The sequence below is a fragment of the Pristiophorus japonicus genome, chromosome 19 (genome assembly GCF_044704955.1).
Source record: "Pristiophorus japonicus isolate sPriJap1 chromosome 19, sPriJap1.hap1, whole genome shotgun sequence".
Taxonomy (NCBI): Eukaryota; Metazoa; Chordata; class Chondrichthyes; family Pristiophoridae; genus Pristiophorus; species Pristiophorus japonicus.
In genome coordinates this window covers 30,907,432-30,979,520 of record NC_091995.1, presented here as the reverse complement: position 1 = coordinate 30,979,520, position 72,089 = coordinate 30,907,432, and the positions used below count along the sequence as shown (strand labels likewise).

General features: G+C 44.3%; 2 protein-coding genes and 2 non-coding genes across 4 annotated transcripts; 2 read left to right on the top strand and 2 right to left on the bottom strand.

The window, feature by feature from the left end:
* The first annotated feature begins 38,686 nt into the window (after positions 1 to 38,686).
* LOC139230160 (melatonin receptor type 1B-like) lies at positions 38,687 to 39,619 on the top strand. The gene has a single exon (XM_070862003.1). It carries the CDS (start codon positions 38,711 to 38,713, stop codon positions 39,617 to 39,619), a length of 909 nt encoding a protein of 302 aa, XP_070718104.1. The 5' UTR covers positions 38,687 to 38,710.
* A 20,822-nt stretch (positions 39,620 to 60,441) lies between these two features.
* trnar-ucg (transfer RNA arginine (anticodon UCG)) lies at positions 60,442 to 60,531 on the bottom strand. Its single transcript is given in 2 exon segments — positions 60,442 to 60,477; positions 60,495 to 60,531. It is a non-coding gene; the product is annotated as a tRNA-Arg (tRNA).
* LOC139230739 (U1 spliceosomal RNA) lies at positions 60,517 to 60,688 on the bottom strand. Its single transcript, XR_011587970.1, has one exon. It is a non-coding gene; the product is annotated as a U1 spliceosomal RNA (small nuclear RNA).
* Positions 60,689 to 62,911: 2,223 nt separating this feature from the next.
* LOC139230159 (mu-type opioid receptor-like) lies at positions 62,912 to 63,766 on the top strand. Its single transcript, XM_070862000.1, has one exon. It carries the CDS (start codon positions 62,912 to 62,914, stop codon positions 63,764 to 63,766), a length of 855 nt encoding a protein of 284 aa, XP_070718101.1.
* The last annotated feature ends 8,323 nt before the right edge of the window (positions 63,767 to 72,089 follow it).

Below are 72,089 nucleotides of genomic sequence, written 5' to 3'. Positions count from 1 at the left end.
AAACGTAATATGCAGGTACAACAAGTAATCAGGAAGGCAAATGGAATGTTGGCCTTTATTGCAACGGGGATAGAGTATAATAACAGATAGGTCCTGCTACTACTGTACAGGGTATTTGTGATGCCACACCTGGAGTACTGCATCCAGTTTTTGGTCTCCGTATTTAAGGAAAGTTATTCTTGCATTGAAGGCTGTTCAGAGCAGATACACTAGGTGGATTCCAGAAATGACGGGATTGGCTTATGTAGATAGGTTGAGTATGTTGGGGCTATACTCATTGTATTTCAGAAGAATGAGAGGCTTTTCCACTCACAAGGGAATGAAAACTAGGGGACATAGTCTTAGAATAAGGAGCCGTCCATTTAAAACTGCGATGAGGAGGAATTTCTTCTTTCAGATGTTTGTAAATCTATGGAATTATCTGCTCCAGAGAGCTCTGGAGGCCTGGTTATTAATTATATATAAGGCGTAGATAGACAGATTTTTGAGTGATAATGGGTTGTGGGGAGCAGCAGGGATATAGAGCTGAGCCCATGATAAGAGCAGCCATGATCTCATTGAATGGCGGCTCAGGATCGAGGGGCCAAATGGCGTATTACTGCTCCTATTTTTTATGTTCTTATATCATATCACTGCATTTCCTATATCCTCATGCAAGGAACATAAGGACACCTGCCCGTGTTTCTGATGTCTTTTCACACAATGACCACATTGATGTCGTTACAGACTGAAAGCAGAAAATATATTCCCAATGAGGCCCTGATGTCCTCACACATGTGGACCTGATGGAAACTTCCCATTGTGTATCTGATATCTTCAGCCACGGGAGCCAAAGGGAATTTTCCGCATTTAATCAACCTCCAATGGGATCTTTGTCGGCTATATATTCATCTGAAAATGAAGAATGGAGAAAGGTTGTGAAATCAACATGACGTGTTTCACAACAGCAGCATAAGTGCCATCTATTGCAAGTTAGGAACTGGTGATGTGGAAGGATGAGAAAGATTGAGCGGAACACCTGCCTCAACCAAGTAACAACAAGCTAGATAGCGGGAAAGTGTGTTTATTTTACCTGTAATATTTCGATTACCTACATAATGTAAGAATGACAATAAACGGGCATTTCACCATATTCTGCATCTCCTTCCGGAATCTCCTCTGGGTCAACGCATAAATGCAGGTGTTTATACAGGAGCTGGAATACATCAACAGAAGGGTGATTCTAATCGCCAAATAAAGTGAGTTTGAACCGGTGAATTAAATTATCTCGGTGACACCAACAGAAAGGTGTATTATGGTAATTGGCGCCATCAACGCAATAAAGCTCCCCGAGATAGCGAAGAGCAGAATGATGGATGTTCTTCGGTTCTTCATCTCGGGATCACTGCTGCTCTCCCCATTGCTGCGGCTCTTCAGTGCTCTGCAAAATCTACTGGCCACTAAGATGTCTCTAACAGTGAGACAATTCAACAGCAGCATCACAGGGTATGGAAGTATTGGGGATGAGATACTGCTAATCCATTTGTAAGCTATTCATTCAGGCGAAGAAACATATTTCATTACTGTCCTGCAGCCCCACAGTATATCGTCGACAATATAGTTGGGCTCATAACGGAAATACATCGGGATATGCATCAAAACACTGAGCACCCACTGCGCAGTTAACACCACAGTAGCAGTTCTTTGGGTGCAATATGTAGGTTTCAGCTTATGGCAACAGATGGCTATGAAGCAATCAATGGTGAATGACACTGTGAACCAGACAGAGAGTTGGCTACTAACTACTTGTATAAACCCACTCAAACGACGAGCATAAGTATAGCTCAAGAATTAATCTGGGAAATGAAGCCAAACTACAGTAATATTGAAGATACAGACCATTAAATCTGCTATTGCCATGGCCACCATGTAACGAGTGATTCCTTTAGAGAGACCGCACTTTCCCCGGGACAAAATCACTGACATCAGGTTCGATGTAACAAGTTGCAACAAAAACAGGAGAATTAAGGAAAAGATAAATCAGCGATCTGAGTTCACACACGCTTGGAATTGTTTTTTTTTCACATTGTGAGGTTGGAAATCTGTTGCTGCAACCGATCCCTCCCAGTCTCACTGGGTGCGGTTCTGAGACAGTCAAAACAAGATGTTGCCAAGTTCACTGGCTGCTCTCTCCTCTTTTAACTGTTCTCAGTGGAGAAAAAAATACCCTGGTAGCTTACTCATTGCTCGAAATTGCACCTTCATTTGTCAGACGTGTGACAGCTTCACGAATTTTTCAATGATTTTTCGGGAGACATATTACTGATCAGAAGGCTTTTTCGTTTTTGTAAGGCAATGAATACCGTTAATTAAATAGTTAGCAAGGATCTTCTTTGATTCAAGTTCTGATACAGAATGTGCGATTTTAACCCGAGAATCGAATGGATGCAGATTTTATATCCCTTCGACTTCAATGAGCGAGTAAAATCGGTTGGGAGGCACTGCTGGTATTGCACCTGATTCGATCAAGCAGAGTCAGCCTGGTTTTTTGAAAGGGAAATCATGTTTAACAAATTTGCTGGAGTTCTTTGAGAATGTAACCGGAAGGGTGGATAAGGGGGAATCAGTGGATATGGTGTATTTGGATTTCATGAAGCTATTCGATAATGTGCCACATAAGAGGTTACTGCACAAGATAAAATCTCACAGGGTTGGGGGTAATATATTAGCATGGATATAGGATTGGCGAACTAACAGAAAACAGAGAGTCGGGATAAATGTCCCATTTTCCGTTTGGCAAACGGTGACTAGTGAGGTGCCGCATGGATTGGTGCTGGGAGCTCAACTATTTATGATCTATATTCATGACTTGGATGAAGCGACTGAGTGTAATGTAGCCAAGGTTTCTGGTGATACAAAGATGGGTGGGAAAGTAAATTGTGAGGAGTACACAAAAATCTGCAAAGGGATATAGACAGGAGAAGTGAGTGGGCAAACACATTGGCAGATGGAGTTTAATGTGGGGTAATATGAGGTTATCCATCTTCGCAGAAGTAATAGAAAAGCATATTATAATGTAAATGGAGAAAAATAGGAAAATGCTGCCCTACAGAGAGACCTGGGCGTCCTTGTGCAGGAAACAAAAAAGTTAGTATGCAGGTACGACAACTAATCAGGAAGGCAAATGAAATCTTGGCCTTTATTGCAAGGGGGATAGAGTATAAAAGCATTGAGGTCCTTATACAACTGTACAGGTTTTGTGTGATGCCACACCTGGAGTACTGCATACAGTTTTTGGTCTCCGTCTTTAAGGAAAGATATTCTTGCATTGGAGTCTGTTCAGAGAAGATTCACACGGTGGATTCCAGAGATGATGGGATTGACTTATGAAGATAGGTTGAGTAGGTTGGGTCTATACTCATTGGAGTTCAGAAGAATGAGAGGTGATCTTATTGAAAATTATAAGATAATGAGAGGGCTTGAAAAGGCGAATGCAGAGAGGATATTTCCACTCATAAGGGAATTAAAACTAGGGGACCTCGTCTTAGAATAAGGAGCCGCCCATTTAAAACTGAGATGAGGAGGAATTTCTTCTTTCAGAGGGTTGTAAATCTGTGGAATTATCTGCCCACAGAGCTGTTGAGCCCGGGTCATTTAATATATTTAAGGCGTAGATAGACAGATATTTGAGTGATAATGGGTTAATGGGAGCAGCAGGGATATAGAGCTGAGCCCATGATAAGATCAGCCATGATCTCATTGAATGGCGGCGCAGGCTCTAGGGGCCAAATGGCCTATTACTGCTGCTATTTCTTATGTTCTTTTCTCATATCACTGCATTTCCTGTATCCTCAGGCAAGAACATAAGGACACCTTCCTGTGTTTCTGATATCTTTACACACAATGACCACATTGATGTCCTTACAGACTGAAAGCAGAAAGTATATTCCCAATGAGGTACAGGTTTCCTCACACATGTGGACCTGATGGAAACTTCCCATTGTGTATTTGATATCTTCAGCCACGGGAGCCAAAGGGAATTTTCCGCATTTAATCAAGCTCCAATGAGGATCTTTGTCGGCTATATATTCATCTGAAAATGAAGAATGCAGAAATGTTGTGAAATCAACATGACGTGTTTTACAACAGTAGCATAAGTGCCATCTATTGCAAGTTAGGAACTGGTGATGTGGAAGGTTGAGAAAGATTGAGCAGAACACCTGCCTCAGCCAAGTAACAACAAGCTAGACAGCGGGAAAGTGCGTTTATTTTACCTGTAGTATTTTGATTACCTACATAATGTAAAAATGACAATAAACGGGCATTTCACCATATTCTGCATCTCCTCCCGGAATCTCCTCTGGGTCAACGCATAAATTCAGATGATTATACAGGAGCTGGAATAGATCAACAGAAGGGTGATTCTAATCGCCAAATAAAGTGAGTTTGAACCGGTGAATGAAATTATCTCGGTGACACCAACAGAAAGGTGTATTATGGTAATTGGTGCCGTCAACACAATAAAGCTCCCCGAGATAGCAAAGAGCAGAATGATGTTCGGTTCTTCATCTCGGGATCACTGCTGCTCTCCCCATTGCTGCGGCTCTTCAGTGCTCTGCGAGCTCTACTGGCCACTAACATGTGTCTGACAGTGAGACAATTCAACAGCAGCATCACAGGGTATGGAAGTATTGGTGATGAGAGACTGCTAATCCATTTGTAAGCTATCCATTCAGGCGAAGAAACATATCCCGTTACTTTCCTGCAGCCCCATCTCATCGACAATATAGTAAGGCTCATAATGGAAATACATCGGAATATGCATCAATACACTGAGCACCCACTGTGCAGTTATCACCACAGTAGCAGTTCTTTCAGTGCAATATTTTGGTTTCAGTTTATGACAACAGATGGCTATGAAACGGTCAATGGTGAATGATACTGTGAACCAGACAGAGAGTTGGCTACTAGCTAATTGTATAAAGCCAATCAAAGGACAAGCGTAAGTATAGCTCAAGAATGAATCTGGGAAATCAAACCAAAAGATGCTGTCGACAGTTATATTGAAGATACAAACCATTAAATCTGCTATTGCCATGGCCACCATGTGACGAGTGATTCCTTTGGAGAGACCGCACTTTCCCCGGTACAAAACCACAACTGACATCTGGTTCGCTGTAAGAAATTGCAACAAAAACAGGAGAAATAACGAAGAAATAAATCAGCTATCTGAGTTCACACCCGCTTGGAATTGCATATTTTTCGCATTGTGAGGATGGAGACCTGTTACTGCAACCGATCCCTCCCAGTCTCACTGCGTGCAGTTCTGAGTCAGTCACAACAAGATGTTGCCAAGTTCACTGGCTGCTCTCTCCTCGTTCAACTGGCCTCAGCGGAGAAAAAACACCCTGAGAGCTTACTCATTGCTCCAAATTGTCCCTTCATTTGTCAGACGTGTGACAGCTTCACGAATGTTTCAATGATTTTTCGGGAGACATATTACTGATCAGAATGCTTTTTCGTTTTTGTAAGGTAATGAATACTGTCAAATTAAGTAGTTAGCAAGGATCTACTTTGATACAAGTTCTGATACAGAGAGTGCGATTTTAACCCGAGAATCGAATGGATGCAGATTTTATATACCTTCGACTTCAATGAGCGAGTAAAATTGGTTGGGGAGCACTGCTGCCATTGCACCTGATACCGCTAGTTTTCCAGAGGCAGGGCTATGTTCAAGTTTCCACCAAGGAACAGTTTTCTACCATGCGTGAGTGATGAAAAATTAAATATCGGAGAGGCACGACACGCGTGTTCGCATCTTCGGCATGGTGGCTTGGGCTTGATCGATCTGATGGCAACTCTTAGTTCAGGAATAGGATTCCGAGCTCTCACAAAGGCAAAAACTTGTGTTTAGGAAGCATTCGAATATAAGGAACATTGACATTTTCAAGCAACTAAGGAAAACTGAGAGAAGTCTACTCAATAAACCACGACCAAGAAATGGCAAAGCAAGGGACGACGATATGGAGACCGAGAGCACATAGGGAAAGCAGCAAGGCATTGAAATAATGGTCCAATTAATAGATGCTTACCGGGAACACCAACAATTGCAAGAATTGGGTCGCAAATCGCTGATTCGTTGGGAACCGCCGAGCCTCTCATTTCCTGCATTAAGCAGACAATGGTGGAAGCGAGGGTCTGTTTTGGGCACAAAGCCACTGCACAGAAACAGTTGCTGTTTTACACACAAGCCAATCCCTGAGGGAGACCACAATCTTATGTAAGCAATCAAGTTAGCCACGGGCCTACGAACAAACACATCACAACATACTTTTCTCCAAATCAATGATGAAGGTGCGCTCTACGATTATGTAATGAAGCAACGCAAAATCCGGGTAATTGGCACTCAGGCTATCGAATGGCCACGCTCTGTCAATCTGTTACACGCTGCAACTTCTTGACATTGATCTTGGTCACACGCTGCTTTCATTAATTTTGCGAAGATTACATCTGTTCAGTTATAACTTTGAAAGGAGAAATAAAGAAGAGGTATAAAATGTGAACCCGCCCCTCAGCAGGATGCCGTCAAAGTGTACATGGTCTCCAAATACACTGTGAGAGTGACGGAGTTAATCTCACTGATTTCATGCGGGCCATTGTAAAAACTGGCAGCGGAGTTTAAAAAAAATGTTTATCACTCTTCTGCATCTTTCATTCAAGTGCAAGAACAATTAACACATGTTCACCAGCACAGTGTCGTCAACGATTGAGTGAACATTGGCCACACACCAACCACGAATGATTATTCGATAAATATTTTCAAAATCTGCGCTTAGGGCTACTGATCTGTTACACTCCCTCACCTCCACCTATGGTGCCCTACACCCCAGTAAAAAAAGTACTCTCACTCATACTGGTCTTTGCCCCTGTAACATGGACTTTAACATCAAGCGACGCAGATTTGAACATTTATGGTGGACAGTTGGTTTTGTCATTCATGGCCATAACTGGTTGGATACAAGGAGATCAGGTCCTGCTCTCCTCTGCCAAAAGTTCTCGCTACTCCAGGATTGTACTTGAGGGCGAATACAACACCTGTCTTCTCTACTCCACTACAAACTGCATTCTTAAATATCTCCCCGATCACTGCACCCTCACATTCAATAGCAAGTGTGTGGAACTCATGGGCTTCTTTGTCAAGATGACTGAGACCATCTGGTCAACTGCATTAGCTGCTTTTCCCCCTTCCACTGTCCTACCGGGCCAAACTCCCCCCAAAGATTTCCCCCTGCCTAGTCCTGAACTCGCATCTCTCTCCAGTTTATCCCCAATCCGGCCTCCTGTCCGTTCGAAGCTAATCTTGTCCATGAGAATTAACATCTGCTCTCTGATTCTGTTCCCCTCAAACCGCTGAATACACAACTTTCCTTCCTGGCTGCCATGTTCGCAGATATTGTTAATGGTTCTCTCCGATTCAAATATGCCTGCATCATCCCAATCCGCAAACAACCATGGACCCCTCTGTCCTTGTAAAGTACCGTCCCTTTTCCGAAATCCAGTTCCTTGCCAAAATCCTTGGATGTGCTGTCAGCTCCTAAATCAGTATCCATCTTTCTTGCAAATTCATATGTAAATCCCTCCAATCAGATTACCTCCCCTGCTAAAGTATCAAATCGGTTCTTTCGAAATTCACAAATGACATTCTATATGATAGTGACTGTGAGAAACAATCCCTACTCTTCCTCTTCGACCTGTCAGCAATCCTTGACAAGTTGGAACACACTATCCTCCTCCAATGCCTCTGCTCCGTTGTCCAGCAAGGTGGATTATTCTTCTCTTATTCTATTGCTATCTATCTAGTCATAGCCAAATAATCACTTGCAAAAGCATCCCATCCCACTTCTGCAGCGTTAGCTTTGAGTCCCCCATGATCTTTGGACCCTCCTATTTCTCAAGTGCATGCTATCCCTCAGCGACATCATCAAAAAATAAAACAGCACTGGTCCCAAATGCATGCTGATTACATCCAGCACTATCTCACCACCACCACCTCTCTAGATCCCTCCACTGCCTTAGGTTTGTCACAGCGATGGTCTGACATCCAATAGTGGATGAGCAGAAATTTGTTCCAATACAGTATTGGAAACACAGAAGCCATTGTTTTCGGTCCCACCACAATCTCCGTTCATTAGCCACTGACTCTAGCCCTCTCCTTAGCCTCTGTTTGATGCTAAATCAGAACGTTTGTAACATTAGGGTCCTACTTGAGCCTGAGCACAGATTACGACCTCATATCCTCTCTATCACCAAGATGACTAACATTCATTTCCATACATTGCTCAGCTCACTATCTGCCTTAGCTGATCTTCCGCTGAAATCCTCATCCACATTTTTTTTACAACCGGACAGGACCTTTCCAATACACTCCTGGCCGGACTCCCACCTTGCACCCTACTTAATTTGAGCCTATTCAAAACACTGCAGCCTCTATCATGCCTCCACCAAGTCCCATTCGCCCATCACACCTGTGCTCGATGATGTAAATTGACTTCTACACAAACACAAATCAAAATTCTGAGGATGCTGGAAATCTGCATTAAAAACAGAAAAAACTGGAAATACTCAGGTCAGGGCAACATCTGTGGCGAGTGAAAGGGAGTTAACATTTCAGGTCGAAGATCATTTGTCAAAAATCTGGGTCCCTCAATGCCTCGATTGTAAAATTCACATTCTTGCTTTTAAATCCCTCCATGGCCTCGCCCTCCCACTTCAAATATATCCTCCTGCCCCACACGCACTCCCCTGCTTTCCACCCCGTCCTGACACACACACACACAGATCTCTGTGTTCTTCCAATTCTGGCCTCTTGTGCATCCCCGCTTTTCTTCCCTCCACCACTGGTGACCATGCTTTCAGCTGTCTGGACCGAACCTCTGGAATTCCCTCCCTAAACCTCTCGCCTCTCTACATCTCTCTCCTCCTTTAAAAAGCTCTTTAAAATCTATATATTTGATATTAATTTTGCAACTTGTCCTGATGTCTCAGTATTTGGTTCGGTGCCAAATTTTCTTTGATGACCACTACTCTGAAGTGATTTGGGACATATTACTATGTTAAAATGGAAGTTGTTGTGAATATTAAATCAAATAACCTGCATTGATGACACGCCTAAAATGGGTTTGAAATCAATACGTGGGAGGAGCTCTGAAATGTAATAACCAGTCCTGCTTTTTTGTTCAATTGTCAGACTAAATGAGGCCAGGCAGTCTTACCTCAGTCTTGGGAAAATTATTGGAAAAAGTCCCTAGGGACAGGATAAATCTTCATTGGGAAAGACATGGATTAATCAAGGACAGTCAGCGTGGATTTGTTAAGGGAAGGTCGTCTCTGATTAACTTGATTGAATTTTTTGAGGAGGTAACCAGGAGGATCGATGAGGGTGGTGTATATGATGTAGTGTATATGGATTTTGATAAGGTCCCACATGGCAGACTGGTCATGAAAGTAAAAGCCCATGCGCTCCAGGGCAAAGTGGCAACTTGGATTCAAACTTGGCTCAGAGGCAGGAAGCAAAGGGTAATGGTTGATGTGTGTTTTTGTGACTGGAAATTTGTATCCAATGGGGCCCCACAGGCCTCAATGCTGGGTTCCTTGCTGTTTATGATATATATCAATGACTTGGACTTGAATGTCGGTGGTATGATTAAGAAGTTTTCAGATCACGCTGACATCGTCTGTGCGGTTGATAACAAAGAAGAAAGCTGCGGATTGCTGGAAGGTATCAATGTATAGGTCAGGTGGGCAGAAAATGGCAACTGGAATTCAATCCAGATAAGTGTGAGGTAATGCATTCGAGGAGGTCTAACAAGGCAAGGGAATAAACATTAAATGGTAAGAAACTGAAAAGTGTGGAGGAATAAACGACCTTGGAGTGCAGGTCCACAGAGTCCGAAATGAAGCAGGCCAGGTAGATAAAGTGATTAAGAAGGCATATGGAATGCTTGCCTTCAGTCGTCGAGGCATGGAATACAAGAATAAGGACATTATGCTTGAACTGTATAAAACACTATTAGGCTGCAGCTGGAGTACTTTCTGCAGTTCTGGTCACCACATTACAGGAAATATGTGATTGCACTGGAAACGGTCCAGAGGAGATTTACAAGGATGTTGCCTGAACAAGAGAATTTTGGTTATGAGGAAAGACTGGAGATGCTGGGAATGTTTTCTTTGAAACAGATGAGGCTGAGGGGAGACCTGATTGAGGTGTAGAAAATTGTGAGAGGCTTGAAGAAAGTGGATAGGAAGAACCTGTTTCCATTAGCAGAGGAGTCAACATATAAGTAAACTAATTGGGCGGAGATTTAGATGAGATATGAGGGGCAATTTCTTCACGCAGAGGGTAGTGGGGGTTTGAAACTCACTGCCTAAAAGTGTGGTAGAGGCCGAAACTGGCAACACATTTAAAAATACTTGGATATGCACTTAAAGTGCCGTAACCTGCAGGGCTACGGACCAAGAGCTGGAAAGTGGGATAAGGTGGGATGTTCTTGGTCGGCTGGTATGGAAAATGTTGGACCCAAATGGCTTCCTTCCGTGCTGTAAATTTCTATGATTCTAAGATTCAATGAAATTTGAGACTGTTAATAATAATACAATTCGGCATTCCGAAAATCGTGGATAGATGTGCTGAAGAAGCGACATTAATTATCTGCATACGAAGTGTAAACCTCACCGGATGTAGAGAGGTTTCCGCAATTGACTGAATGGTGAAATTGGACATCATTGTCCGTGTTGAACTATTTCTGCTTCGCATATGCGGTTATTTGCCACATTGTTCATTCTTAGAGTCGGTGTGTTTCTGATTTATTTCAATGTTCTCTGGAGATAAGGGAGAGGGGGGTGGTGGGGATGCCGCCATTCAATATTCAGCTGCTGTTTATTTTCCAGTTCCCGTTTGAAGTTTCTTTTCTCTGGATCTATTTCCCAATTTCGCACTTCTGAAGACACACTGTTGTTTCCACCTTTACCCTTCATTGTTGTATGTAAAGGAATCGATTGCGCTATGCAACCCAATTGTTTATCTCTTTCCACAGTATACTTCAAGTAGCATCAGTAACCGCGCACATCACTGTACGGCTCTCTACATGTTTTAAGGGGCATTTTCTGCTTGCAGCCAACATGACTGACTTTTCCAATGAAGTTCGCGCTGCTTTTAATTCAACTCATTGTAAAACATGAAAATGACCACATATCCTATCACAATGCCATCGGACGATGCGCTATTTTCTGACTTCTGCCATCTGAAGCATTACTGTCATAGAAATATGTACTGTGTGATAAGCTTGTTTTGATTTCATTATCTACTATTAGGTCTATTCTATTAATTTGAGTGTTAAGAATAATTCATCCATCGTCCAGTTGTCAAGTTAGATTAATAATGTATTCACAATTCATTTTATATTTTTAAGCGAAGTTTAAGCTTGGGTCAGTCTGTATCCCTTGTCCCTCTGAAAGAATTGGAACAGGTCCAAAGCCCCATTCCAGAATTGAACAGATGATCTGGACTGATATGGTAATGTATTATAAAAGATGTGCTGCATTGTCCGAGGTCTAGTTTTGGTTGAATCTGAATCGCCTTGATTATGAAGGTGGACTGGGTAGAGGTGCTCTACAGGGACAGCTTCATTTATTCGAACAGTTGGTTTTACTGGCACATCCTGCCGTATTGCAAAGGGAGACGGTGTTGTAGTGGGACTTCGTACTGTATTGCAATAGGGTGCTATAATGGGAAAGGTTGCTGTAATGGGCAAGGTGCTCTAATAGGACAGGGTGCTGCATTGGGACCGGGTGTTGAAATGGGACAGGGTGCTGTAATGTGACACCCGAATCTCTCTCTCTCCCCCTCCCACGATGTCCCTTTCTCTCCCCATGCCTCTCTTCCCCGTGTCTCTCTCCCCCTCCCTCCGTGTCTCACTCACCCTCCCACTCCACCCCGTGTCTCTTTCTCTCGTCCCTCGTGTCTCTCTTTCTCCCCTCCTCGTGCTTCTCTCTCTCCCCCTCCCACGTGTCTCTCTCCCCCTCTCCCATGTCTCTCTCTCCACTACCTGTTTCTCTCTCTTCCAACCGTTACTCTCTCTCCCCACCCGTGTCTCACGCCTCCTCCTAACCCCCTCCCCACACCCCGCAACCCCGGGTCTCAATCTCTGTCTCTCCAGACCATCCCGTGTCCCTCTCCTCCTCACTCCACCCAATGTATCTCTCTCTGTCTCTCCCACTCCCCCGTCTCTCCCTCTCTGCCCCCACCCCCGTATATCTCTCTCTCCCCTTCCCACGTGTCTCTCCCCCCTCCCCAAGTCTATCACTCTCCCCTCCCCCGTGTCTCTCTCTCTCCCCCGTGTCTCTGTCTCTCTCTGTCTCTCGCTCTCTCTCTCTCTCTCTCTGCCCTACCCACCCCCAGCCCCGTTTCTCTCTCTCCCCCTTGTATCTCCCAACCCCGCCCCCAATGTCCCTCTCTCTCTCCCCTCCCCATGTCCATCTCTCCCCTTCACAACTTGTCTCTCCCTGCCCCCTTGTCTCATTCTCCCCCGTGTTCTCTCCCCCTCACACCCGTGTCTCTCTCACTCTCTCTCTCTCTCCACGTCTCTGTCTCTCTCTCTCTCTCTCAGTCTCCCCTGTCTCTCTTTCACTCTGTCACCCTGTCTCTCTCTCTCCCTGTCCCCCGTGTCTCTCTCTCTCTCTGTCCCCCATGTCTCTCTCTCTCCCCATGTCTCTCTCACTTAGTCCCTCATATTTCTCCCTCTCTCTCTCGCTCAGTCCCCCGTGTCTCTCTCTCTCTTTCTCCCGTGTCTCTCTCTCTCTCCCCCGTCTCTTCTCTCTCTGTCCCCCAGTGTCTCTCTGTGTCCGCTGTCTCCCTCTCTCTCTCTCTCTCTCCTCTGTGTCTCTCTCTCTCTGTCCACCCCACGTCTCTCTCTCAACCCCGTATCTCTTTCTCTCTCTGTCCCCCCGTCTCTCTCTCTCTATTTCTCTCCCCCGTGTCTCTCCGCCCCCCTCTCACCCTCGTGTCCCTCTCTCTCTCTCTCGCTCCCGTGACTCTCACATTCTGTCCACTGTCTCTCTCACTCTCTCTCTCTGTCCCCCTCTCCCGATGTCTCAGTCTCTCCCTGTGTCTCTCCCCGCCCCCAGGTATCTCTCTCTCCCACCCCCCCCCACCCCGTGTCTCTCTCTCCCATTCCCCGTGTCTCTCTCTCCCCGCCAGTCTTTCACTCTCTCCCTCAAGTTGCGCCCTCCCCGTGTCACTCTCTCTCTTCCCCCTTCCCCCCCATCTCTCTCTCTCTCTCCCTCCGTGTCTCTCTCTCTTTACCCCGTCTCTTTCTCTCTCTCTCTTTCTCTGCCCCCCATGTCTATCTCTCTCCTCCCAGTCTCTCCCTCTCCCTCTCCCGTCTCTCTCCCTGTCTCCCCGCCCACCCCCGTGTCTGCCTCTCTCTCCCCCACGTGCCTCTCTCTCTCTCCTTCCTCTGTGTCTGTCTCTCTTCCTCTCCGCCGTGTGTTTCTCTCTCTCCCCCATGTGTTTCTCTCCACCCCGTGTGTGTCTCTCTCTCCCCCGTGTGTTTCTCTCTACCCCGTGTGTGTCTCCCTCTCCTCTGTGTCTCTCTATCTCTGTCCCCCAGCTCTTTCACTCGTCCCGTGTATCTCTCCCCGCCTTGTCTCTTCCCCCCCCCCAAGGCACCTCTCCCTCCCCACTCCCGCCCGTGTCTCTCTCTCTTCCCTCCTCCGGGTCTCTCTCTCTCTACTCCCCCTGTGTCTCTCTCTCTCCCCACCGTGTCTCTCACCCCTCCATCTCTCTCTCCCACCCCCCGTTTGTCTCTCTCTCTCACCTCCCCCGCGTCTCTCCCTCTCCGCCCCCCCCCCCTACGTGTGTGTCTCTCTGTCTCTCCCCCGTGTCTCTCCCCCTTTCATGTCTCTCTACCACACCTCTGTGTGTCTCTCTCTCCCCCGTGTCTCTCTCTATCCCCTCCCCCGTGTCTGTCCCACGACCCTCCCCCACCGTGTGTGTGTCTCTCCCTCCCATGTGTCTCTCCCGCTTCCATGTCCCTCTGCCACCCCCCTGTATCTGTCACTCTCCCCCGTTTCTCTCCCCTTCCATGTCTCTCTACCACCCCCCGTTTCTCTCTCTATCCCCTCCCCCGTGTCTGTCCCACGCCCCCCACCCTGTGTGTCTCTCTCTCTCTCCACCGCCTCCATGTATCTCTCTCCCCCACCCTGCTCCGTTTCTCACTCTCTCCCCTCCTGTCTCTCGCCCCCCCGTCTCTCTTGCTCCCCTCTCTCCGTCTCTCTCTCTCTTCCCCTCCCCCTTGTATCTCTCTCTCCGCGCTCCTCTGTGTCTCTGCCCCCGTGTCTCTCTCCTCCTCCATCTCACCCCCCACCCACCCCTCACCACAGTTTCTCTATTTTTCTCTGTATCGACCCCACCCCCGTGTCTCTCCCTCTACCCCTCCCTGTGTCTTTCTCTCTCCCCACCGTGTATCTCTCTCCCCATCGCAACCCGCTCCCCATGTCAATCCCTCACACCCTCGCCATGTCTCTGTCTCTCACTCACTCCCTACCCCGCCCCCATGTCTCCTTCTCTGTTTCTCGTTCGCATTTCTGTCTCTCCACCTCTCCCCCTAGTTTGCCTCCCCCACCATATCTTTCCCCCCCGTGTCTCTCTTACCCCCATCCCAGTGTCTCTCTTTCCCAACTCCCCATGTCTCTCTTCTGCCCCTCACCCATGCATCTCACCCTCCTCTCCCGTGTCTCTCTCCCGTCGCACATATATCTCCCTCCCCGTCTCCCCCTGTCTTTCGCTCCCCCCTTCCCCCGTGTTTCTCTCCCTCTCATCCCCGTTGGAGGTCAACCGTCTGGAGGTAGACAAGTTATAGGAGAACTGCATCAATTAGCCTCAGCCTTGGGATGTCCTGTGGTCCATAGTCGTGCAGAGAAGGGTGACTTTTTGATTTTTAAGTGTTGAGGCTCATGCTACAATAAGTGTAAATTTGGTGGGGAGGTGTGCACGACTGTTGGGAGCCCGACCAAACTGAGGCAATCCAGGATGCCGAGTCATAGGGCAAACAAATGTCTGACAATGTGTCAACATTCTATCAGCATTTTTGAAAATAATATTTTGTGTTAACAGGTATGGCAAAATGTCAGGAAGAGGAATGTCATCGTATATTGGTCACCAGCACTATTGATTTGTGTGTATTCTTGGGAAGTGGTCAATACCAGCAAGGCAGTATTTATGATCGATTATTAGTTACTCGGACATCATTAATTTATGTGCCAATCTCTAGGCAAATGTTGTTCTTTAACTTTGCTGAACACCTGTTGGAAGTGTGCATGCACTTTCTGCCCATCACTTTGGGGACTTGGGAGGTTGCACGTTACCCGATTTCTAGCCCATAGAACCTTACCGCACAGAAGGAGGCCATTCGGCCTGTGTAGGTACTTGGAACTCCACAGTGTCTGTTTTCTTATCCTTGCCAGGTTTCCTGCGCACAAATCAGCCTGATTCTGGCAGTGGGAACTTTCGAGCAGGCCTCAAGACCATCTACCACCTCGGCCGAATTCCGATCCCAACTCCGGGGCGAGTATGTTCGATACCAGAGAGATTTCGATCCCTGACCCCTGGGCAGAGTGACTGATCCCAGGGGGTATTCCAATCCCCAACCCCGTTGGTCTTTGGGAGGGGGTAGAGCATGGAGCCCAGGAGGAAGCCATCCTACTCTTCCTGGCACACAAGCAGTGCTGCAAAGGCAGTTAGCTCCTCACCGAAGCCTCCCTTCAGCTGCCAGCTTTCCCAATGTCAGGGAAAACAAACTGCCACATTTAATGCTGCAAAACAGGTAAAATCAGAGGATGCCCGCCTCATTAAAATGTTTAAATTGCCAACCCGCCTCCTGACAGCAGACTGGCTACCCACCTCTTTCCCCACCTCTATTAAACTTGGGAGTGGGCTGTTTAGCTTCGGGTATGAGATTTACATTTTTTTAAATATCTGACCCGACCCCAACACACTTGCTTTTAAGTGTTAAAATCCAGCCCATTTGTACCTATAGTGAAATTGCACACATCCAGTCCGGAGAGGGCCGAAGGGGAAAATTTACCTTTTCATTTTAGTTGTCTGTTTCTGATGATACAATACAGTGCAATAAAATAAATATCCACCAGTCATTAATCAAAGCTCAAAACATGTGCTGAATTTTCAACAAAGCTCTGTGTAAGCGGCACACGTTCCTTTTGAGTCCACCTCCTGTGATACACTTGTGTTAAGATCCTGCCTGTTGGTTTACCCGTGATGCGGGTCCTCCCATCTCTTCATTAGCCATGCGATGTTCTCTTTTGGGAAAAACACAATCACATCGGAAAACGTGAGCTGCAACAAACCGGAGCAGGAAAACTAAGGGACTCTCGGCTTCTCTTTATCGTAAGAAACGTGCAGCCAGTGTTGGAGCCCACCCTGGGCCAGCATTCTTTATGACAATGAGTAACAAGATATGAAAACAAAGAAAGACTTGCATTTATATAGTGCATTTCACGATCACCAAACGTCTCGAAGCGCTTTACAGTCAATGATCTACTTTTGAAGTGTAGTCACCGTTGTAATGTGGGAAATACAGCAGCACAAAACAAGCTCCCACAAACAGCAATGTGATAATGACTAGATAATCTGTTTTGTTATGTTGATTGAGGGATAAATATTCGCTAAGACACGGGATAATTCCTCTGCTCTTCTTCGAAATAGTGCCATGGGATTGTTTTCGCTCACCTAAGAGAGGAGACCGGCCTCAGTTTAACATCTCATCTTGTATTGCCCTGGAGATTCAGCCTAGATTTATGTGAACCCACAACTGTCTGACTCAGAGGCCAGTGTGCTACCCACTGAGCCAAAGCTGTCTCATATTGTGCAGAGGGGTCAATAGCCAGAGGGTAGATTTAAAGTAGTTGGTAGAAGGATTAAAGGGGAGATGAGGACATATTCCTTCAATCAAGAGGGTACTGGAAGTATGGAATTCACTGCCTGGAAAGGGTGATAGAGGCGGAAACCCTCATCACATTTAAAATGTACTTGGATGTGCCCTTAAAGTGCCGTTAGCTACAGGGCTGAATATGGGGCGGTGCATATAACAGGTGACCAAGATGATTTTCTGCCGCCATATGTTTAATTACTCTGGAGGTTGAATTTAGCTGTGCTCCTTGCACATTTTCTCTCCACACAGCTTGTCATATTAGTTCTGATAGCTTTGGTGTGTCTGCCCTTGCATAACACTTACCTGTGGGTCCAATTCTATGTTCACAGTGCGCAGTCCGGATTGAATCCCATTTTGAGATTGGGGATTCACTGGGGAATATTTTTGACATCTTACTCTCACAGCTTCTATCGCCTTGTTAACCGCTTTTTCTTTCAATTCTGCCATAATCAGCATTACTTCCTCTTCAGCATGCAGGAAATCATGTTCAAACTCATAATAAGATTCCATGGCGCATCTACGAGTGCACTGATGAAGACTGCAGATTAATACCAACGCAGCCAGCATTCCGATCAATAATGCCACCTGTTAAGGCGTGGGTGGAGAGATAAGAAATTGAATTAAACAATAATCCATAGAATCCTAGAATGATACAACTCAGAAGGAGGCCATTCAGCCCATCGTGCCCGTGCTGGCTCTTTAGAAGAAAAATCCAGTTAGTCGCAACAATCCTCCTCGTTACCCTTAGCCCTACACATTTCCCCCTTTTATTATTTATGCTAATTGCTATTGAAAGTTATTATTGAATCTGCTCCCACCACCTTTCAGGCAGCACATTGCAGATCAAAGCAACAAGCTGTGTAAATTATTTTTTGCCTCACGTCACCTTTGCTTCTTTTGCCAATTATCTTGAATCTGTGTCCTCTGATTACTAATCCATCTGACACTGGAAAAAGTTTCACCTTCGTTACTCTATTCATTACTTTTGACACCTCGATCACATCTCCCCTCAACCTTCACTGCTAGAAGGAGAACAATCCCAGCTTCTCTCGACTCTGCACATAACTGAAGTGCCTCAGACTGGTACCATTCTGATAAATTTCCTCTGCACCCTCTCTATTCCCTTGACATCCTTCCTAAAGTGTCAGAATTAACTTTCAACAGAACTGTTCCACTCTAGATGTTTACCGGTCTGTTTTGTGGTGGGTGACTCAAATTTTGAAATCCTTGTCATTGTTTTCAAATCCCTGCACACCACACCCTTACTTCGTTAATCTCTTTGAGCCCAAAGTCTCTCCTGCATTCTCTGCTATTCCAACTCAGGTGATACACCATGCCTTTCATTTCCTCCGCTCTACCATCGGTGATGGGCTTTCAGCCATCTTGCCTTCATGCAGAACCCCTCAAGAATACTACATGTCTCCCGAGCTTCAAAATACCCCCTTTCGGCATACTTCCGAGGTGCTACTTTCAGCTGCCTCCCTTCTACTCCAACTCGAGGCTGATCTTCAATTGTGAAGGGTTTTAGGTGATTTGCTGCATTTAAAGTGCCACATTAATGCAAGCGACTTTGCAGTTTCTGGCCTTGGAGGGAGTGCAGCATAGATATACTAGAATGATATCTGGACTCGAAAAGTTAAATTACGAAGAGAGATTACACAAACTAGGGTTGTATTTCCCAGATTTTAAAAATTAAGTCATGATTTGAACAATGTTTTCAACATTTTAAGGGGAACTGATAAGGTAAAGAGAGATATACTATTTCCATCAGTTGTGGAATCTATGACTAAGGGCATAGTCGACAAATTAGAGCCACAACTTTCAGGAGTGATATTTGGAAACACTTCTACAAACAAATGGGCTGAAATTGGTCAATGTTCCGCCCGCAACCGCCGAAGTCCCGCCACAAATGTCGGGTTTCTGTGTCCGGATCTGTCCATCTGCCATCAATGTTCTGCCTGGCGGAAGATTGGTGGGGAAGGGTTCTGCTAAAGTCAGATTGTGCTGCCTTCCCCTGCCGGATGTTGGAAAAGTGCCATTTACTTCAGTTATACTGGCCTCAGATCAACCTGATGCCCGCCAGAAGGAGCACTTGGAAAAAGCAGGTCTGATCTGGACGGCAGTCAGCCACCAGTGAGATCGGGTGGGAGGGAAAAGTGGATGGCAGTCCGTCAACATGGAGAACGGGAGTCTGGTGATCTGATGGCAGTCGTGCAGCAATGCCTGATGTCCTCTTCCTCCCTACACCTAAACAACGGAGTGATCCTCCCCTACCTGTCACTGCCTCTGCTTGAGTAGGTTATGCAGGAGGGCAGCAGAATGTCTGCAGATGAGTGCGTCTTGGTGAAAAGCTTGGGCATGGGACCGAGAGTGCGGGGATCTCCAGGTCATCCGGATCTGCCTGCTTTGAGGGTGTGAAGTCGGGGGCTTGCAGGACGCATGCAGTAGCCAACTCTTGCCTCATGGTCACAACACTTTCCATCGTACGCTCCAAAACTGAAATGAGCCGGTCCATTCTCTGATCATACTGCTGGGTGAAGGAAATGATGCTGGAAGCTATTCTAGCCATGTTCTGCAGTTTGTTACGATCTATCTCCACACCGGTGCCCTGGTGGCCGAGGTGGCAGCGGTAGAACTTAGTGTTCTGCGGGCGGAGAAGTGGGGATTGGGACGGGGGGGCGAGTGCAGGAATGATCTGGTCTCTTCTGGTGTTGAGAACGTTGGGGTGGAAGATGTCCAATGGCGTTTGTGAAGGCCAGAGATCGATGGTCTCTCTAGATCCGCGCTGTATGACACATCATCTGCAAGAAATGGACAACATTTCAGTCTGCAGGAGCGGAGGGGGGCGGGGGGAGTGGTAGTGTTGGTCAAACTGAGAGGTGAGCCGTACCATCTCACATTATGACAGCAAGTAGCTAAATCTCTGCATGTCCACAGCAAAAAAAGGGCGACAAAATGTGAGTTTAACCGTGAGTGCATTAACATTGAACATACTTTCATACCATGAGCATTGCTAAAACCAGAGATGAGTATAACCTTAGCACGTGGTAGCAGCGGATCTGCAGCAATGTTTGTGGTTGCGTGGCGGCAGTCACCCACCAATGCCAATGCACGCTCCTCCAGCCTGGTCAATTCGACCATCATTTCTCTGGCCCCTACAGTCGCACTCAGGGTTGCATGGCTGGCTGCTTGTTTTTTTCTGCACGAAGAAACGTTGCTGCCTTTAGCCCCTTTGCTGATGCCGCCCCCACCCCCCAGCCCCCCACCCCCCGCCTACACCCCCGCCCCGCGCCACGCACACACATACATCTGGCGCACAACGTTTTTGGCTTTGGAGAGACGGGGCAAATAAATTTGCACTCACCCTAACTGATACCAGCAAATTGTTCCATTTGCGGCAATGGTTCCCGCTCAATGTTGCCCATTGCAGTCACCATCTCACCGATGTCCATCCAAAGATGTCGGTATTGCGCTGGGGGACGTTTTCCAGCTGGTGATTAATGAAACATTCAGTCTTGAATGTGATGACACCTGAGACACTATGAAAGGAAAATATGCAGCGTAATGATAAGACAATTTTTCATCAAATATGGCTGAGATTTTCGGGAGATCAGCAAGCAACTTCGACCGTGGGTCAGGTTCGAAATTATTATTTTCCTGTCAGCGGAGCGCGACCCCACTATCAAGCCGCCACCACAGTATATGCCCAGAATTCGGGTCTGTCAGGACTAAGCAGACCGACATGCAGTGGCGGGGAGGAAATTTAGATAATTTTATGACCTTGTTAACAGCCTATTAAAACGAATTTTGAGCTCAACTTACCATTTTACCAGGTTGTCCATGGGGTGTACGCTGCTCGGGAATCTCGTCAGGTCAGGACGTCAGGAGTTGCGTGACCATTAATACATTTTTTTACTTCCAAGCTGCAATTATGATATAAATTCTCCCATCTTTGCGCTTTTAGCTTCTCAAGATCAAAAGCTATTTCTTACTGCATTAGGAAGGGGGATTGAGCATTATGCAGGTTGCAAGCGTTTGGAATGAACTCCCTATCCAGTGTCAGCTTATTGGAACATCCTATCTCACCATTGACATCTCAGCTTCACCAGTCATTTATTACATTAGAATTGGTGCGCATGAAACTATATCAGCTTGCTCCTCAGACTCCCACCATAATCAGCCACACCACCGGCAGCACCAGGCACACTAGCAGCACCAATTAAAACATCAACATTCTTCACAATCAATTGGTGCTGCACAGTTCACAGGGCATCATCACCCGACGTTGCTGCCCGGGAAGCCAGATTTAGCTTACTTGATGCTGTACACCATAGCTGTCACATGATGCGCCTGGTTGGCACCAACCCACACCAGCATCATAAAGCATACCTACAAAGAACAAGCCATTCATTTCACAGTCATCACCATTGTGGGGAGTACCGTTATGTCTCAACATTCACTGCAACTCACTGAGCCACATACAAAGGTGCACACAAACCTGACCACGAAGGCAATGTGTTGAAAATAATGTTTTCAGTCTTTGACAGCATGTTATTAGACGAGCCGACGGCCTAGGGGCAGCAAGGGCCTGCCCAAACTGCTATATTTAGATCATTTAAAGACCGAGGCCTGTGCAGCAAAGCAGGTCTCCAGTCGTACTGGTTAATCATTGGCAGTGGATAATGTTCGAACTCTGTCAAGGTCGTGTGGTGGCTGATGTGCAACGGTCAACATGCGTTTAAAAAAAACACGCAGAGGCATCTTCCATCCCCTCAACTGGAGTTCAGGACAGGAATATCGGGGTCTTCATTGAAATATCTGTGAACTCTCGTGGAAGCAAGTCATTCTCGTTCGAGGGATCGCCCATGATGATGAATAGAAACGTTACATTAACATTTTCAAAAATCCCAAATGTCTGAACTTATGTGTTAAGAGTTGCTATGATTAGACTACGACGAGGGTGATTATGAGGGTGGCTAGTGAGAAGTGGAAATGATAATGTAGGTAGAGAGGCGTAGGTGGAGGTTCAAGGTAAGTTGGTGTGAATATGTACAGGAGTAGAGTTGGGAACGCAGACTGATGGGGATCTGATGGGTGGTACAGCAGCATGTGGTGGAGTATGGCTTTGCAATAATGTTTTGTGACCCATTCAGAACATTAAAATGTGTGCGACTGCAGTAGATTCCATCTGACGACAGAACTGCTTGTACCCTCATGTGTAATGTGCAACCAGACTACAACTGTCTCCTGGGGAGGTACCTTCCACCCATCGGAAGGGAATTTTCTGTAACTCCGCCCAAAAGCTTTTGGAGGGAGACATGGAAGAGCCTGAGTTCAGTCGTGCATTTTTGTGTAGAGCTTGTCAAAAATTTTGCTGGTGGCACAGTCACGGAATTTGCGGGCTCTCTGGAAAAGAACTATTCTAAAGCAGAGGTTCCATTTTTGATCTTTGGACGTTCGGGGATTTCACAATTAATTTTAGTGTCAAAGGGTTTGGGAAATGTCAAAATCAGGCGGGGTGAAATCTCCTTGGTCAAATATAAATGTCCCCACTACAAATTGTCCCTTTACGGCAGATGGGTTCAACCCATGCGGTTGACATGTCACGAGGGCAATTTTACCAACATTCATTTGCCCGGCAACGCCACGGGGGGGGGGGGGGTGGGGGAATGCTAGCTTTAATTCCCACCCAATCTAACTCTGCGTGGACTTCACTATTGGGCTGGAGGTAAAATCGACCTCCCCGTGGGTTTCACGTCCAGCGAGCGAATTTAAAATTACCGCCGCTTTGTCCCCTCACAATGGAAGTATGGTGCACTTGGCTGAGACGTACAACAGAACCTCAACAGCTGTCAACAAAATCGAGGGGGAGATCGGATGAGGAACGATGAATGGAATTGATACAGGAAAGGAAGCGACATGGAGGGAACAGATCCTGCTCAGCTCCTCAATATGGGAACTTAATATTTTAGGCTGCATGTTCCTTAGAAAGCATAGCAAATAGTGAAAGAGGAGAGGAAGGAATTTCCATAAAATACAATGTTACTGCAATTGAATGAAGAGATATCAATAAGAGAGAGCAGGGAGTGCAAACACTCCGGATAGAATAAGAAACAGCAAATAATGATGCAATCATACAGCACAGAAGGAGGGTATTCGGCCCATGGTGCTTGTGCCGGCTCTTTGAAGGAGCTGTTCCATTCGTCCCACTCTGCTGTCAGCTTCCCATTGCCGTGCAGTTCTCACTTTCAATTACATGTCCAATGGCCTTTCAAACGTTACTATTCAAGCTGCTTCCACCACAATTTCAGGCAGTGCTCCCAGATCACAACAATTCGCTGCATTAAACAATTTCTGCTGATCGCTAAAATCGTTCTTTCACAATTATCTTCCAGCCTTGTCCTCTGGTTACAGACAGTCCTGGCAGTAGAAACACATTATCCCTATCTATACTATCAAAATCTTTCATAATTTTAAATACCTCTGTTAAATCTAACCTCGTCTGAACTAAGACATAATTAAATAAATCTCTTCTGCACCCTCTCTAAGGAACTGAAATTCTTCCTACAGTGTGGGATGCCAAAATCAATAACAGTACACCAGCTCAGGCCTCAGCAGTCATATAAACTGAATTAGCTTAACGTATTTGCTGTGGTACTATGCATCTCAATTTATAATGTCCACGACCCACATGCTGTTCAAACAAAAGTTGCAAATTAACGAGAGAATTATTGGTATGAATGAGTTAGCTTCGGGATGCATAACTACGGAGAACAGTGAGGCATGCAGAAAAGGCAATGCTGCTAAAAAGAAGAGAGTGGGGCTAAAGGATAGATACTCTGATTGTCGAGAAGTGATAAGTGATGTTCCACAGTGGTCTGTTGTCGGAGCTCAACATTTCTCCGCATTTACTATTTACTGGGATACAGGAATTGAGACTTAGGCAACTGGCACAAACTTGGGAAGGGAGGCAAGTCATGGTGTTGGAAGCAGGGGCTGCAAAGTGACATAGACAGATTAAGTGAGTAGTCAAATCTATAGCAAATAGAGTTCAATGTGGGCAAAGAGAAATGAGAGGCTATTTCTCTGAGGTATATATTGGTACGCAAATCATTGAACGTTATTAGACAGATACAAAAAGCAATCGAAAAGGCGCATGAAATGTTGTTCTTAATGTTCGACGAGCGGCTTGATAAAGTGGAGAAAGTTATACATCAACTCTTTATAATGTTGACCACACCACATCTGTTGTACTTCCTTCTGTTTTGCGCGCCTCAGGAAGGAAATATTGGCCTGGAGTGGGTGCAGCCCAGACTGACATTGGGCTAAAACGGTTAAAATACGAGGACAGGTTGTATATGCTAGGGTAGTGTTCCCTCGAGTAAAGAAGATTGAAGGGTGATCCATTTGGGGTATTTAAGATGATTGAAGGCTATTATAGAGGAGATAAAGATAACTTATTTCCTCAGGTGTTTGAGTCCAGTACAAGGGGGCATAACCTAAAATAGAGCTGGACAGTTCAGACATGATGTCAGGAATCCATTTACTCTCAATGTGAAATTATCTGTGCCATTAAAATAACCGGATGCAATCGGAGTTAATTGTCGGGTATCTCAGCTGGAGGGCGCCAGCCGATCAGTTCGATGGCGGAGGTCTACCCATGCATCGCCTTTCGTCCTTTACCGGAATCAACCCCTGCCTCTTCCCTATCGGCGGAAGGTGATGGTACTCCTCCCTGCCACTCTGAATCTCATCACATCGGTTCTAATAACAGAATACAACGCTGAAAGTTTGTCTGACAGTCAGTGAATCTTCACAAAGTTATCACCAGTGTTTATATTTCAGACAGCTGCAGCCAAGCGGAGGTCAGTGTGAAAGTGCAATATATTTACGCCAGTGCGTCTGGAGGAATTTTCGGGAATGTAGCTGGCGATAAAGTCCCTTTGGTAAAATATTGAGGAGGTTAAAGTTTCAAGATTAGAGGAGCTGGTAATGAACGCTGATGTGTGAGGATGTCCGGAGTGTCATAATCAAGCTGAAAGACATTCATGAGCACACCGAACTATTGATAGCAGCTCACCTAACCAGTACACGAGCTTAGCACTCCACAACCTATACACATAATGCTCTGATGTGCTGGATCCTGTAGATAACCACATAAGTACAGGCCACGCTGTTGTACTTCATGATTCTGGATTTAGAATCATAGAAATTTACACCACAGAAGGAGGCGATTGAAACAATCGTTTCTGTGCCGGCCGACACTGAGCTATCCAGCCTAATCCCACTTTCCAGCTCTTGGTCCGTAGCTCTTTAGATTATGGCACTTCAAGTGCACATCCAAGTACTTTTAAAATGAGATGAGCGTTTCTGACTCTACCACCCTTTCTGGCACTGAGCTCCAGACCGCAACACTCTCTGGGTGATACAAGTTCTCCTCAATTCCCGTCTGATACTTCTACCACTTGCTTTAAATCTTTGCCCGCTGGTATTGACCTCTCTGCTGGGGAAAATAAGAGCTTCCTATCCATTCTATCTCGAATCTTTTCAAAATTCCTTACACCCCAATCAAACTTCACATCAGCCTCCTCTGTTCCAAAGTAAACAACTCCAGCCTATCCCATCTTTTTTCATCGCAAAATTCTCCAGTTCTGGCAACCTGACTTGAAGCTGTTGTGACCGGTGTAGAGAAGCCAGCTCCCCATCCTTGGTGTGTGGCATACCTGTCAGTCTTTGACTCATGTTAGACATTGCATGTAATGGGCTGCATTGGCGTGTTAATTAATAAACGTTATTGATTGGATATCTGGCTATTTCCTGGTCCTTGAACACACCTTAAGTTGAACAATAGTTTGCCTCCTCAGAACCTAACACAGAGCTGGCTAGTATGACACTTTCTGAAATGTTATTAATCAGGAGCTCGAACTATTACCGATTTCGCTCAAACATTCCGATTATTGGGAAATCCTTAACATTTTAATAATAGAACTGTGGGAATTAGAGAAAGTTTTCTCTCTGACAATCAAATGCTTTTATTTTCTTTCAAAAGATTCACCTTATGATGATATGTCAATCCTATGTCTGGGAAAATAACGTGTTAAGCACTTCCCAGCATCACAAGCAATATCTACGCTGTACACACTATCACTCCTTGAAGGTCACTAAATTTCCAAAATGTCTTTTGCTTTGTCACCTTTAAGATAAAACTTACCTGCATGTCGTGATAGGGTTTTAATAATGGGTTTGTTTAATTATTGTATCATAAAATTATATAAAATGCGTGTAAGCTTATCTAACCATAGTAAAAGCTGCGAAGCGAAGCATGATGGTAAATTGAGCTAATGTATTTTAATCATTGTAACTGCTGAAATAGATCTGTTATGTTAGAACTGGATGGTCAAGGCCAGAACAATAGTTAGCCACGAAATAAATCAAAGGTCTACAATGCATTTGTTATCGCTAAAGCTACAGACCAAACTATTGTTTATACCGAAGTTCTGCAAAATATCAGATAAGGTATTGAATGTCGAAAGCTGGAAATTAATAGCAAGGGTTGAAACCCAGGCAGCTGCAAGCTGTCACGTGTGGCGCGTGGGGCGGGGCGGGGTTGGGGGTCGTAGGGGGAAGGTATAAAAAAAGCAGCTATTGAACCCTGAAGGCACTACGGACAAAGAGGAAGACTGGAAGATAACTACCGTCAACAGAACACAGCAAGCGACTGTGTCACAGTTCCGCGGTGGGCGCCGCCGGGATTTAGAGGATAAGATTGTCGACTATTACCTTGATAGGTTTTACGTCATTGTAGTGGATGTAAACCATGTAATAAAATGTGTTGTGCTTATTTCTAATTGACATGCACCCAGCGTGGCTTGTTGTGGTCATGGACATAATTCCCACATTTTATACACCCTCGCTGATACAATGTTGCCAAACATGCATCCTGGTCATTACAGCAGTGACTACACTTCATTGGTTAAAAAGCACTCTGGCACATCATGAGCTCATGAAAAGCATTATCGAAATGCAAGTCTTTCTTTCATTAATCAGCATATTGTCTAATTCTTGCTGGGTTTTACTGTTTGCTCTTGTTACACTGTTACCTCCGTATTCGAATCTCATCTCCCAGTTCCAATTTTATATCAGCAATCTACATATATTTGCTGTTCCTGAAGTAAAGCTTTACTCAGTAGTGACATTGTGATCAAAGATAGGGTCAGCAAACGCAGAGTTTAAAACATTTCTGAGCGGCTTAAACAAAAGTAAAATACTGTGAATGTTTGACATTTGATATATTTAAAAAAATGCTAGTATAACTCAGCAGGTCAGGCAGCAAGAGTGGATTGAAACAGAGTTAATATATCAGGTTGATGACCTGATGAAAGGTCGCTGATCTGTAATGTTAACGCTTTTATCTCTCCACAGATACTGCTCGACCTGCTGAGTATTTCTCACATTTTCAGATTTTGTTTCTCATCTAATCATATTGTTCAAGTATAGTTCCTATATTAGCTGTTCTGCCTTTGTCCCTTGTTAAAACCAATGCAAAAACGTGTCCATATTCTTATACTGGGCGGAGAAAATGCGTTGCTGCTACCTGTGAGGTCTGTGCATGTGCAGAAAGCAGACTGTCAAGTCCGTCACCAAGCAAAGAATCACAGATTATCAGCTGTAATCTATCAGTCTGCTGCACCAGCAGCGAACTATAGTACTGGGACAGCCACTGCTTCCAGTGTGAGACATGACTGATCAATGATATATCTTCATCTCAGTTCTATTCAGTTGGCATTGCTCTATTTTATCACGGAAAGCAAAGATGGTGTTAACATAATCACGACCTAACAGGAAGAAGAAGCCTTACTATCCATTGAAGATTTGTTGTCCAGATTCCATTATATAACCCAGTGCTCAAGCTCCCGTGCCATTGAACACTTTGGGTCAGAAAGTGCAGCTGGAGTCTTCACAGAGGCGGATGCCTCTGACGGAAAACATTTTTACAAAAGTACCTGGTGGTCCCGGAGGTAAGAATAGTTCTGCTCCGAGACCTAGATGCGCAGCCCAGCGCAGATGACCATGCATTCCATGAACATGGAGTAGCCTCATTGATAGTAATGGTGAGTTTCGTTTGTCTGGAGCTCCCATGACTTTCAGTGAGAATACCCCACAGAACACAGAAACACAACACATGAATACAAAAACCACCACAAACATTTGAAATTCATTGAAATGTTTTAGAAAAAATATATTTTTTTTGATTTTTTTAATCATTGGGGGCTTTATTGCTTTAATGCTGCAATATTTCCAGATTTCCATTATTCTATATCATGAAGTGATTTTGACCTGACCCTTGAACTGTCTAGCTATAATTCTAAAGTTATTCCCCGAATTCTCAACACCCGCAACCAAGCGAAGATGTTATCTCTATCTACCCTACGAAGTCCTGATATCATCTTAACCACTTCAGTTAGATCACAATTTATTCTGTTATGCTCAAATGAAAACAAGCCTTGTCTATGCAACCAGTTCGCTTCATTGAACCGTTTAGATCCGGTATCATTCTGGTGAACCTGCCCTGGAACGCCTCAAATGAAAATATGTCATTCCTGAGGTGCAGTGCGCATCACACAAGATGAAGCGGCGGGCTGTATGATGGCAGCACGGAGCACGCTAGGGCCTTCTTGAGCTGACGCAGGAGTAGGCAGACAAAAAACAATAGCGGCTCACAGTGCTGATACCTTCCCTTGAAGGAATGCCCCGAGAGCAGCAGTCCACCATACTCGGATCCCACGAAGCTGGCGTTGACATCCACTCACGCCAGCCTCGCGGTCAGCGGGGCAATTCCACAGCAGGGCATGAAGGGGCCAGCGCGGGTTGGTGACGGGTCGCCGCACATGGCAATGACGTCATCGCTGGTTGCACGCCGGTTCATGCCGCTAACCGCTGAACGGTAGCGCCCAGCCGCCTCGGTGAAAATTGTCATGTGCTTCTGGGCAATGAAAAGGGTCAACATCGCCCCTAAATTGTTTTTTTTTAGTCAAAAGCAGTTTTGTATAATTAAATCAGGAAACTGCTATTGTGTGATCTACGCCTGCTATGGAGGTCCGAAACAAGAAGACGTTGAACTCATCCTTCTGTTTTCCACATTGCAATGCTGAACTAATTTTTTAAACGATGCAAACCATGTTAATGAAGGAGCCATCATCAAAATTTAGTGACGCAAATACATCAAACTTTTGAAACAATTTACAATTTATACCTGGTCTCTTATTTGTGGCATCTATATATGTTCTCGTTTGATATATGTAATTGAATGTCGATAGAATTTTATCATGAGAGAAATTGTACACTTTTTCTAAATACAGTTCGGAAAGACATTTACGTGAAAGCAGATAGAAACAATCGGAGAACAATAATGCAACAGGCATGCAATTAGGGGGATAGGTAAAAGAATGGATCGGTATACAGGGCACGTTATATCAGAAAAATGTGAATTTTTAAAAAAGGAAAGGAATAAAGATTAGTAGATGTTAGGGAAAATGACCCTCATTCAAAATAAAAAGATCGTGAAGAACAATTGACCTCAAAGACGATTATATATGCGTGTTGTTTACATAATCTTGATTCAAACGAAAATACGAACAATGATGCAAGCAAATATCTGGGCCATCGAGCCTGTCCCACAAAATTGCGATATCTTGCATATCACAACATATAAATACCACCCATCGGAAACCAGGTGATCTCCTGGGAGAGCTATTTAAAACAAGCGTAAATTGGGAAAGAAAACTCTGGGAAATTCTTCTCCGACACATCTAGGCGATCGAATCTAGTCCAGGAGATCACCATAGCCTTGAATTCCCCGCAGTACGAACTCTGTAATAGCTGAGCTCCGACCCAGCTGGAAACAAATTCAGCTTTCACTTGAAGGAACTCAGTGGGTCTGTATCCAATACATCGTCCGGCAGCTTGTTCTACTATTGGCTGGCGAAAGAACCACCTCCTGATGTCTAAGATAGATCTAGCATCATACAACTTAAATTTGCGCCCCCCTAGTCCTGCCTCTCCTATTTAATTGAAATGAACTGAAAGCTGGAACAACATCTACACCCTTAATTATCTTATGAACCCCAATCAGATCCCCCCTAATCTACGCTGCTATAAAGCAAGAAGTCGCAACTCATTTAGAATATCTTGCTAACCATGATGTTTTAAACCTGGAATTAGTGCAGTAGCCCTCTTCTACGTGCATTCCAGAGCCTCAAAATCGCCCACCATGTGAGGAGACCAAAACTGGACACAGCATTCCAAGTGCAGCCTGATAAATGTCGTGCACAAGGACAAAACAGCACACCCCGTCTTATACTCAATTATCCAATGGATACTCTGCCGCAGCCTATTTTCTCCAGCTATCATGAAATTGCTAATCTACCTTAAAGGCCGTATGCACTATTATGCTCAAAACGCTTCCTATCTCCACCAGCTTTAATACCTTTCGCTGGAGTGTGTTTGAATGTTGAGCATTTGCATCGCCGACGTGCATAACATGCCACTTCTCAAAGTTGTGCATCATTTTCCAGTCTTCAGCCCAATCTTCCAACACATTAAGATCTGCGTAAAGTGGAGAAGCATCTTTTACAGTTCTAAGACTCGCACAGACCTTTGTGTCATCTGCAAATTTTCAAATTGTGCCCCTAAATCTAGATCATTAATAAAAACAGTAAAAAGCAACTGTCCCAAAACTGATCTCTGAGGGACACCATGGTGACCAGTCTCCAAAAAGATCCAAATCTGTCTATAACTATTCTTCGCCTGCGGCCTGCCAGCCAGTTCGAATGCAAATCCAATTTATTATCACTAATACCAGAGGCTGCGATCTTGTTGAGAAGCCTTTGTGCGGTATCTTATCTGAAGCTTTGTGGAAATCGAAGAAGACAATGTCTACTGGGCTTCCCTCATGTAACGACTTTGTAACTTTTTCAAAAAATACAATTAGATTTGTGAGGCATGACCTAAGTGTTATGAAGCCAGGTCGGCTGTCGATGACATGTCCCTCCTTACACATGCATTCATATATTGCTTCCATTAGGATTTCGTCATGCATCTGAGTTATTACTGATGTTAAGCTGATGGTATTATAGTTATCCGGGTCTCTCTTGTCACTTTTTTAAAAAATAGGGACAACATTCGCCTCCTTTCAGTCTGTAGGAACCATTCCACAGTGCAGTGAGCTGTTAAATATTCAGACCAGGGGCTCTCACAGCACATGTCCCTTCTCCCAGGCTACGCTTGGGTGGATATCTTCTGGCCCTTTTACTCTATCTATTTTCAAGCTATTAATTCTTCCTGATACGATATGCTTATCTATGTTACTGTTACTAACAAACAAGTGTTATCCTTCATTTGTATAGCAGTAGCAAAACGAATAATTGTCAATATCTCAGTTGGATATCCAAGCCAAAGCTTGCAGTATAACAGTCTGGATATATTGTAGGCTGTCTGCGAATTTCCACTGATGGCAGTGCTCAATGACGTGCACCAGTTTCTGATTAGGAACTCCACAGTCGCATGATGGGGATGCTTTAATCTTCCATCTATGAAACAGGTGGCAGCATCCACAATGACCTGTTCTGAGGCGGTTGATGGTTGTCCTCTGTTTGCAATGAATATTTGATGCATCAGGTTGTACTGGCGGGTCGTCTATAAGGAATGCATTGAATATTTTGCAATTATTCCAAGCATCTTATCGTTGGATACCAAATCTGAGGGGAGATCGCTGAAAGGCATTGGCGACTGTCCACATGGGCTTTCTAGATTTGAGATGGATTGGTGATAGGTTGTTGAAGTCTGCCTGGAATGGCATGTCTTTGTCGGTGTAGTAGTTGTTTTCTCAGGAAACTGCAGATTCGCTGTGTAGGTGTGGTGGTACGATGTTTGCAAGCATGAGAAGCCAAGGTGTTGCTGTCAGTGTAATTGTACCGATGATAATTCTCATAGTGGGGTTCAGCTGGACAACAACGGATTTGACATGCGGACGTCATAGCCATGCTGGAGAGCAGTACTCCGCTCTAGAATACACCAGAGTGAGTGCTGCTGTTGAGAGGGTTTGAGCGTATGTTCTCCATGTGGATCCGGGGAGCGTCTGGATAAATTTAGCTCTACACTTTCGTTTCTAAGCAACATTCAGGAGACGTTTTCTATATCATTGGATGCGATCAAGCATGACTCCTAAATCGGAGGGATTTTTTGGCATGGTTTACCTCTGCGTCGCAAAAGGAGCTATTCAAAGCTTAGTTTGCTTGTTGCGTTTTGAGGTAGAATGTCGAGGTGATGATTTTCTTTGCGCATTTGGGCGGAGTTGCCATCGAAAGTACTGGGCCTCCATCCTCTCCAAATCACTGGTCAGGATTTCTTCCGTGATGGCAGAGTCGCGCTTTGCATGGCCAAGCAATGTAATCAGCGCATATGAACTTGTGCGACTCTGTTTTGGGAAGATCACTGGTGTAAACGTTCAATAACATGGTTGCCAGCACAGAAGCCTGTGGGAGTCCATTGTTCAATAACGTGTATCTATTCTACTGGGTGTGACAGTACACAGGGAAATGTCGGTTGCTAAGCATTAGCAATATGAAGCTCAAATTTTGGAGCATCATCTTCAAGGGTGAAGACTACTGCAAAGTACGAATTCAATACTTATGTCATACCTAGTGAGTCCTTTCTAACTTGCCTTTGAACAACCTTCTGTGGTCCAGTAGAGTTTTTGATAGTTCCCTCACTCTTCACATAACTACAAATGCTCTTCCCATTACTGCCACAGTTGTCAAGAATCAATTTTTCTATTAGCCTCATGATCTAATACCATCCACCTTTTCTTTTATTGTCCCTTGTATTCAACCCTGTTTAGTTGAGAATTAACTGCTTTTAATTTATAGAAACGTTTCTGTCTACATCTTATTTAATTGTGTACATAGCCAGCCAGCCACCTTGACATTTTGTTACCACATGTCGTGTTTTGAGTTTGCGTACAAACTTTCTGCATCGGACTCATCAACACCGAGGAGTGTTAGCCATTTACCCATTGAAAGTCTTCTGAAATTTTTGAAAAGTTTTCTCTTCTGCAATCCATTACAAGATGCAGTTTCTCAGTCCATATATCTCTGCAAGTCAATTGGAACTGCATCTTCCTCGTCTTTCTTATGCAAACCCCACAGTCGTGGATAACTTGCTTCCACACTAAGATGAGTTCTAAGGTGCCTAATGAGACCAATGCAGGATTTATAGACTCTGTCACTGGTGGGGCAGATGCTGGTTGCTTGGACATGTGGGCAAGTCGCTTGATTTATCATACGCTCCTTCAGCTGTATGTACTTTGCTTCCTTGTGCTGCCGACAAGGAGACTCGAAGTGTTCAATGCCTTCTCGGGTGCTTCTCCTCCACTTGAATCGGTCTTAGGCTAGGAATTACCAAGAGTCGGTGGGGATGTTAAATTTTTTCAATGAAGCTTTGAGGTTGTATTTGAAGCGCTTCTTATGTCCCCCTGCCGTTCACTTACCGTTGTGTACCTCAGATTAGAGTGCTTGTTTCAGGGGTTTAGTATCGTGCATGTGGACAATGTGGCCGGCACATCGATGCTGATCGAGAATGGTCAATGCCTCAATGATGGCGATCTTGGCCTAAGAGAGAATGCAGATGTTGGTGCGCCAATCTTGGCAATGAATTTTCAGGATTTTTAGCAGTGCTTTGACGTGCTTACTGCACATAGTCCATGTCTCTGAAGCATATAGGAGGACGGCTTTCACGACTGCTCTGTAGACCTGAACATTGTTGCCTTGTTTGATTTCCTGGTTTTCGAGCACTCTTTTCCTCAGGCAACCAATGTTTGCTCCAAGCGTAGAGGTCTCAAGCAAGGCACCAGCGCTCTTTTCAATCTTTGTCGCTGCAATGCTTCATCTCACCTTTAAAAATGCCCTCGTTGGAGCGGAGTTAATCTTCAGTACATGCAGAAAATTGTTCAACCTTAGGCGCCTCTTGTATAGATCCAAGGTTTTTTCATCCTATGTCATTTAATTACAATGTGCAGTTGAAGCTTGTGTTTGCATTTAGGGTAAGGGTTAGGTTAGTTAAAGGGGAGAGTAAGCAACAAACCTGAGGACTGGGAGAAATTTAGAATTCAACAGAGGAGGACTAAGCGTTTAATTAAGAGGGAGAAAATAGAGTACGAGAGGAAGCATGCAGGGAGCATAAAAATTGACTGCAAAAGCTTCTATAAATATGTGAAGAGAAAAAAATTAGTGAAGACAAACTTAGGTCCCTTTCAGTCGGATTCAGGTGAAATTATAATGACAAACAAAGAAATGGCAGACCAATTGAAGTAATACTTCGGATTTGTCTTCACGAAGGAAGACAGAAATAAACTTCCGAAAGAACTGGGGATAGTGGGTCAAGTGAGACGGAGAAACCGAAGGATATCCTTATTAGGAGTGAAATTGTGTTATGGAAATTGATGGGATTGTAGGCCGATAAATCCCAGGGGTCTGATAGTCTGCATTCCAGAGTACTGAAGGAAGTGGCCCTAGAAATAGTGGATGCATTGTTGGTCATTTTCCAACAGTGTATCGATTCTGGATCAGTTCCTATGGACTGGAAGGTAGCTAATGTCACACGACTTTTTAAAAAAAAGGGGGGAGAGAGAAAACGGGAAGTTATAGACTGGTTAGCCTGACGTCAGCATCGGGTAAAATGTTCGAGGAAATAGCAGCGCATTTGGAAAGCAGTGACAGGATTGGTCCAAGTCAGCATGGAAATATGAAAGGGAAATCATGCTTGACGAACCTTCTAGATTTATTTGAAGATGTGACAAGCAGAGCGGACAATGGAGAACCACTGCATGTGATAGATTTCGAAAGGATTTTGACAAGGTCCTGCACAAAAGATTGGTGTGCAAACTCAAAACGCATGGTATTGGGGGTAACGTACTGATGTGGATAGAGAACTGGTTGGCAGACAGGAAGCAGAGAGTCGGGTAAACGGGACCTTTCCAGAATGGGAAACAGTGATAAGTGCAGTGCCGTAGGTCTCAGTGCTGGGATCCCAGATCTTTACAATACACATTAACGATTTAAGGGAAGGAATTGAGTGTAATATCTCCAGGTTTGCAGATGGCACTAAACTGAGTGGCGGTGTGAGCTGTGACGAGGACGCTAAGAGGCTGCAGGTTGACGTGGATGGGTTAGCTGCGTGGGCAAATGCATGGCAGATGCAGTACAATGTGGATAAAAGTGAGGTTATCCATTTGGGGGGCAAAAACACGATGGCAGAATGTTATCCAAATGACGGCAGATTCGGAAAAGGGGAGGTGCAAAGGGACGTGGGTATCATGGATCATCAGTTATTGAAAGTTGGCATGCAGGGACAGCAGGCAGTGAAGAAGGCAAATGGTAACTTGGCCTTCATAGCTGGGGGATTTGATTATTGGAGCAGGGAGGTCTTACTGCAGTTGAACAGGGCCTTAGTGCGGCCTTACCTGGAATAATGTGTTCAGTTTTGGTCTCCTAATCTGAGGAAGGATGTTCTTGCTATTGCGGGAGTGCAGTGAAGGTTCACCAGACTGATTCCAGGGATGGCTGGACTGCCATATGAGGAGAGACTGGAATAATTGGGCCTTTATTCACTGCAGTTTAGAACGATGAGAGGGGATCTCATAGAAACATGTAAGATTCTGACGGGACTGGACAAGTTAGATGCGGAAAGAATGTTCCCGAGGTTGGGCAAGTCCAGAGCCAGGCGACATTTACTTAGGATAAGGCTTAGGCCATTTAGAACCGAGATGAGGAGAAATTTCTTCACTCAGAGAGTTGTTCACCTATGGAATTTCCTGCCGCAGAGAGTTGCTGATGCCAGTTCATTGGATATTTTCAAGAGGGAGTTAGATATGGCCCGTAAAGCTAAGGGGATCAAGGGGTATGGAGAGAAAACTGGAAAGGCGTGCTGAGGGAATGATCAGCCATGGTCTTGTTGAATGGCTGTGCAGGCTCGAATGGCCAAATGGCCTACTCCTTTACCTATTTTCCATGTTTTTATGTTTCTATGATTTCTCCTTCGGCAGACAGCAAGGAAATTCCGCTATAATTACTGCAGTCGGACTTGTCACCCTTCTTGAAGATTGCCACGATTAAACCCTCTCTGCGATCCACTTACATGCTCTCCTCCTTCCAGATAAGAGAGATTAGTTCATGATCTCGTGCTATGAATACTTCTCGAACCAAACTTTAGTACTTCAATGGGGATTTCATCTGCTCCGGAAGCCTTGTTTTTTTTCAATTTTCCCAAAATATTCAAAATGGGTACGATGGTTTTATAAATAATTAGAAACAATTAGATACAAAATTTACTATTAGATGAGCAAATGAAAATCTTCAAAATCAAATGCCTATTTGGTTTGGTGTAAGTGTGAAGATTTGAATTGGTGTGTGGAGCTTGCAAGAAAAGGGTCCTTGTTTCAAGAAGCAATAATATTGCTACCTGGTGATGACAAACTGATGCAAGTATTTAAAGCGGAATCAGTGTGCCTATTGCAGGATGGTATACACCAGGAATCTGCGAACTATCTGATGATGTTAGTGAGATGAAAAAAGGGACTGTATTTGGCATATAATTCAAGCATCTAATTAACTAGAGCTCATTCGTGAGATCAAAGTACTGGGAGGTACCATAGACCCAGAACTGGCGATTCCTGAGCCTGAAATTTCCATCTCTCACCTAGTTTTTCGCAATCCCCAATTAGTGTTCGCAGAGGTAACTTTGCTCATTGTTTTCGAAAGAACACTCTTAAGGGTGTTTATTGGATTGCCTGTCACTAATGAACGCCCTAATGCAATTTGTTGATTCAGCGGAGACTTTTCTCTTGTATAAGTCACGGCTGCTTTCAATGCATTGCTTCAGTACATCAGCAGGAGCCTTGCTCCCAACTGTTGTTCCATTTCGTTTAAAATGGGATTAGCAGACGGCACAGTGATTTGCTATCCAATTCTTGCAATTATCGGCATTCCTGGTAAGTAAAGACGCGCAATTGTTAATTTTGGAAAGCCATTTTTGAAAGCATTGTTTTATTTTCCATTTCAACATGCTGTTTGTCTCCACATCTTTGTTCCAAGATTGCCAAGTTTCTGGTGGCAGATTACTGAACAGAAGTCTCTTACTTTTCCTTATTTACTTTAACATGACAACCTTTGTGATATCATCGTCATTACAACCGGCCGTCTATCATCGGAAAGGTCCTTGTTCTCTGAATGTATAGGTCGCAGGATATCGATATCATCGGCGAATGTAACACGACTTTTGATAAATGATGCCCATCCAGAGTCCCAGGACGTTCCTCAAGACCGCCATCCACTTGAAGCTGTTGGAATTTTTTAGCGTTGACCACATCACTTAACCGCTTCACCTCTGGCCAAAAGTCGATCGAGCTATTTTAATTACGGTAGCAGGTGTTAGGGCTTGACCTGACATACTGTAATGTAACAACCATCGATGAAAGTCAGCAACAAATGCACGTTGCCCATATATGAAAGGTCTGCAGTTTGCTCGCAGTGTGGTAACATGAGCCAAAGTGGCCAGGTAGGAACCCACCAGATTGGGTAGACCGCTGCTTCTACACCCGCACACGATTGTAATCCGGTGACTTTCATAAACAGTAAAATCAGGCGAGGTGTAAAGACAGCCTTCCATTAAATCTTGTTGTTTCCCGAAGGGTGGGTTAGATGAAGCCTGCCTCGGCGCCCATCAGTGTGAACAAATGATGATCCGTAAATGGAGCCTGTTTTTTGTTCCAAGGGTTGAAATAAGATATTTGTTTTCAAAAGGCCGATGTGTCCAATATATGGGACAATATTTACTGTCAGGGTCTCAGATTCTGTTCCATAGATTAATTTAAACCAGAGTATTTTATGGCACAGAAGGAGGCCATTCGGCCCATCGTGTCGGTAACTGCTGGAAAATAGCTATCCAGTCTAATCCCACTTTCCAGTTCTAGGTCCGTAGCACTGTAGAAATGTCAACTACATATCAAGTCCTTATAAATGTGATAAGGGATTTCTGCCTCGACCACCATATGAGGCAGTGAGTTCCAGACCCCCAACACCCTCTGGGTGAAACAGGTTCTCTAAATTCGCCTTTAATCGTTCTAAGATTACAATTAATTCCTTTCCCCTTTACATTGATCCATCCGATAAGGGAAATAGATCCTTTCTACCCACTGTATCTTGGTACTCATAAAGTTAGACAACTCAATTCAATCTCTCCTCAGACTCCTCTGTTCTAAACTAAACAATCCCAACCGATCCAATCTTTACTCAGTGCTAAAATGTTCCAGTTTCAGCAACATCCTGGTCAATCTCAACTGTAACATCTCTGATGCAATCATATCTTTCCTGAAATATGCTTACCAGAACTGTATGCAGTAAGCCAATGCCTTAAAGCAGAAATAAGTCAAGACAAACGCAGGATGGACCCTACATAGTGAGTGTGGCGAGACCTGGAACACTATTGGAATCATGCAAAAATCTCCCGGACTGGCTATTGCTAACCACGCAATTAACCTGAGCTGTTATTTCAGACCACAGACCTATTTCTTTGCTAACTCTCTTGTTTTCCACTTTCTTGCAGCGAACCTGATGTCGGTTTTCATCCTGTACCGGGGAAAGTGCGGTCTAGCCAAAGGAATCACTCGTTACATGGTAACCATGGCCATAGCAGATCTGATGGTCTGTGTCTTTAATGTAACGATAAGTAGTATTTTGAGTTATCATTTTCTAGATTCATTCTTGATGTACACCAATGTTTGTCGTTTTACTGCATTCATACAAGTATCCAGCGTCCAACTCTCTGTCTGGTCGACAGTATCGTTCAGCTTTGACCGTTTCATAACCATTTGTTGTCAGAAACTGAAATTAAAATATTGCACCGACAGAACTGCCACTGTGGTTCTAACGATCGTCGGTATGCTCAGCTTTTTGATAAACATTCCAGTTTATTTCCGTTATGAGCCCTACTATATTGTTGGGGATATAGAGTGGGGTTGCCGGACAGTAACAGAATATGGTTCTTCCCCGGCATGGATAGCTTACAAATGGATCCTGAATCTCTCAGTCACATTAGTGCCATTCCCTTTTCTGTTGCTATTAAATTCCCTCACTGCCAGGTACATCTTAGTAGCCAGTAGAGCTCGCAGAGCCCTGAAGAACCGCAGCAACGGCGACAGCAGCAGTGATCCCGAGATGAAGAACAGAAGAACATCCATCATTCTGCTCTTCGCTGTATCTGGGAGCTTTATTGTATTGTGGACGCCAGTTGTGATAATTAACATCTGTTTCAAGCTCACGGAAATAATTGCATGGGAAGGTTCAAACTCACTTTATTTGGCGATTAGAATCACGCTCTTTTTGATGTATGCCAGCACCTGTACAAACACCTGCGTTTATGCGTTGACCCAGAGGAAATTCCGGGAGGAGATTAAGACCATTGTGAAATATCCATTGTCTTTCTTTATTAAATTATGTAAACAATATGAATACTCGGAATCGATCAGAGTTCATTGCCCATTAGCTCGGTCACTCGATCATTTACGTTCGCATGGACTGTAAACCTGAAACTTGTCATTTGCCAGGAATCTTCTTGACTGATCCACCGCATCCCCGGGAAAAGGGCATCTGCGGGTGGAGAGTTGGGCTTCATGCCCAGCGAGTGACCCTGAAATTCTTACACCTGGTAGAAGCAGAGATAAACCCTGTTTTTACCAGCGTAAGAGTTTACATGAATATATATTTTCTTCAACCATTTAAACATTAAAATGCCGTTAAATAATGTAAGTTTACTTTTTAGACCATTTAAACATTAATATTTATTTTTCAAAAGATTATATTTCTTTAAAATATTTAATTAATTGGCACTTTAATTAATTTTAAATAGATAACTTTTTTATGTATTTGATGTGTACATGTTTTTTGGGAGTATTGTCCTTCATGCATATGAGTTTTCTGTGCATACATCTTCGAAGGTCCCTCGTATCAATAATAACTTGCTTGCAGGCAAAAAAACGGATGAAGTTCAAAGGTGTTTTCATGCAGGAAATGACATTCCAGGTCCAGCACTACATCCTGAAGGGTGGAAGTGGCCTGTGCGTGCATATTTTAACATGAGGTGGCCGTTGCATACCAGCCACCACATGGGCTTTACAGAGCTCAGTCTTGGTCCAGTGGCAAGCATTAGCCAAGACGACTGGAGTGCAGCTCTGCGACACAGACCTAGTGTGTGCACATATCGCAGTGTGGGCTGTCCCGTCATGCCTCTGGACTCTCGTCTCTGCTGGGCCACGAACACTCACGACTCTCCTGTGCCCTGATCATGTCCCACCACAATCTCTCTCTGCTCATTCGGCCGACCTCGCCATTCCTCTGCTGCATGCCACCCCTCGTCCTGTGCCTGCTGACGCAAGGAGCAGATGTTTCTGTACATATCGAATCCGCCATCCCCCCCTATAATCAGGAGTAGCGATCCGCCTAATTTCATTCATTGGGTTGCCCCATGTGATTCCAGGGATGCTGGCGAACCGCCAACATCCCCAAGATTCATGTGCCTCTCTCCGCATGTTCCTGTCGAAGCCCAGGAGAATGAGTGACCATGGAACCTGAGCTGCCAGATGGGCGCGATTTTGCTTCGTGGAATGGAGGCATTTCCAGGCAGGAAGCCTTCGACAGCAAATTGAAGGCCAATAAATATGCTGGGCAACATTGGGTGGCGTGTCGAACCACGGGCGTAATTTTAATCTAATTAGTTAAATTACAGGGAACATTTATTTCACATTGCGATATCAGATCCACAGAGGGAAGATTTCCTTAAGGTACATTGGATAAATTTTCACTTTCATGGCCTGGCAGAAAGCGGACTGTTTCCATTGAAGCAAAACCGGGTGCTCAGCAAAGCGATGGAGAGATCTGATAGTGCCAGTTTGCCAGCTGGTGATTAATGTAAACATTCAGTCTTGAACGTGATGATATCTGATACACAATGAAAGATAAATATGCAGCGAAATTATAAGACAATTTTTAAACAAATATGGTTGAGATTTTTCGGGAGATCTTTAGTGGGTCAGGTGGGAAATTATTTTTTATCTGTCAGCAGAATGCGACCCCGCTATCAAGCCGCCGCCACGCTCCATGCCCAGAATTCGGGTCTGTCAGGGCTGAACAGACCAACACGCAGTGGCGGGGAGGAAATTCAGTTCATGTTACGACTTTGTTAACAGCCTGTTAAAAAGAATTTTGAGCTGAACTTATCATTTTACCAGGTTGTCCATGGGGTATACGATGCTTGGGAATCTCGTCAGGTCAGGACTTCGCGAGTTGCGTGAATATTAATTAATTTTTTTACTTGACAGCTGCAATGTTGTTATAAAAGCTCCCATCTGAGTGCTGTTCACTTCCCAAGATCAAAAGCTGGTTCTTACTGGATTCAGAAGGGGGATTGAGCAATATGCAGGTTGCAAGCATTTCGATTGAACTCGATATCCAGTGTCACCTCATTGGAACATCCGATATCACCATTGATATCTCTGCTTCAACAGCCATATATTACTTTAGCATTGGCGCCCCTGAAACTATATCAGCTTGCTCCTCAGACTACCACTATAATCAGCCACAACACCGTCAGCACCAATTAAAACATCAACATTCTTCATACACAATTGATGCTGCTAGGTCACAGGGCGTCAGCACCCGACCACATTGATGCCTGGAAAGGCAGATTTACTTCACTTGCCGCTGTACACAATAGCTATCACATGATGCGCCTGGATGGCACCACCCCACACCAGCATCATAAAGCATACCTACAATGAACAAGCAATTCTGTTCACATTCATCACCATTGCGGGGTGTACCATTATGTCTCACCATTCACTGCAAATCCCTGAGCCACAAACAAAGGTGCACACAAATCTGACCACGAAGACAAAGTGTTGAAAATAATGTTTTCAATCTTTGACAGCACATTAATAGAAGAGCCGACGGCCTACGGGCAGCATGGGCCTGCCAAAACTGCTATATTTAGATCATTTAAAGACCTAGGTCCGTGCAGCAAAGCAGGTCTCCAGTCGTCCTGTTAATCCTTGCCAATGGATAATGTCCGAGCTCTGTCAAGGTCGTGTGGTGGCTGATGTGCAACGGTCACCACACGTTTAAAAAAAATGCCGCAGAGGCATCTTCCATCCCATCAGCTGGAGTTCAGGACAGGAACATCGGGGTCTTCATTGAAATTTCTGTGAAATCTCGCGGAAGCAAGTCATTCTCGTTCGAGGGATTGCCCATGGTGATGAATAGAAACTTTACATTAACATTTTCAAAAGACCCAAATGCCTGCACTTGTGTGTTAAGAGTTGCTATGATAGACTAGGACGAGGGTGAGTATGAGGGTGGCTAGTGAGAAGTGGAAATGATAATGTAGGTAGAGAGGCGTAGGTGGAGGTTCAAGGCAAGTTGGTGTGAATATGTACAGGAGTAGAGTTGGGAAGGCAGACTGGTGGGGATCTGATGAGTGGCACAGCAGGATGAGGTGGAGTATGGCTTTGCAATAATGTTTTGTGACCCATTCAGAACATTAAAATTTGTGCTACTGCAGCAGGCTCCATCTGACGACAGTACTGCTTGTGCCCTCATGTGCAATGTGAAACCAGACTACAACTGTCTCTTGGGGAGGTACCATCCACCCATCGGAAGGGAATTTGCTGTAACTCCGCCCATAAGGGTTTGGAGGGAGACATGGAAGAGCCTGAGTTCAGTCGTACATTTTTGTGCAGAGCTTGTCAAAACTTTTGCTGGTGGCTTTGTCACGGAATTTGCGGGCTCTCTGGAAAAGAATTATTCTAAAGCAGAGGTTCCATTTTTGATCTTTCAATGTTCGGGGATTTCACAATTAATTTCAGTGTCCAAGGGTTTGGGAAATGTCAAAATCAGGCGGGGTGCAATCTCCTTGGTCAAATATAAATGTCCCCACTACAAATTGTCCCTGTACGGCGGATGGGTTCAACCAATACGGTTTACATATCACGAGGGCAATTTTACCCAAATTCATTTGCCCGGCAACCCCACGCGGGGGGCGGGGGGGAATGCTAGTATTACTTCCCGCCTGATCTAACTCTGCATGGGCTTCATTATTGCGCTGGAGGTAAAATCGACCACCCCGTGGGTTTCATGTCCAGTGAGCGAATTAAAAATTACCGCCGCTTTGTTGCCTCACAATGGAAGGATGGTGCACTTGGCTGAGACGTGGAACCGAACCTCAGCAACGGAGCAGCGTAAAGGGAGTATTCAGGCGGAGATCATGGAAATAAAGCCCCATTGCCATTCATGTATCGGGCACAATGGAATTGTTACTGTTTGTAAATTGTTGCCAAAAATAGTGTCACACAGCAGAACGTGTATTTATAGGTTACCAAGAGCAATACAATCGTTAATCAATTTTCAGAATTTGTCACAGCACCAACCGGACAACACAATCAACTCCAACTGGCTCCTTCTTTGAAGGCGTTGTGATTTGCTCAGCAAATTGAATTCAATGTGTTTGTAATCTTACTGGATCTTACAAAAGGTTCCGTTAAACAAATGTGCGGAAATAATTTCCCTCGGAATCTCAATGAGTAGCTTTGTCCCGTCTCATGAGCCGAAGGCTGCTCAATAAGCACGTGACTCGGGTTCGAAGATGTGGCCATTAACTTATGGAAAAAAATCAATGATCCGGTGATGGTAAACTTGTACAGGAAATGTGGGCAAATTGAAACAGGAAAGTAGATTTTATTGTGGCGCTGTCAACAAAATCGAGGTGGAGATCGGATGAGGAACGATGAATGGAATTGATACAGGAAAGGCTGCGTCATGGAGAGAACAGGTCCTGCTCAACTCCTCAATATGGGAACTTAATATTCGAGGCTGCATGATCCCTGGAAAGCATAGCTAATAGTGAAAGGAGGAGAGGAAGGAATTTGCATAAAATACAACGTTACTGCAATTGAAAGAAAATATATCAGTAAGAGAGAGCAGGGAGTGGAAACACTCCGGATAGAATAAGAAACAGCAAATAATGATGGAATCATACAGCACAGAAGGAGGGTATTCGGCCCATGGTGCTTGTACCGGCTCTTTGAAGGAGCTGTTCCATTAGTCGCACTCTGCTGTCAGCTTCCCAATGCCGTGCAGTTTTCACTTTCAATTTTATGTCCAATGGCCTTTCAAAAGTTACTATTCAAGCTGCTTCCACCAGAATTTCAGGCAGTGCTCCCAGATCACAACAATTCGCTGCATTAAACAATTTCTGCTGATCGCTAAAATCGTTCTTTCGCCAATTATCTTCCAGCCTTGTCCTCTGGTTACAGACATTCCTGGCAATGGAGACACATTATCCCTATCTATACTATCAAAATCTTTCATAATTTTAAATACCTCTGTTAAATCTAACCTTGTCTGAATTAAGACATAGTGCTAGTTAATCTCTTCTGCACCCTCTCTAAGGAACTGAAATTCTTCCTACAGTGTGGGATGCCAAAATCGATAAAAAAAAAAACACCAGCTCAGGTCTCAGCAGTGATATAAACTGGATTAGCTAAACATATTTGCTGTGGTACTATGCATCTCAATTTATAATGTCCAGGGACCCGCATGCTATTCAAACAAAGGTTGCAAATTAACTAGAGACATATTGATATGAATGAGGTAGCTTCGGGAACAAAAGTACGGAGAACAGTGAGGCATGCAGAAAAGGCAATGCTGTTAAAAAGAAGAGAGTGGGGCTAATGGATACATACTCTGATTGTCGAGAAGTGATAAGTGATGTTCCACAGTGGTCTGTTGTCGGAGCTCAACATTTCACCGCATATACTATTCACTGGGATACAGGAATTGAGACGGAGGCAACTGGCACAAACTTGGTAAGGGAGGCAAGTCATGGTGTTGGAAGCAGAGGCTGCAAAGTGACATAGACAGATTAAGTGAGTGGTCAAAACTGCAACAAATAGAGTTCAATGTGGGCAAAGAGAAATGGGAGGCTATTTCTCTGAGGTATATATGGGCACGCAAATCATTGAACGTTATTAGACAGATACAAAAAGCAATCGAAAAGGCTCATGAAATGTTGTCTTTATTGTTCGGGCAGCGGGTTAATAAAGTGAAGAAAGTTATGCATCAACTCTTTATAAAGTTGAACACATCTGTCGTACTTCCTTCTGTTTTGGGCATATCAGGAAGGAAATATTGGCCTGGAGTGGGTGCAACCCAGACTGACATTGGGCTAAAACGGTTAAATTACGAGGACGGGTTGTATACGCTAGGGTATGTTCCCTCGAGTAAAGAAGATTAAAAGGTGATCAAATTGGGGTATTTAAGATGATTGAAGGCTATGATAGAGGAGATAAAGATAACTTATTTCCTCAGGTGTTTGAGTCCAGTACAAGGGGGCATAACCTAAAATAGAGCTGGACAGTTCACACGTGATGTCAGGAATCCATTTACTCTCAATGTGAAATTATCTGTACCATTAAAATAACCGGATGCACTCGGAGTTAATTGTCGGGTATCCCAGCTGGAGGGCGGCAGCCGCTCAGTTTGATGGCGGAGGTCTACCCATGCATCGCCTCTCGTCCTTTACTGGAATCAACCCCTGCCTCTTCCCTATCGGCGGAATATGATGGTACTCCTCCCTGCCGCTCTGAATCTGATCACATCGGTTCTAATAACAGGACACAACGCTGAACGTTTGTCTGACAGTCAGTGAATCTTCACAAAGTTATCACCAGTGTTGATATTTCAGACAGCTGCAGCCAAGCGGAGGTCAGTGTGAAAGTGGAATTTATTTTCCCCAGTGCGTCTGCAGGAATTTTAGGGAATGTAGCTGACAATAAAGTGCCTTTGGTAAAATATTGAGGATGTTAAACTTTTAAGATCAGAGGAGCTGGTAATGAACACTGATGTGTAAGGATGTCCGGAGTGTGATAAACAAGCTGAAAGACATTCATGAGCATACCGAACTATTGATAGCAGCTCACCTAACCAGTACACGAGCTTACCACTCCACAACCTATACACATAATGCGCTGATGTGCTGGATCCTGTAGATAACCACATAAGTACAGGCCACGCTGTTGTACTTCATAATGCTGGATTTAGAATCATAGAAATTTACATCACAGAAGGAGGCGATTGAAACAATCGTTTCTGTGCCGGCCGACAATGAGCTATCCAGCCTAATCCCACTTTCCAGCTCTTGGTCCGTAGCTCTTTAGATTGTGGCACTTCAAGTGCACATCCAAGTACTTTTAAAATGAGATGAGCGTTTCTGACTCTTCCACCCTTTCCGGCACTGAGCTCCAGACCGCAACACTCTCTGGGTGATACAAGTACTCCTCAATTCCCATCTGATACTTCTACCACTTGCTTTAAATCTTTGCCCGCTGGTATTGACCTCTCTGCTGGGGAAAATAAGAGCTTCCTATTCATTCTATCTCGAATCTTTTCAAAATTCCTTAGACCTCAATGAAGCTTCACATCAGCCTCCGCTGTTCCAAAGTAAACAACTCCAGCCTATCCCACCTTTTTTAATTGCAAAATTCTCCAGTTCTGGCAACCTGACTTGAAGCTGTTGTGACCGGTGTAGAGAAGCCAGCTCCCCTGCCTTGGTGTGTGGCATATCTGTCAGTCTTTGACTCATGTTAGACAATGCATGCCATGGGTTGCATTGGCGTGTTAATTAATAAAGATTATTGACTGTATATCTGGCTATTTCCCGGTCCTTTAACACACCTTGAGTTGAAAATTAGTGTGCCTCCTCAGAACCTAACACAGAGCTTGCCAGTTTGACACTTTCTGAAATGTTATCAATCAGGAGCTCGAACTATTACCGATTTTGCTCAAACATTCCGATTATTTGGAAATCCTTAACATTTTAATAACAGAACCGTGGAAATTAGAGACAGTTATATCTCTGACAATTAAATGCTTTTATTTTCTTTCAAAAGATTCACCTTATGATGATATGCCAATCCTACTTCTGGAAAAATCACGTGTTAAGCACTTCCTGGCATCACGAGCAATATCCAGGCTGTGCACGCTATCACTCCTTGAAGGTCACAAAAGTTCCGAACTGTGTTTTGCTTTGTCACCTTTAAGATAAAACTTAACTGCATGTCGTGATAGGGTTTTAAAATTGGTTTTGTTTAATTATTGTATCATAAAAGTAAATAAAATGCGTGTAAGCTTATCTAACCATAGTAAAAGCTGCGAAGCAAAGCATGATGGTAAATTGTGCCAATATTATTTTAATCATTATAACTGCTGAAGTAGATGTGTTAAGTTAGAACTGGATGGTCACGGCCAGAACAATAGTTAGCCACGAAATAAATCAAAGGTCTACAATGCATTTGTTATAGAAACATAGAAACATAGAGAATAGGTGCAGGAGCAGGCCATACAGCCCTTCTAGCCTGCACCGCCATTCAATGAGTTCATGGCTGAACATGAAACTTCAGTAACCACTTCCTGCTTTCTCGCCATACCCCTTGATCCCCCGAGTAGTAAGGACTTCATCTAACTCCCTTTTGAATATATTTAGTGAATTGGCCTCAACTACTTTCTGTGGTAGAGAATTCCACAGGTTCACCACTCTCTGGGTGAAGACGTTTCTCCTCATCTCGGTCCTAAATGGCTCACCCCTTAACCTTGGACTGTGACCCCTGGTTCTGGACTACCCCAACATTGGGAACATTCTTCCTGCATTCAACCTGTCCAAAACCGACAGAATTTTAATCGTTTCTATGAGGTCCCCTCTCACTCTTCTGAACTCCAGTGAATACAAGTCCAGTTGATCCAGTCTTTCTTGATAGGTCAGTCCCACCATCCCGGGAATCAGTCTGGTGAATCTTCGCTGCACTCCCTCAATAGCAAAAATGTCCTTCCTCAAGTATGGAGAACAAACTGTACGAAATACTCCAGGTGTGGCCTCACCAAGGCCCTGTACAACTGTAGCAACACCTCCCTGCCCTTGTACTCAAATCCCCTCGCTACGAAGGCCAACATGCCATTTGCTTTCTTAACCGCCTGCTGTACCTGTATGCCAACCTTCAGTGACTGATGTACCATGACACCCAGGTCTCGTTGCAACTCCCTTTTTCCTAATCTGTCACCATTCAGATAATAGTCTGTCTCTCTGTTTTTATCACCAAAGTGGATATCCTCACATTTATCCACATTGTACTTCATCTGCCACGCATTTGCCCACTCAACTAACCTATCCAAGTCACTCTGCAACCTCATAGCATCCTCCTCGCAGCTCACACTGCCACCCAACTTAGTGTCATCCGCAAATTTGGAGATACTACATTTAATCCTCTCGTCTAAATCATTAATGTACAACGTGAACAGCTGGGGCCCCAGCATAGAACCCTGCGGCAGCCCACGAGTCACTGCCTGCCATTCTGAAAAGTACCCATTTACTCCTACTCTTTGCTTCCTGTCTGACAACCAGTTCTCAATCCACGTCAGGACACTACCCCCAATCCCATGTGCTCTAACTTTGCACATTAATCTCCTGTGTCGGACCTTGTCGAAAGCCTTCTGAAAGTCCAAATATACCATATCAACTGGTTCTCCTTTGTCCACTTTACTGGAAACAGCCTCAAAAAATTCCAGAAGATTTGTCAAGCATGATTTCCCTTTCACAAATCCATGCTGACTTGGACCTATCATGTCACCATTTTCCAAATGCGCTGCTATGACATCCTTAATAATTGATTCCATCATTTTACCCACTACTGAGGTCAGACTGACCGGTCTATAATTCCCTGCTTTCTCTCTTCCTCCTTTTTTAAAAAGTGGGGTTACATTGGCTACCCTCCACTCGATAGGGACTGATCCAGAGTCAATGGAATGTTGGAAAATGACTGTCAATGCATCCGCTATTTCCAAGGCCACCTCCTTAAGTACTCTGAGATGCAGTCCATCAGGCCCTGGGGATTTATTGGCCTTCAATCCCATCAATTTCCCCAACACAATTTCCCGACTAATACAGATTTCCCTCAGTTCCTCCTCCTTACTAGACCCTCTGACCCCTTTTATATCTGGAAGGTTGTTTGTGTCCTCCTTAGTGAATACTGAACCAAAGTACTTGTTCAATTGGTCTGCCATTTCTTTGTTCCCCGTTATGACTTCCCCTGATTCTGACTGCAGGGGACCTACGTTTGTCTTTACTAACCTTTTTCTCTTTACATAACTATAGAAACTTTTGCACTCCGCCTTAATGTTCCCTGTAAGCTTCTTCTCGTAATCCATTTTCCCTGCCCTAATCAAACCCTTTGTCCTCCTCTGCTGAGTTCTAAATTTCTCCCAGTCCCCAGGTTCGGTGCTATTTCTGGCCAATTTGTATGCCACTTCCTTGGCTTTAATACTATCCCTGATTTCCCTGGTTAACCACGGTTGAGCCACCTTCCCTTTTTTATTTTTACGCCAGACAGGAATGTACAATTGTTGTAATTCATCCATGCAGTCTCTAAATGACTTGCATTGCCCATCCACAGTCAACCCCTTAAGTATCATTCGCCAATCTATCTTAGCCAATTCACGCCTCATACCTTCAAAGTTACCCTTCTTTAAGTTCTGGACCATGGTCTCTGAATTAACTGTTTCATTCTCCATCCAAATGCAGAATTCCAATTCCACCATATTATGGTCACTCTTCCCCAAGGGGCCTCGCACAATGAGATGGCTAATTAATCCTCTCTCATTACACAACACCCAATCTAAGATGGCCTCCCCGCTAGTTGGTTCCTCGACATATTGGTTTAGAAAACCATTCCCTTATGCACTCCAGGAAATCCTCCTCCACCGTATTGCTTCCAGTTTGGCTAGCTCAATCTATGTGCATATTAAAGTCACCCATTGTAACTGCTGCACCTTTATTGCATGCACTCCTAAATTCCTGTTTGATGCCATCCCCAACATCACTACTACTGTTTGGAGGTCCGTACACAACTCCCACTAGCGTTTTTTGCCCTTTGTTATTCTGCAGCGCTACCCATATATCGCTAAAGCTACAGACCAAACTATTGTTTATACAGAAGTTCTGCAAAATATCAGATAAGGTATTGAATGTCGAAAGCTGGAAATTAATAGCAAGTGTTGAGACCCAGGCAGCTGCAAGCTGTCACGTGTGGCGGGTGGGGCGGGGCTGGTTTGGGGGTGGTAGGGGGAAGGTATAAAAGAAACAGCGATTGAACCCTGAAGGCACGATGCACACAGAGGACGACTGGAAGAGAACTACCATCAACAGAACACAGCAAGCGACTGTGTCACAGTCCCGCGGTGGGCACCGCCGGGATTTGGAGGATAAGATTGTCGACTATCACCTTGTTAGGTTTTACGTCATTGTATTGGATGTAAACCATTTAATAATATATGTTGTGCTTATTTCTAATAGACCTGTACCCAGCGTGGTTTGTTGTGGTCATGGACATAATTCCCACAATGTATACACCCTCGCTGATACAATGTTACCAAACATGCATCCTGGTCATTACAGCAGTGACTATACTTCATTGGCTAAAAAGCAATCTGGCACATCCTGAGCTCATGAAAAGCATTATCGAAATGCAAGTCTTTCTTTCATTAATCAGCATATTGTCTAATTCTTGCAGGGTTTTACTGTTAGCTCTTGTTACACTGTTATCTCCATATTCGAATGTAATCTCCCAGTTCCAATTTTATCACAGCAATCTACATATCTTTGCTTTTCCTGAAGTAAAGCTTTACTCAGTAGTGACATTGTGATCAAAGATAGGGTCAGCAACCGCAGAGTTTAAAACATTTCTGAGCGGCTTAAACAAAAGAAAATACTGTAAATGTTGGAAATTTGATATATATAAAAAAAGGCTAGTAATACTCAGCAGGTCAGGCAGGATGTGTGGATTGAAACAGAGTTAATATATCAGATGGATGACCTGATGAAAGGTCGCTGATCTGAAATGTTAACGCTTTTCCTCTCTCCACAGACACTGCTCGACCTGCTGAGTATTTCTCGCATTTTCAGATTTAATTCTCATCTATTCATATTGTTCAAGTATAGTTCCTATATTAGCTCTTCTGCCTTTGACCCTTGTTAAAAAAACAATGAAAAACATCCATATTCTTATACTGGGTGGAGAAAATGCGTTGCTGCTATCTGTGAAGTCTGTGCATGTGCAGGAAGCAGACTGACAAGTACGTCACCAAGCAAAGAATCACAGGTTATCAGCTGTAATTATCAGTCTGCTGCACCAGCAGCGAATTAAAGTACTGAGACAGCCACTGCTTCCAGTGTGAGACATCACTGATCAATGCTATGTCTTCATCTCAGTTCTATTCAGTTGGCATTGCTCCATTTTATCACGGAAAGAAGAGATGGTGTAAACATAATCACTTCCTAACAGGAAGAACAAGCCTTACTGTCCATTGAGATTTTTGTCCAGATTCCATTGCTATAACCCAGTGCTCAAGCTCCCGTGCCATTGAACACCGTAGTTCATAAATTGCAGCTGGAGGCTTCACGAAGGCGGATGCCTCTGACGGAAAACATTTTTACAAAAGTACCTGGTGGTCCCGGAGGAATGAATACTTCTGCTCCGAGACCTCGATGCACAGCCCAGCGCAGATGACCACGCATTCCATGAACATGGAGTAGTTTCATTGATAGGAATGGTGAGTTCCGTTTGTATGGAGCTCCCATTACTTTCAGTGAGAATACCCCACAGAACACAGAAACACAACACATAAATACAAAAATCACCACAAACATTTAAAATTAATTGAAATTGAAATAAATTAAATGTTTTAGAAACATTTTTTTTTGATTTTTTTTATTCATTGGGGGCTTTATTGCTTTAATGCTGCAATATTTCCAGATATCCACTATTCTATGTGATGAAGTGATTTTGACCTGATCCTTGAGCTGTCTAGCTATAATTCTAAAGTTGTTCCCCGGATTCTCAACACCCCCAACAAAGCGAAGATGTTATCTCTATCCAACCTACGAGGTCCTATGATTATCTTAACCACTTCAGTTAGATCACAATCTATTCTGTTATGCTCAAATGAAAACAAGTATTTTCTATGCAACCAGTTCCCTTAAGTTAACCCTTTAGACCCGGTATCATTTTGGTCAACCTGCCCTGGAATGCCTCAAATGAAAATATGTAATTCCTGAGGTGCAGTGCGCATCACACAAGATGGAGTGGCGGGCTGTATGATGTCAGCGCGGACCACGCTAGGGCCATCCTTGAGCTGATGCGGGAGTAGGCAGAATAAAAACGATTGCGGCCCACAGCGCTGACACCTTCCCTTTAAGGAATGCCCTGAGAGCAGCAGTCCATCATACTCGAATCCCAGGAAGCTGGTGTTGACATCAACTCACGCCTGCCTCGCGGTCAGCAGGGCAATTCCACAGCGGGGCATTAAGGGGCCAGCGCAGATTGGTGATGGGTCGCCGCACATGGCAATGACGTCATCGCTGGTTTCACGCTGGTTCATGGCGCTAACCGCTGAAGCGGTAGCGCCCAGCCGCCGAGGTGAAAAGTGTCGAGTGCTTCCGGGCAATGAGAAGGGTCAACATCGCCCCTAAATTGTTTTTTGTTCGTAAAAACCAGTTTTGTATAATTAAATCAGGAAACTGCTATTGTGTGATGGATTGCATGCCCCACCGCCCCCTCCGCCCGCAATGGAGTTCCGAAACAAGAAGATGTTAAACTCATCCTTCTGTTTTCTACATTGCATTGCTGATCTAATTTTCTAAACGATGCAAATCATGTTAATGAAGGAGCCATCATCAAAATTTTGTGACGCAAATACATCAATCTTTTGAAACAATTTACAATTTATACCTGCTCTCTTATTTTCGGCATCTATATATGTTCTCGTCTGATATATGTAATTAAATGTAGATAAAATTTTATCATGAGAGAAATTGTACAATTTTTTCAAATACAGTTCGGGAAGACATTTACGTGAAAGCAGATAGAAACAATCGGATAACAATAATGCAACAGGCATGCAATTAGGGGGATAGATAAAGGAATGGATAAGTATACAGGGCATGTTATATCAGAAAAATGTCAATTTTAATAAAAGGAAAGAAATATAGATTAGTAGGTGTTAGGGAAAATGACCCTCAGTCAAAATAAAAAGATCGTAAAGAAAAATTGACCTCAAAGACGATTATATATGCGGGTTCTTTACATAAACTTGATTCAAACGAAAATACGAACAATGATGCAGGCAAAGATCTGGTACATCGAGCCTGTCCCACAAAATTGCGATATCTTGCGTATCACAACATATAAATTCCACCCATCGGAAACCAGTTGATCTCCTGGGAAAGCTGTTTAAAACCAGCGTAAATTGGGAAAGAAAACTCTGGGAAATTCTTCTCCGACACATCTAGGCGATCGAATCTAGTCCAGGAGATCACCATAGCCTTGAATTCCCCGCAGTACTAACTCTGTAATACCTGAGCTCCGACCCAGCCGGAAACAAATTCAGCTTTCACTTGAAGGAACTCACTGCGTCTGTATCCAATACATCGTCCGGCAGCTTGTTCCAGAGGTCTACTATTGGCTGGTGAAAGAACCACCTCCTGACGTCGAATCGAGATCTTGCACCACACAACTTAAATTTGTGCCCCCCTGGTCCTGCTTCTCCTATTGAATTGAAATGAACTGAAAGCTGGAACATCATCGACTCCCTTAATTATCTTATAAACCCCAATCAGATCCCCCCTAATCTACGCTGCTATAAAGCAAGGAGTCCCTACTCATTTAGAATATCTTGCTAACCATGATGTTTTCAACCTGGAATTAGTGCAGTAGCCCTCTTCTACGTGCATTCCAAAGCCTCAAAATCGCCCACCATGTGAGGAGACCAAAACTGGACACAGCATTCCAGGTGCAGCCTGATAAATGTCGTGCACAAGGACAAAACTGCACACCCCGTATTATACTCAATTATCCAAAGGATACACTGCCGCAGCCTATTTTCTCTTGCTATCATGACATTGCTAATCTACCTTAAAGGATGTATGCACTATAATGGCCAAAACGCTTCCTATCTCCACCATATTTAATAGCTTTCGCTGGAGTGTCAATGAATGTTGAGCATTTGCATCGCCCACGTGCATAACATGGCACTTCTCAAAGTTGTGCATCATTTTCCAGTCTTCAGCCTAATCTTCCAACACATTAAGATCTGCGTGAAGTAGCAGAGCATCTTCTATAGTTCTAAGACATACACATTCCTTTGTGTCATCTGCAAATCTTCAAATTGTGCCCCTAAATCCAGATCATTAATAATAACAGTAAAAAGCAACTGTCCCAAAACTGATCCCTGAGGGACACCATGGTGACCAGTCTCCAAATAGATCCATATCCATCTATAACGATTCTTCGCCTGCGACCTGCCAGCCAGTTCTAATGCAAACCCCATATATTATCACTAATACCAGATGCTGCGATCTTGTAGATAAGCCTTTGTGCGGTATCTTATCTAAAGCTTTGTGGAAATCTAAGAAGACAATGTCTACTGGGCTTCCCTCATGCAACAACTTTGCAACTTTTTCAAAAATTACAAATAGATTTGTGAGGCATGACCTAAGTGTTATGAAGCCAGGTCGGCTGTCGATGACATGTCCCTCCTTACACATGCATTCATATATTGCTTCCATTAGGATTTCTTCATGCATCTTAGTCATTACTGATGTTAAGCTGATGGTATTATAGTTACCCGGGTCACTCTTGTCACTTTTTTTAAAAATAGAGACTACATTAGCCTCCTTTCAGTCTGTAGGAACCATTCCACAGTGCAGTGAGCTGTTAAATATACAGGCCAGAGGCTCTCACAACACATGACCCTTCTCCCAGGGTACCCTTTGTTGTGGATATCATCTGGCCAGTTTACTCTATCTATTTTCATGCTATTAATTCTTCCTGATACGATATGCTTATCTATGTTACTGTTACGAACAAACAAGTATTATCCTTCATTTATATAGCAGTAGCAAAGCGAATAAATAACAATATCTAAGTTGGATATCCAAGCCAAAGCTTGCAGTATAACAGTCTGGATATATTGTAGGCTGCCTGTGAATTTCCTCTGATGGCAGTGCTCAATGACGGGCACCTGCATCTGATTAGGAACTCCACAGTCGCATGATGGGGATGCTTTAATCGTCCATCTATGGAACAGGTGGCAGCATCTACAATGACCTGTTCGGAGGCGTTTGATGCTTGTCCACTGTTTGCAAGGAAGATTTGATGCATCAGGTTGTGCTGTAGGATCGTGTATACAGAATGCATTGAATATGTTGCAGTTATTCGAAGCATCTTATCGTTGGTTACCAAGTCTGAGGGGAGATCGCTGAAAGGAATTGCCGACTGTCCACATGGGCTTTCTAGATTTGAGATGGATTGGTGTTAGTTTGTTGAAGTCTACCTGGAGTGGCATGTCTTTCTCGGTGTAGTAGTTGTGTTCTCAGGAAACTGCAGATTCGCTATGTAGGTGTGGTGTTACGATGTTTGCAAACATGAGCAGCCAAGGTGTTGCTGTCAGTATAATTGTACCGATGATAATTCTCATAGTGGGGTTCAGCTGGACAACAACGGATTTGACATGCGGACTTCATAGCCATGCTGGAGAGCAGTACTCCGCTGTAGAATACACCAGGGTGAGTGCTGCTGTACAGAGGGTTTCAGTATATGTTCTCCATGTGGATCCGGGAAGCTTCTGGATCAAGTTGGCTCTACCCTTTCGTTTCCACCCAACATTCTGGAGACGTTTTCTATATCATAGGATGCGATCAAGCATGACTCCTAAATCGGAGGGATTTTTTGGCAAGGTTTACCTCTGCGTCGCAAAAGGAGCTATTCAAAGATTGGTTTGCTTGTTGCGTGTTGAAGTTGAATGTCGAGGTTATGATTTTCTTTGCGCATTTGGGCGGAGTTGCCATCGACAGTACTGGGCCTCCATCCTCTCCAAATCACTGGTCAGGATTTCTTCCGTGATGGACAGAGTCGTGCTTTACATGGCCAAGCAATGTAATCAGCGTATATAAACTTGTGAGACTCTGTTTTGGGAAGATCACTGGTGTAAACGTTCAATAACATGGGTGCCAGCACAGAACCCTGTGGGAGTCCGTTGTTCAATGACTTGTATCTTTCTACTGGGTGTGACAGTACACAAGGAAATGTCGGTTGCGAAGCATTAGCAATATGAAGCTCAAATTTTGGTGCATCATCTTCAAGGGTGAAGACTACTGCACTACAGTACTAATTCAATATTTCTTTTCATACCTAGTGACTCCTTTCTAACCTGTCCTTGTACAACCTGCTGTGGTCCAGTAGAGATTTTGATAGTTCCCTCACTCTTCACATGACTACAAATGCTCTTCCCATTACTGCCACAGTTGTCTAGAATCAATTTTTCTATTAGCCTCATGAACTAATACCATCCACCTTTCCTTTATTGTCCCTTGTATTCAACCCTGTTTAGTTGAGAATTAACTGTTTTTAATTTATAGAAACGTTTCTGTCTACATCTTATTTAACTGTGTACATAGCAAGCCAGCCACCTTGACATTTTGTTACCACATGTCGTTTTTTGAGTTTGGGTACAAACTTTCTGCATCGGTCTCATCAACATCGAGGAGCGTTAGCCAATTTACCCATTGAAAGTCTTCTGACATTTTGAAACGTTTGCTCTTCTGCAATCCGTTACAAGATGCAGGTTCTCAGTACCAACATCTCTGCAAGTCAATTGGATCTGTATCTTCCTCTTCTTTCTGATACAACCCCCACAGTCGTGGATAACTTGCTTCCACACTAAGATGAATTCTAAGGTGACTAATGAGACCAATGTGGGATTTATAGACTCTGTCACAGGTGGGGAAGATGGTGGTTGCAGTGAAATGTGGGCGGGGTGATTGATTTATCATATGCTCCTTCAGCTGTATGTACTCTGCTTCCGTGTGCTGCCGACAAGGAGACTCGAAGTGTTCAATGCCTTCTCGGATTCTTCTCCTCCACTTCAATCGGTCTTAGGCTCGGAATTACTAAGAGTCGGTGGGGATGTTACTTTTTTTCAATGAAGCTTTGAGGGTGTCTTTGAAGCGATTCTTATGTCCTCCTGGTGTTCACTTGCCGTTGTGTACCTCAGATTAGAGTGCTTGTTTCAGGGGTCTAGTATCGGGCATATGGACAATGTGGCCGGCACATCGATGCTGATCGACCATGGTCAATGCCTTGATGATGGCGATCTTGGCATGAGAGAGAATGCGGATGTTGGTGCGCCAACCTTGGCAATGAATTTTCAGGATTTTTTAGCAGTGCTTTGACGTGCTTACCGCACATAGTTCATGTCTCTGAAGCATATAGGATGGCGGCATTCACTACTGCTCTATAGACAGTAACATTGTTGCATTGTTTGAGTTCCAGGTCTTCGAGCACTCTTTTCCTCAGGCGACCGAAGGTTGGTACAAGTCTAAAGGTGTCAAGCAAGGCACCAGCACTCTTTTCAATCTTTTTCGCTGCTATGCTTCATCTCACCTTTAAAAATCCCCTCGCTGGTGCGGAGTTAATGTTCAGTACATGCAGAAAATTGTTCAACCTTAGGCGCCTTTTGTATAGATCCTAGGTGTTTCCATCCTATGTCATTGAATTACAGTGTGCAGTTGAAGCTTGTGTTTGCATTTAGGATAAGGGTTAGGTTCGTTAAAGGGGAGAAAAAGCAACAAACCTGAGGACTGGGAGAAATTTAGAATTCAACAGAGGAGGACGAAGGGTTTAATTAAGAGGGGGGAATAGAGTACGAGACAAAGCTTGCATGGAACATAAAAACTGACTACAAAAGCTTCTATAAATATGTGAAGAGAAAAATATTAGTGAAGACAACCTTAGATCCCTTTCAGTCGGATTCAGGTGAAATTATCATGACGAACAAAGAAATGGCAGACCAATTGAAGAAATACTTCGGATTTGTCTTCACGAAGGAAAACACAAATAACCTTCCGAAAGTACTGGGGATACTTTCGAGTGAGACGGAGAAACTGAAGGATATCCTTATTAGGAATGAAATTGTGTTATGTAAATTGATGAGATTGAAGGCCGATAAATCCACGGGGCCTGATAGTCTGCATCCCAGAATAATAAGGAAGTTGCCCAAGAAACAGTGAATGCATTGGTAAACATTTTCCAACAGTCTATCGAATCTGGATCAGTTCCTCTGGACTGGAGGGGAGCTAATGTCACACCACATTTTTTTTTAAAAGCGGGGAGAGAGAAAACGGAAGTTATAGACTGGTTAGCCTGAGATCAGCAGTGGAAAAATGTTCGATGAAATAGCAGCGCATTTGGAAAGCAGTGACAGGATTGGTCCAGTCAGCATGGATTTATTAAAGGGAAATCATGCTTGACAAATCTTCTGTAATTTTTTGAGCATGTAACTAGCAGAGCGGACAATGGAGAATCACTGCGTGTGATGTATTTCAAAATACTTTTGACAAGGTCCTGCACAAGTGAATGGTGTGCAAACTCAAAGCGCATGGTACTGGGGGTAATGTACTGATGTGGATAGAGAACTAGTTGGCAGACAGGAAGCAGAGAGTCGGGTAAACGGGACCTTTCCAGAATGGGAAGCAGTGACTAGTGCAGTGCCGCAGGGCTCAGTGCGAGGATCCCAGCTCTTTACAATATACATTAACGATTTAGATGAAGGAATTGAGTGTAATATCTCCAGGTTTGCAGATGGCACTACATTGGGTAGAGGTGTGAGTTGTGAGGAGGACGCTAAGAGGCTGCAGGTTGACGTGGATGGGTAGTTGCGTGGGCAAATGCATGGCAGATACAGTATAATGTGGATAAAAGTGAGGTTATCCATTTGGGGGGCAAAAACACGAAGGCAAAATATTACCCGAATGGCGGCAGATTAGGAAAAGGGGAGGTGCAAAGAGACCTGGGTGTCATGGTTCATCATTCATTGAAAGTTGGCATGCAGGTACAGCAGGCAGTGAAGAAGGCAAATGGTAACTTGGCCTTCATAACTGCGGGATTTCTGTACTGGAGCAGGGAGGTCTTACTGCAGTTGAACAGGGCCTTAGTGAGGCCTCACCTGGAATAATGTGTTCAGTTGTGGTCTCCTAAACTGAGGAAGGACGTTCTTGCCATTGAGGGAATGCAGCGAAGGTTCATCAGACTGATTCCAGGGATGGCTGGACTGTCATGTGAGGAGAGACTGTATCAACTGGGCCTTTATCACTGGAGTTTAGAACTATGAGAGGGGATCTCATCGAACCGTATAAGATTCTGACGGGACTGAACAGGTTAGATGCGGGAAGAATGTTCCCGATGTTGGGGAAGTCAAGAACCAGGGGACATAGTCTTTGGATAAGGGGTAGGCCATTTAGAACCGAGATGAGAAGAAACTTCTTCACTCAGTGAGTTGTTCACCTTTGCAATTCCCTGCCGCAGAGAGTTGTTGATGCCAGTCATTGGATATTTTCAAGAGGGAGTTATATATGGCCCTTAAAGCTAAGGGGATCAAGGGGTATGAAGAGAAAGCATGAAAAGGTTGCTGAGGGAATGATCAGCCATGATCTTATTGAATGGCGGTGCAGCCTCGAAGGGCCTAATGGCCTACTCCTGCACCTATTTTCTATGTTTTTATGTTTCTTTGATTTCTCCTGCAGCAGACAGCAAGGAAATTCCGCTATAATTACTGCAGTCGGATTTGTCACCCTTCTTGAAGATTGTCAGGATTACACCCTCTCTGCGATCCCCTGACATGCTCTTCTCCTTCAAGATAACAGAGATTAGTTCATGGTCTCGTGCCATGAGTACTTCTCAAACCACACTTTAGTACCTCAATGGGGATTTCATCTGCTCCGGACCCTTCTTTTTTTTTCAATTTCCCCAAACGTTCAAAATGGGTTGGATGGTATAAATAATTAGAAACAATTAGATCGCAAATTTACGATTAGATGAGCAAATGACAATCTGCAAAATCAAATGGCAATTTGGTTTGGGGTAAGTGTAATGATTTGGGTTGGTGTGGGGAGCTTGCAAGAAAAGGGACCTTGTTTGAAGTGGCAATACTATTGCTTTTTTTTTAAATTCGTAGCCAATCGTTCCAATTCTTTGTCAAATCACAAACGCCAGAGGTCACCTTGCACACGCCAAGGATCACTCTGCGCCAATGCTCTTAGCCAAAAGGCCTAGAGCCACTGCACCGTTCCTGGAAGTACTGCAATACCAGGTTCGTGCCATGGAGGTGGGTGGGTCAGGTCCCCCACACACCTCCGTGGAGTTGGATGGGTCAAGCCACCCCATCCACCTCCTCAAATTTCAGGCAGTGAGCGAAGACGACCGCGGCAGGACTTGAACCTGCACTATTCTGATAATTTTGTGGTTTGTGATCGAAGTCAGACGCCTTACCCATTAGGCCACGCGGCCTCTGACTAACGCAGTCCCCCACTACCACAAATTTTGCAGTCGAGTATCCCGCATTTGGGGATATCGCAGGCTTCAGCACACCCGAAGTGCAATGGGTTAGCCTCGTCCTGAGAGAACCACCTTCTTGATCATGGTTACTCACCTGCCAGGTAAGTATTGCTACCTGCTGATGATAAACTGATGCAAGTATTTAAAGTGGAATCAGTGTGCCTGATGCACGATAGTATACACCTGGAATTTGTGAACTATCTGATGATGTTAGTGAGGTGAAAAGAAGGGATTGGATTTGGCAAATAATTCAAGCATCTGATTAACTAGAGCTCATTCATGACATCAAATTACTGGGAGTTACCATAGACCCAGAGCTGGCGATTCCTGAGCCTGATAGTTCCATCTTTAACCTTGTTTTTCGCAATCCCCAATTAGTGTCCGCAGAGCTAACTTTGCTCATTGATTTCGAAAGAACAGGCTTAAGGGTGTTTATTGGATTGCCTGTCCCTAATGAACGCCCTAATGTAACTCTGGTGCCTCAACGGAGAATTTTCTCTTGTATAAATCAGGGCTGCTTTCAATGCGTTGCTTCACTACATCAGCAGGAGCCTTGCTCCCAACCGTTGTTCCATTTCGTTTAAAATGGGTTTAGCAGACGGCACAGTGATTTGCTATCCGATTCTTGCAATTATCGGCATTCCTGGTAAGTAAAGACGCGCAACTGTTAATTTTGGATGGCCATTCTTTGAATGCATTGTTTTATTTTCCATTTCTACATGCTGTTTGTCTCCACATCTTTGTTCCTAGATTGCCAAGTTTCTGGTGGCAGATTACTGAACCGGAGTATCTTACTTTTCCTTATTTACTTTAACATGACAACTTTTGTGATATCGTCGTCATTACAATCGGCCGTCTACCATCGGAAAGGTCCTTGTTCTCTGAATGTAAAGGTCGCAGGATATCGATACCATCGGCGAATTTAACACGCCTTTTGATAAATGTTGCCCATCCAGAGTCCCAGGACGTTCCTCCAGACGGCCATCCACTTGAAGCTGTTGGAATTTTTTTAGCATTGACCACATCACTTAACCGCTTCACTGTTGGCCAAAATTCGATCCAGTTTCCTTAATTGCAGTAGAAGGTATTAGGGCTTGACCTGACATACCGTAATGTTACGACCATCGATGAAAGTAAGCAACAAATGCACATTGCCGATATATGAAAGGTCTGCAGTTTGCTCGTAGTGGGGTAACATGAGCCAAACTGGCCAGGTGGGAACCCACCGGATCGGGTGGACCGCTGCTTCTAAACCTGCACACTATTTTAATCCGGTGACTTTATTAAACAGTAAAATCAGGCGAGGTGTAAAGCGAGCCTTCCATCCAATCTTGTTGTTTCCCGAAGGGCGGGTAAGATGAAGCTTGCCTCGGTACCCCATCAATGTTAACAAATGATGAGCCAGAAACGGAGCCTTCACCTGTTTTTTGTACCAAGGGTTGAAACAAGATATTTGTTTTCAATAGGCCGATGTGTCCAATATATGGGACAATATTTACTGTCAGGGTCTCAGATTGTGATCCATAGATTAATTTAAACCAGAGTATTTTATGTCACAGAAGGAGGACATTCGTCCCATCGTCTTGGTACCCGCTGGAAAATAGCTATCCAATCTAATCCCTCTTTCCAGTTCGAGGTCCGTAGCCAACTACATATCAAGTCCTTATAAATGTGATGAGGGATTTCTGCCTCGACCACCATATGAGGCAGTGAGTTCCAGACCCCCATCACCCTCTGGGTGAAAAAGGTTCTCTAAATTCGCCTCTAATCGTTCTAAGATTACAATTAAGTCCTTTCCCCTGTTCATTGATCCATCCGAGAAGGGAAATAGATCCTTTCTATCCACTGTATCTTGGTCCCTCATCAATTACACACCTCACTTCAATCTCTCCTCAGACTCCTCTATTCTAAAGTAAACAACCCCGACCAGTCCAATCTTTACTCATTGCTAAAATGTTCCAGTCTCAGCAACATCCTCGTCAATCTCAACTGTAACTTCTCTGATGCAATCGTATCTTTCCTGAAATGTGGTTACCAGAACTGTAAGCAGTAAGCCAATGACTTAAAGTAGAAACAATTCAAGACAAACGCAGGATGGACCCTACACAGTGAGTGTGGAGAGACCAGTAACACTTATGGAATCATGTAACAATCTCCCGGACTGACTATTGCTAACCACGCAATTAACCTGAGCTGTCATTTCAGAACATAGATCAATTTCTTTGCTAACTCTCTTGTTTTCCACTTTCTTGCAGCGAACCTGATGTCGATTGTCATCCTGTCCCGGGGAACGTGCGGTCTCACCAAAGGAATCACTCGTTACATGGTAACCATGGCCATAGCAGATATGATGGTCTGTGTCTTTAATATAACTATAAATAATATCCTGAGTTATCATTTCCTAGATTCATTCTTGATGTATACCAATGTTTGTCGTTTTAGTGCATTGATACAAGTATTCAGCGTCCAACTCTCTGTCTGTTCAACAGTATCGTTCACCTTTGACCGCTACGTATCCATTTGTTGTCCGAAACTGAAGTTAAATTATTGCACCCACAGAAATGCCACTGTGGTTCTAACAATCGTGGGTGTGCTCAGCTTTCTGATAAACATTCCAGTTTATTTCCGGTATGAGTCCTACTATCTTGTTGGGGATATAGAGTGCGGCTGTCGGACAGTAACGGAATATGGTTCTTCCCCGGCATGGATAGCTTACAAATGGATCCTGAATCTCTCAGTCACATTAGTGCCATTCCCTTTTCTGTTGCTGTTAAATTTCCTCACTGCCAGGTACATCTTAATAGCCAGTCGAGCTCCCAGAGCCCTGAAGAAATGCAGCAATGGCGACAGCAGCAGTGATCCCGAGATGAAGAACCGAAGAACATCCATCATTCTGCTCTTCACTGTATCTGGGAGCTTTATTTTATTGTGGACGCCAGTTGTGATAATTGACATCTGCTTCAAGCTCACGGAAACTATTACATGGGAAGGTCCAAACTCGCTTTATTTGGCGATTAAAATCACGCTCTTTTTGATGTACGCCAGCACCTGTACAAACACCTGTGTTTATGCGTTGACCCAGAGGAAATTCCGGGAGGAGATTAAGAACATTGTGAAATATCCATTTTCTTTCATTATTAAATTATGTGAACAATATGAGTACTCGGAATCGATCATTGCCCATTAGCTCGGTCACTCGATCATTTAGGTTCGCATGGACTGCGAACCTGGAACTTGTCTTTGGCCAGGAATCTTCTTGACTGATCCGCCGCATCCCCGGGAAATGGGATTCTGCGGGTGGAGTGTTGGGCTTCATGCCCAGTGAATGACCGTGAAATTCTTACACCTGGTAAAAGCAGAGATAAACCCTGTTTTTTCCAGCGTAAGAGTTTACGTCAATATATATTTTCTTCAACCATTTAAACACTAAAATGCCATTAAATATGGTAAGGTTACTTTTTAGCCCATTTAAAAATTAATATTTATTTTTCAAAAGATTAAATTTATTGAAGCTGTTTAATTAATTGGCACTTTAATTAATTTTAAATATATAACTTTTTTATTTATTTGATGTGTACATGTTTTTTGGGAGTATTGTCCTTCATGCATATGAGTTTTCTGTGCAGACATCTTAGGAGGTACATCGTATCAACAATAACTTGCTTCCATGCAAAAAACGGATGAGTTCACAGGTTTTTTAATGTAGGATCTGACATTCCAAGTCCAGCACTACAACCTGAAGGGTGGAAGAGCCCTGTTCGTGGAATTTTTTAACGTGAGGTGGCCGTTCCACTCCAGCCACCACATGGGCTTTACAAAGCTCAGTCTTGGTCCAGTGGCAAGCATTAGCCAAGACGACTGGAGACCAGCCTTGCGACATTGACCTAGTGCGTGCACATATCACAGTGTGGGCTGTCCCGTCATGCCCCTGGACTCTCGGCCATGAACACTCACGACTCTCCTGTGCCCTGATCATGTCCCACTACAATCTCTCGCTGCTCATTTGGCCGACCTTGCCGTTCCTCTGCTACTTGCTACCCCTCGTCCTGTACCTGCTGATGGAAGGAGCGGAGGTTTCTGTACATATCGAATCCGCCAACCCGCCCCATATTCAGGAATAGCGATCCGCCTACTTACATTCATTGGGTTGCCCATGTGATTCCATGGATGCTGGCGAACCACCAACATTCCCGAGATTCATGTGCCTCTCTCCGCATGTTCCTGTAGAAGCCCAGGAGAATGAGTGACCATGGAACCCGAGCTGCCAGATGGGCGCGATTTTGCTTCATGGAACGGAGGCATTTCCAGGCAGGAAGCCTTCGACAGCAAATTCAAGGCCAATAAATATGCTGGGTAACATTGGGTGGCGTTTCGAACCACGGGCGTAATTTTAATCTAATTAGTTAAATTAGAAGGAGCATTTATTTCACATTGCGATATCAGAGCCACAGAGGAAAGATTTCCTAAAGGTACATTGGATAAATTTCCACCTTTATGGCCTGGCAGAAAGCGGACTATTTCCATTGAAGCAAAATCGGGCGCTCAGTAAAGCGATGGAGAGACTTGATACTGTCAGTTTGCCAGCTCGTGATTAATGTAAACATTCAGTCTTGAATGTGATGATATCTGATACACAATGAAAGATAAATATGCAGTGAAATTATAAGACAATTTTTCAACAAATATGGCTCAGATTTTTCGGGAGATCAGCACACAAGGTCTTCAGTGGGTCAGGTGGGAAATTATCATTTATCTGTCAGCAGATCTCGACCCTGCTATCAAGCCGCCGGCACGCTACATGCCCAGAATTCGGGTCTGTCAGGGCTGAACAGACCGACACGCACTGGCGTGAAGGAAATTCAATTCATTTTATGACCTTGTTAACAGCCTGTTCAAAAGAATTTTGAGCTGAACTTACCATTTTACCTGGTTGTCCATGGGGTATACGCTGCTTGGGAATATCGTCAGGTAAGGACGTCGGGAGTTGCGTGAATATTAATTCATTTTTTTACTTGACAGCTGCAATGTTGTTATAAAAGCTCCCATCTGAGTGCTGTTCACTTTCCAAGATCAAAAGCTATTTCTTACAAGATTCGGAAGGGGGATTGAGCATTATGCAGGTTGCACGCGTTTGGAATGAACTCTCTATCCAGTGTCACCTCATTGGAACATCCGATATCACCATTGACATCTCAGCTTAAACCGACATCAATTACATTAGCATTGGTGCACCTGAAACTATATCAGCTTGCTCCTCAGACTCCCACCATAATCAGCCACAACACCGTCAGCACCAAATAAAACATCAACATTCTTCACACACAATTGGTGCTGCACAGGTCACAGGGCATCAGCACCCGACGAAATTGATGCCTGGGAAGGCAGATTTACTTCACTTGACGCTGTTCACAATAGCTATCACATGATGCGCCTGGTTGGCACCACCCCACACCAGCATTATAAAGCATACCTACAATGAAAAAGCCATTCATTTCACAGTCATCACCATTGCAGGGAGTACCGTTATGTCTCACCATTCACTGCAACTCACTGAGCCACATACAAAGTGCACACAAACCTGACCACGAAGGCAAAATGTTAAAAAATAACACTTTCAATCTTTGACAGCACATTAATACAGGAGCCGAGGGCCCATGGGCAGCATGGACCTGCCCACACTGCGATATGTGTGCGCACTAGGTATGTGCAGCAAAGCAGGTCTCCAGTCGTCCAGGTTAATTCTTGCCAGTGGATAATTGCCTAGCTCTGTCAAGCCCATGTAGTGGCTGATGTGGAACGGTCACCACACGTTAAAAAAAATCATACACAAGCATCCTCCGACCCCTCAACTGGAATACAGGACAGGAACTTCGGGTCCTTCATTGAAATATCTGTGAACTACCGTGGAAGCAAGTCATTCTCGTTCGAGGGACTGGCGATGATGATGAATAGAAACTTTACATTAACATTTTCAAACGACCCAAATGCCTACACTGTGTGTTGATAGTGGCTTTGATTCGACCAGGATGAGGGTGAGTATGAGAGTGGCTGGTGACAAATGGAAGTGATATTGTAGATAGAGAGGGTGGGTGGAGGTTCATGGTAAGTTGGTGTGAATATATGTCGGAGTAGAGTTGGGAAGGCAGGCTGATGGGGATATGATGAGTGGCACAGCAGGATGAGGTGGAGTATGGCTTTGCAATGTTTTGTGACCCACTGCGAAAATTGAATTTTGTGCCTCTGCAGCAGGCTTCACATGCCGACAGCACTGCTTGTGCCCTCATGTGCAATGTGCAACCAGACTACAACTGTCTTCTGGGGAGGTACACAAGACCGTCGCCCACAAGAGTATGGCGAGGCAGGTAGTGCAGGAGTCCCCTGAGGCTATCCCGATCTCCAACCGCTACACTATTCTGACTACTGGTGAGGGCGGTGATGCCTCTGGAAAGTGCAGCCAGGTCCAAATCCACAGCACCGTTGATGGCTCAGCTGCTCAGGGGGGGAGGAAGAAGAAGGGAAGGGCTATCGCTTCTCGGATTTTGGCTAAGATCATGCGTAACTGACCTGACAGCGGAGTAACCATGACCCCAAAGTGGTTCTCCCTGGATCAGGAAGGTGGTTCTCCTATGCTTTTTGGAAATAGGAGGTGGGTGGGGTGGTTTGACTCATCCACCTCCACGTAGGTGTGTGGGGGGCCTGACCCATCAACCTCCATGGCACGAACCTGGTATTGCAGTACTTCCAGGAACGGTGCAGTGGCTCTCGGCCTTTTGGCTAAGAGCATTGGCGCAGAGTGATCCTTGATGTGTGCAAGGTGACCTCTGGCGTTTGTGATTTGACAAAGAATTGGAAAGATTGGCGACGAATTAAAAAAAAAAAGAAGGGAAGGGCTATAGTGACAGGAGATTCAATAGTTCGGGGAGCAGATAGGTGCTTCTGAGGCAGCAAAAGTGACATCAGGAATAATGTGTTGCCTCGCTAGTGCAAGGGTCAATGATGTCACTGAGCGACTGCAGGGCATTCTGGGGAGGGAAGGGGAATAGCCAGTGGTTGTGGTGCACATTGGGACCATCGACACAGGTAGAAAGAGGGGTGAGGTCCTGAAAGATGAGTTTAGGGAGCTGGGTGTAAGATTGAAAGCCAGGACCTCAAAGGTGGAAATCTTGGGATTACTGCCAGTGCCACGTACTAGTGAGGGTATAAATGGAATGGCTGGTCAGATAAATACGTGGCTGGGGCATTGCTGTTTTAGGGACGGCTTTCGTTTCCTGAACAATTGGGACTGCTTCTGAGGTAGGTCGGACTTGTACAAGTCAGACAGGTTACACCTCAACAGAAATGGGACAAATGTTCTCGCGGGTGGTTTTAATAGTGCGGTTCGGAGAGCATTAAACTAGGTTGGCAGGGGGATGGGAAGCCAGGAGAGGGCTCTGAGCTAGTTCGAGTGGGTGAGATCTCAGATGAACAGAACCCCAAGAAAGGATGCAAAAGGCAGGAGGCAACAGATCAGAGTAACACTGCGGTAAGTGAAAAGCACAAGGTGATAGGAAGGAACAATATGTATGAATATAAACGGGCTGTAGGAGGGGTCACAACTAAAAATGGTGGTTTAAAGACTAGTATTAAAACACTTTTACCTAAAAGCACGCAGCATTCGAAATATAGTAAATGAGTTGACGGCACAAATCATTACAAATGGGTATGATTTGGTGGCCATTACAGAAACGTGATGGCAGGGTGGCCAAGACTGGGAATTAAACATACAGGGGTATCTGACATTTCGGAAAGATAGACAAGAAGGGAAAGGATGTAGGGTAGCTCTTTTAATAAAGGATGATATCAGGGCAGTTATGGGAGACGATCTTGGCTTTAATGTACAAAATGTTGAAACATTGTGGGTGGAGATTAGAGATAGTAAGGGGAAAATGTCACTGGTGGGCGTAGTGTATAGGCCCCCAAATAATAACTTCACGGTGGGACGGACAATAATCAAGGGAATAATGGAGGCATGTGAAAAAGGAACGGCAGTAATCATGGGGGATTTTAATCTACATAACGTTTGGTCAAATCAAATCGCACAGAGTAGCCTTGAGGAGGAATTCATAGAATGCATGTGGGATTGTTTCTTCGAACAGTATGTTACACAACCTACAAGGGATCAAGCTATCTTCGAGCTGGTCCTGTGTAATGAGACAGGAATAATAAATGATCTCCAAGTAAAAGATCCTCTCGGAATAAGTGATCACAGTATGGTTGAATTTTTAATACAGATTGAGGGTGTGGAAGCAGTGTCTCAAACGAGCGTACTATGCTTAAACAAAGTGAACTACAGTAGGATGAGGGCAGAGTTGGCTAAATTAGACTGGGAACACAGACTATACGGTGGCACAATTGAGGAACAGTGGAGGACATTTAAGAAGCTCTTTCATCGTGCTCAACAAAAATATATTCCAGTGAAAAGGAAGGGTGGTAAGAGAAGGGATAACTAGCAGTAGATAACCAATGAAATAAAGGAGAGTATCAAATTAACAACCAATGAGTATAAGGTGGCCAAGTTTAGTGGGAAACAAGAAGATTGGGATCATTTTAAACGACAGCAAAGAATTACTAAGAAAGCAATAAAGAAAGGAAAGCTTGATTACGAAAGTAAACTTGCGCAAAACATTAAAAACAGATAGTAAAAGCTTTTACCAATATATAAAATGGAGAAGAGTGACTAAAGTAAATGTTGGTCCCTTAGAAGATGAGAAGGGAGATTTAATAATGGGAAATGTGGAAATGGCTGAGACCTTAAACAATTATTTTACTTCGGTATTCACAGTGGAAGACACAAAAACTATTCCAAGAATTGTTGGTCACGGGGATGTGGGAAGGGAGGACCTTGAGACAATCACTATCACTATCGGGGTAGTGCTGGACAGGCTAATGGATCTCAAGCGAGACAAGTCCCCTGGTCCTGATCAAATGCATCCCAGGGCATTAAGAGAGATGGCGGAAGTTAAAGCAGATGCATTCGTTATAATCTACCAAAATTCTCTGGACTCTGGGGAGGTACTATCGGATTGGAAAGCAGTTAATGTGACGCCACTGTTTAAAAAAATTGGGCAGACAAAGACAGGTAACTACAAGCCAGTTAGTTTCACATCTGTAGTGGGGAAAATGATTGAAGCTATCATTAAGGAAGAAATAGTGGGACATCTAGATAGGAAGAATGCAATCAAGCATAAGCAACATGGATTCATGAAGGGGAAATCATGTTTAACTAATTGACTGGAATTTTTTGAGGATATGACGAGCATGATGGATAGAGGTGTACCGATGGATGTGGTGTATTTAGATTTCCAAAATGCATTCGATAAGGCACAAAAGGTTACTCCAGAAGATAAAGGTACGCAGAGTCAGAGGAAATGTATTAGCATGGATCGAGAACTGGCTGCCTAATAGAAAGCAAAGAGTCGGGATAAATGGTTCCTTTTTAGTTTGGAAATCGGTGGTTAGTGGCATGCCACGGGGATCAGTGCTGGGACCACAATTGTTTACAATATACATAGATGACCTGGAAGAGGGGACAGAGTGTATTGTAACAAAATTTGCAGATGGCACAAAGATTAGTGGGAAAGCGGGTTGTGTAGAGAACACAGAGAGGCTGCAAAGAGAGTTAGATAGGTTAAGCGAATGGGCTAAGTTTTGGCAGATGGAATACAATGCCCGAAAATGTTAATATCATTTGAATGGGGAGAAATTACAACATGCTGCGGTGCAGAGGGACCTGGGGGTCCTTGTGCATGTATCCCAAAAAGTTAGATTGCAGGTGCAGCAGGTAATCCGGAAGGCGAATGGAATGTTGGCCTTCATTGCGAGAGGGATGGAGTACAAAAGAAGGGAGGTCCTGCTGCAACTGTACAGGGTATTGGTGAGGCTGCACCTGGAGTACGGCATGCAGTTTTGATCACCTTACTTCAGGAAGGAAATACTAGCTTTGGAGGGGTTACAGAGACGATTCACTAGCTGATTCCGGAAATGAGAGGGTTACCTTATGATGATAGATTGAGTAGACTGGGTATTTCCTCGTTGGAGTTCAGAAGGATGAAGGGTGATCTTACAGAATCATTTACAATAATGAAAGGGAGAGACAAGATAGAGGCAGAGAGGTTGTTTCCACTGGTCGGGAGACTAGAACTAGGGGCACAGCCTCAAAATACGGAGCAGCCAATTTAAAACTGGGTTGAGAAGGAATTTACTTTCCGGGAGGGTTGAGAATCTGTGGAATTATCTCCCCAGGGAAGCTGTTGAGGCTAGCTCATTGAACTTATTCAAATCACAGATTGATAGATTTTAACCAATAAGGGTTATGGGGAACGGGTGGGTAACTGCAGCTGAGTCCACGGCCAGATCAGCCATGATCTTGTTGAGGAGCGGAGCAAGTTCGAGGGGCTAGATGGCCTACTCCTGTTCCTAATGCTGATGTTCTTATATTCTTATGTTCTTCCACCCATGTGTGCTGTAACTCCGCCCATAGGGTTTTGGATGGAGGCATGGAAGAGCCTGAGTTCAGCCGCGCATTTCGGTGCATGGATTGTCAGGGTTTGCAGCAGCTCAATGCTGTAGAACACTGACAGCATATCGTCCAATTAAAGCAAGCGGCTAATGAGGCGTCAACCAATGGCATCATCAGACACACTTCCTTCAATTAGCCAGGAAACCTGCTCAATAAAGGAAACTCATTCTGCAGAGCGGGCTGGAATCACCACCAACCCCGGCTGCAACACGCCTGCCGAGCTCGGGGAGATCGAGCCCTATACGATGATGACAAAAAGGAATCCAGCCCAGTTCAATATGCGATTGAAACGCTGGTGACCAGGAATGTTCCACTCTTGTTGAAAATTAGCGCAAATAATGACATTATTGCAAAACCTTTTGCTGCTGGCACAGTCAGGGTATTTGCGGGCTCTCTGGAAAAGAACCATTTTAAAGCAGAGGTTCCTGATTTGATCTTTGGACGTTCGGGGATTTCAAAATTAAATTCAGTGTCCAAGGATTTGGGAATTGTCAAAATCAGGCGGGGTGAAATTTCCTTGGTCAGATATAAACGTCAACGGCTGGAACATGTCCCTGTACGGCAGATGGGTTCAACCCAGATACGGTTTGATGTCACGAGGGCAATTTTACCCAAATTCATTTGTCGGCAACCGCACAGGATCAGGGGGAATGCTCGTTTTACTTCCCACAATATCTAACTCTGCATGGACTTCACTATTGGGCTGGAGGTAAAATCGACCACCCCGTGGGTTTCTCGCCCAGCGAGCGATGTTAAAATTAGCGCCGCAATGTCCCCACGCAATGGAAGGACAGTGCACTTGGCTGAGACGTGGAAATGGACCTCAGCAGCGGAGCAGCGTAAAGGGAGTATTCAGGCGGTCATCATGGAAATAAAGCCCCATTGCCATTCATGTATCAGGCATTATGGAAATGTTACTGGTTGAAAGTATTGACAGTGTGACCCAGCTGAA

Excerpts from the sequence above, each read along its gene's own strand:
- LOC139230160 (XM_070862003.1), top strand. The coding sequence starts at position 38,711 with ATGGTAACCATGGCCATAGCAGATCTGATGGTCTGTGTCTTTAATGTA.
- LOC139230159 (XM_070862000.1), top strand. The coding sequence starts at position 62,912 with ATGGCCATAGCAGATATGATGGTCTGTGTCTTTAATATAACTATAAAT.